At 42.5% G+C, this 71753-nt stretch overlaps 3 protein-coding genes, 4 long non-coding RNA genes and 1 other non-coding gene across 8 annotated transcripts; 3 read left to right on the top strand and 5 right to left on the bottom strand.

The window, feature by feature from the left end:
• Nucleotides 1-6581: 6581 nt before the first annotated feature.
• LOC116676642 (uncharacterized) lies at nt 6582-7513 on the bottom strand. The gene is made up of 3 exons (XM_032507609.1): nt 7124-7513; nt 6844-7034; nt 6582-6741 (listed from the first exon to the last, which is right to left on the bottom strand). Exons 1-3 carry the CDS (start codon nt 7469-7471, stop codon nt 6582-6584), a joined length of 699 nt encoding a protein of 232 aa, XP_032363500.1. The 5' UTR covers nt 7472-7513.
• Nucleotides 7514-13758: 6245 nt separating this feature from the next.
• On the bottom strand, nt 13759-14518 carry LOC116676644 (uncharacterized). The gene is made up of 3 exons (XR_004328793.1): nt 14444-14518; nt 14322-14341; nt 13759-13901 (listed from the first exon to the last, which is right to left on the bottom strand). It is a non-coding gene; the product is annotated as an uncharacterized LOC116676644 (long non-coding RNA).
• A 4926-nt stretch (nt 14519-19444) lies between these two features.
• LOC116676645 (uncharacterized) lies at nt 19445-20209 on the top strand. Its single transcript, XR_004328794.1, has 3 exons — nt 19445-19585; nt 19883-20017; nt 20182-20209. It is a non-coding gene; the product is annotated as an uncharacterized LOC116676645 (long non-coding RNA).
• Nucleotides 20210-32279: 12070 nt separating this feature from the next.
• Nucleotides 32280-33792, bottom strand: LOC116676643 (putative nuclease HARBI1). The gene is made up of 2 exons (XM_032507610.1): nt 33733-33792; nt 32280-33338 (listed from the first exon to the last, which is right to left on the bottom strand). Exons 1-2 carry the CDS (start codon nt 33790-33792, stop codon nt 32280-32282), a joined length of 1119 nt encoding a protein of 372 aa, XP_032363501.1.
• Nucleotides 33793-52556: 18764 nt separating this feature from the next.
• On the top strand, nt 52557-53718 carry LOC116676646 (uncharacterized). The gene is made up of 2 exons (XM_032507611.1): nt 52557-52678; nt 52791-53718. Exon 2 carries the CDS (start codon nt 52828-52830, stop codon nt 53536-53538), a length of 711 nt encoding a protein of 236 aa, XP_032363502.1. The 5' UTR covers nt 52557-52678; nt 52791-52827; the 3' UTR covers nt 53539-53718.
• Nucleotides 53516-70172, bottom strand: LOC116676649 (uncharacterized). Its single transcript, XR_004328796.1, has 3 exons — nt 70162-70172; nt 66348-66354; nt 53516-53584 (listed from the first exon to the last, which is right to left on the bottom strand). It is a non-coding gene; the product is annotated as an uncharacterized LOC116676649 (long non-coding RNA).
• trnal-aag (transfer RNA leucine (anticodon AAG)) lies at nt 60761-60842 on the bottom strand. The gene has a single exon. It is a non-coding gene; the product is annotated as a tRNA-Leu (tRNA).
• On the top strand, nt 65571-66224 carry LOC116676648 (uncharacterized). The gene is made up of 3 exons (XR_004328795.1): nt 65571-65644; nt 65715-65904; nt 66158-66224. It is a non-coding gene; the product is annotated as an uncharacterized LOC116676648 (long non-coding RNA).
• Nucleotides 70173-71753: the final 1581 nt, after the last annotated feature.

Here is a 71753-nt window from a genome sequence, read left to right as displayed (position 1 = left end):
GGCTTAAGTGAACTGACAACATGAGTTATATGACTTACAGTTCTCAAAGAGGCACACATACAATCTCAGCTGATTATCCTCCGGACAGCTAGTCTCTTTTTCTTTTCTCTCATTTTTTCTCCGTGTGGTGCGCGCACCCGCTCGAGGTTTGAGGCGCGTGTCTACGCTATTGTCCGACATAACAACCTCTTGTACAAAACTAAAGTAACGAGCCAATTTTGTAAAATGTAAGGAGTAGAAAGTACCGATATTTGTGTTAAATGTAAGGAGTAGAAGTAAAAAGTTGCCACAAAAATAAATAGTAAAGTAAAGTAAAAAATATCTGAAAAATCTACTTGAGTACAGCAACAAAGTATTTGTACTTTGTTACTTCCCATCTCTGGTTACGATGCTAAATGACATTTTTTTATGTTGGACATGTTTATTTACAAGGAGTCACAGCACACTTGAGAAAATCTTATTCAGTGTGAGGAGGAACCCAGAGAAGTATGAAAAGATATGGAACTTTTTCTTTCTTGGCCTCACTACCATCATTACATCACATTTCTTGGGAGAAGCACTTCTCACTTTCTGTAGATACATTTATAGGCCTACTATTACATAATTCTGCCCCATATAACTAATTTATTTTTTACATTACTAGGAAGTCTCGCAAACAGCAGCACTCTGAGAAATATCTGTAAATTAACAGTTGTTTGGCTGTATATTTTAACAGAAATTGTCCACAGTACGTAATTCATATTTACACTTCAAATTGCATCATGGGAACTTTTCATGGGAAAAGCGGTACAATGCTAATAACGTTAGCTAATATTAACGTTAGCTTGCTAACGCGAGCTGCTGTTCGACGGCTTTACAGTGTGTGCTGTTTATGAGCTCTTTGGGATTTGGAGATAAAAAAAACTGATTTTTTACAAACTGAGCAGCTTTGTATGAGGTATTTTTATAGCATTAGGTCAAATAAGCATCCATTATGTTCCGCTTCAACATTACTTGTGGGTCCTTATCTAGGAATTATTCACAGTAAATTGTCCGTATTTTTAATCTGAGCAGATATGAAACAATAATGCCCCCCCCCCCCCCCCACCACTGTGTGTCTGCCAACCAAAAGTTTAAGGTTGATCTCCTCAAATTTGTGTAAAAGGTAATTATTTCATAGAAAATTGTAGAATATAACAATGTTGATTTGTCGGTATTGTGAGTGCGTTTCGTGTGGTTGTGGCCAGAAGGGTCCGTTAATTTGGCGTTAATGTTGATATTGCGACATCAGCGACTCATCCAACATTTATCTCGTTAACGCTGTTGTTCCGTGGGCCTGTCTCTGTTTGGCAGTGACGTTAACGCGATAAGGGGGCGAGGCAGAGCGAGGCTTTAACGTACAGTACACATTATCATAAAATAGGTAACTGATTGTAAAGGTAATCTTTGGTCTCCTGAGCCACCGATGTTGTCATTATTATTATTATTGTATTATAAAATGTTTAAGTTTTTTGAGTGAAATCAGAGCAAATATATAGCACCAACACTAAGAGTATTTTTATATTATCAAGCAAATTCACTTGTCAGTGCCCCATTTCTGGCTTAACATTCTTGCTTTTGAAGTAAAAGCTGAGTCTCAACGTAAGCTAGCAGGTGCAATTCAGTGACTCGTGCTTTTATTTTGAAGGTTTTCCGTTATAACTGTTCGCCGGTTCTAATGTTTTGATAGTCAACTAGATTTAGGATAAATAAATTCAGCAACGTTTTGAGAGTAAGTTAAAAAATTTGTATTTTTGGGGATATGAACAGGCTACATGCTTACATGCATATTTTAACATTACTGTTGGCTAGTTATTTCTTCGGTAGTGACTTCTGTGACGTTACAGAAGCTAACGTTAGCTAGCCACAGTCCCAGCTGTCTAACCATTGACACACTTTCACTCACTATGCATACACATTTGAGCTGATAAAATGGGAGCTTGTAATTTGCTGTAACTGAAATTTTTACTCACAGAAAAAACACACCCATTTTCTTAAAAAGATTTGAAAAATGTGTACATTGATGTTTACATAACTACAATGACAGCTGTAAACTTTTTTGTTTTACATTTACATATATTTGTTTTTGCATTTTGCAACATTTACCTTCATATCCACCGCCCTTAGTGGTTAGGTTTGTGTGGTTTTTTGACTTATGCTTTAAAAAAAGAGGCAATATATTCATACAGTACACATTAGAACCATGTGACTATAATGGCTTGGAACTAAAATGCCTGTTGTACTTGTTGTTTTCAGGTTTCTACCAGTGCACGCAGCAGGTAGACATTTTAGAAGACGGGCTTTTCTGTTAACATTTAGGGTTTCTTCAGCTTCAGGTTTGTTTTATACTTCGTTTCAAACTAGTACTTAGCAACCAGGAGACTTCTGGTAACCGTGGGGATTGTTCAGACATAGTGCTTGGTAGAAAGCTATTTGGTTGCATCTCTGCCGTCGGAGTTTTATTTTTTTTAAACTGCCTGCTGGCTCTAACCAGTTTTTTTGAGTGTCTGAAACTTTCTTTCTGTGTTTTATAAAAAAATAAAAGGCAGTTGCGGTATAAATAATATTACAAATTAAGTTACACACACAAACACATTCCAACCCCCCGCCCCCCCCCCCCCCCCCCTCTCTCTCTCTTTCTCTCTGTATCTCTTACTCACTCATAGACACACACACTCACACAAACCTGTGAAAATAAAAAAGAACCCCCCCCAAAAAATGATTAAGAGTTAAAAAAGGAAATTAAATTATTGAGTATGAAAACTCTTCCTCATTACAATTTACTGAATAATTGCAACCACATTGTTGTATTTATTCTTTATTTATTCCATCTGAGATTTGGACTACTAATTGAATGAACCCTGAGAATGGAGCAGGATTTAGCTCCAACATTGTCTACACATGGAAGACTAATTTTGACAACAGTTAAAGGTCTATGTTATTAAGGCACAAGCTCATCCGTTGGTTACGTTACGTACTGTATATTAAGGGATCATCCGTTGGTTATGTTACATACTTTATATTAAGAGATCATCCTTTGGTTACGTTAAGTACTGTATTTTACGTACTGTATATTAAGAGATCATCCGTTGGTTACGTCACGTATATTAACGGTTGGTTTCGGCCCAATGTCTGAACCAGCGTCTGAGGGAACTTTCCGCTGAAGGCCAGACGACAGACTTACTGTGTTTTAATTCTCTCTTTTAGGTGAATAAATGTCACCAGGGCCCCGGTAACGTTACATGTGTTTTGTCTGTGTTTTGTGTGTAGTATACTACTGTGTTTTGGTAAATTAGTAACGTTTTGTTACCGTAAATAACCAATGTAAAGTTAGTTAGCAGAAAATGGCTGCTATTTGTGACGTTACCGCAGAAGGTTTTAGCAAGGCTCTTATTTTTCTAATCTTTTAAGTAAAAGTTGTAAAGTGACATTCGCTAAGGTCCTAAGACTGTTTATGTTAAGTGTTGATTTTGTGTAGATGTGTCAAATTGTAATTATATAAGTGATTATTGCTCAGACCGTTGAGCTAAAGTTAAGGTAGCTATAATATGTCTTTTCACCCAACGCAGTTCTGGTGCTGTTTCTTAGTCAGTGCCAGACATCGAACCGGTTCTTTGCTTTTCCACACAAATAAACCTGGCTCTGGGCCAAGTAAACGGGTTCAAATCAGCACCAACTTAATTCAATTTTTATTTATAGTATCAATTCGTAAAACTTAGCGCTGGTCTAAACGGATACGTCAGGTGCTGGGGGCGGGGTTATCATGATGTTTTTAAAACACCGGTCAGCTGTTATCTATAGACAGCTGTTAATATTAGCTTTGGACATGAATGGGAAAAAAAACAACCGAGGTCTGTGGAGTAAACCAACTGTCTGCTGGCTCTGTGGTCCTCCACAGAAATTCAAAATAAACTTCATGGAGTTGTAAGGACAAAACCCGTCTTTGAAACGCTTCAACTTGAGATGTCTGTTGCGGGTTACCAGAGGAGTGTGGATGAACTATTAAACAAAATAAAAAAAATTGTAAAGATTTTCGGGACCAAAAAAAGGAGCTTGGACGAAGTGGTAGTGGCGTTCAGAAAAGAAGATCCCCATATTTTAACATACTGGACTCCATACTTGGTGACCAACCGGTATGCCAAACCACAGGGGCACTTAACTCCGCCACAGCCTTGTTAGAGGCTATGGTGAATGGAGAGGCAGACAATCCCACTGCCTCAGGTGGGTCTTATATTTCAAATGTTTCAATTTCAGTTATTTATTTTTAACTGTGTTGCAAGCTATATCTTGTTTCAATGTTTTATTTGCATGGTTAACATTAGTTCGGTAACGACAAGCAAAGTTTAGCAAGTTACAGCTAGTAAGCTTAGCTAGCTGGTTACCATAACTAAACATTAACGGTGTATTAACGTTGGTCTACTGTTTGAAGCCCGTTTAATGGTCTGTAGCTAGTTAACGTTAGCAGATAAGGCCGTTGACAGCGCCGTTATTGTTCATATTCTGGCACAATGTTTCTGACCATAGTATAGTAGTCTTGTAGTGACTGAAAGTGTGATGTGAGATGCTAAACAGAAACTACACGCCGATTTCAGATGACGTTAATGACTTTTGTACTCAACTATTTAGTCCATGCATCAGATTTTGATTTGACCGTTATTCACCAACTAAAGATCCTGGTTGTGCAACACTTTTTATCAGGAGGGAGGTTTGCTCACTGATAAAATAATAAATAAATCAGTGGCCGATTATAGGAGCAAACACACAACGGCTTTTATTTTTACTGTTATAGCATTTGAAGATTTTTTTTATTTATGACACTTAACAGCAGACTCAGGTCTTACTGTGTATATTCTGTCTTGAATGAGCTTTATAAACTAAACCTGCTCCCTGTGTTGGATGTTTATAGAGTTGTCTGTAGAAATAAAAAAGCTTTAAAAAAGTGCAGTTTCTGATTTTTATTGGTCAAAGTGCAACACAGAACTTTGATGTGACAGATTAGCCTGTGGAGATCTGAGCAGCAGTTAACCATATTCCGCAGAAATCCACCAGAGGCAATAAAAAATAATAAATAAGAATAAAAATAATCAAAGCAGAACCAAATAAAAGTAAACTGAAGGAAATAAAATCAAAACATTCACATTGGCCCCGGCCGCCCTGGGTCACTGTTCATTTTTCTCCTCATCTCTTCCCGCCACTCCTCCACAGACTTCCCGCCGACAGTAGTGCAGTACGACACACCCCCCACACGAGTGTGGCCAGTCTCCAGCCTTTTGGGCTGGCCACACTTGCTGCAGACGTACTGCGCCGACGGGATTTGCTCCCGGGCGGCGGCCCCTGCCCTGCAGCGGCAGCTTCGGCCGCCTTCCTCTTCCTAAATTGAGTGGTCCTGGGAATACGTGCAGGAAGAGGAAGGCCCGAGAGCATGTTAGTTTGTGAGAAGCGAGGAAATCTGATGATGGCAGGTTTTCCTACTGTTCTTTTTTGAACGTGTCCTTTGTCATTCAGAAGGGGAATGGCATTTTTGCTTTTGGTTTGCTGTCCATACAGAGTCCTGTACTGTGAAGCAAACTCAGCCAAACACATGCCTTCAAACTCTGGTGTTGCAGGTCTCTGTGCATATTTCTCAGGCAATCCTGACATCCACACTTCTTCGGTGTCTAGTGCCATGTCCATGAGAGCAGTACTGGAGGAGTGGAGGAGGGTGAAGGTGTTGGAGGAGGAGGAGGAGGAGGGCCCGGGAGCAGAAAGCGTGGGTATGCGCCTCCAGATGGGCCTGGATGTTCCCCACCTGGAGGCGCAGGAGGAGGAGGAGGAGGAGGAGGAAGAGAAGGCAGTCCGATCAATGAGGGTCCGGGCTGCTCCTCGGGGACATTGAAGGCAAAGGGCTGTCCTTGTCCCACCTGGACAGAGGACAGCCCTTTTGCTGGAGGGAGAGGCTCTCCAGCCAGTGCTGCCACAGGGATGACGCCACTTGCCTGCAGCAGCACAGCCTTCTCCTCTTCTTTCTGGCGCCGAGAGAACCTGTAAGACAAACATATTCTGCTTTTAGACTCTTGAGCTTCAATCATTAACAATTAATTCAAGCTTCATCTACATAAACAATGTGCCAAATTGTAAAATATGACTTACGCTTCTCCAAGTCAACTACCGCCTCGACCAGCTCTTCATCCGAGGGCTCCCCGGTGGAAGCGGAGGGAAGAGCTGGTCTAAAGGGCCGGAAGGAAGAGGCTGTAACCACACAGAGAACAGAACATTATAAAGTAATTCCTTTCCTCAGGGAATACAACAGTATAAACGCTTAACTCTGTATTTAATTCAAGCTGGACTTGCCTGGAAATGCAGGCTTGGGGACCAACTTTTTCAGTTTGGCCTGCATTTCCACCGCAGACAGAGAACGCCGCCCGGAGACAAAGGCCGCAAGCGTAGATCCAAGAGGTCTATAACACAAACACACAACAACATCTTTAATGATACAACATTACAACCACACCCAGGTACATCATACAGACAGCTTTACAGTGTAACACTTACTGTGAGACACTCTTGGCTCTCTGGCTTGCGGCCTAGACAGAGGCTTGGCTGCTGCTGCCGCTGCTGGTGTTTGTGGTGGATGCAGCAGCAGCCCTGGCTCTCTGCTCTCTGTCTCTCTTCCGGATGTAGTGTGCGGCGTTCTCCATCTGCGTGCCGGGAGCTGGCGCCTTCCTCTGGAGGTAGTTGACAAAGCTGTATAAAAATAAATCCAAAATAATAAAAAGACTATTTGTCACATGAAATCTTCTAACCAGTACTCAGTACACCAGCTATACAAACATATATAAAATTTACCGGATCTTTTTGGAGTCCCCAGACTCATACAGGCTCTGCAGGGTCTCAAATTTGAAGTCCCAGAAGCCAACAAGTGCCTGTCCCTCCTGCCCGGGCTGGAGGGACTTCACCCGCGCCTCCTCGAACGCCTGGTGGAACTTGACTGCCTCCATAAAGTCAGGGGACGCCGAGGAGTAGCGGGTGAAGGCATCCTGCATGTTCACAAAGGAATAAAGGTTAAAATGTCATCAGATCATCACTCTTTCAATTGTTTTGTGTAAGTCAGACTACAATACTCCACCTTGTTGGCCATCAGCGGGGACTGAGACCCTGTCCTCTCTCGCTCCTTCTTGTGGGAGGCCACAAGATTGACGCTGTAGCCCACGTCATTCTCCAGTAGCCAGTGGAAGGTCTTCCCCTGGTATTTACCAAACTGGACCTTCCACCGGCTCAGGATGAGGGTGGCATTGGTGGTGTCGCCACCCTCGGAGTTGACGTGGGCCCAGGCCTCCGCATCCACCTCCTGTGGCTGCTTGGCCCTGTAGGGGGCCTGGCTGCCAGGGGGCCGGAGGGCAAGGGCTTGGGCTTCGGCCGAAGCCTTCAACAGAAGGGTCCCATTAGGGGCCCTTCGGAATGTAGGAATTTCCATCTACATAAATAAATAAACATTAACACAATGTCTGGCAGTACATATTTCAACATGAAAATAAGTTAAAATGATTAAAAACAAATGACATGTGGTACTTACAGTTAATTTCTTTAAGAAGATGTCTTAATCTACAACACACAGTAACAGAGAGGATAACACAGTTAACACACACTGTTTTATGTAAGATGTAAGATTAGATAAGATAAGATTAGCCTGACAATCAAGACAGTAATTAATAATATTAAACAGAGTCACTGTATTATACATGACAATGCATTTTGTGTACAATAAGTCCCCAAAAAAAAAAACCCAAAAAACGGACCGGCGTTATACTGACGGCGGACGTGTACAGTACGGCCGTTTTAGTAACAAAAAACACACTCAGATATTCCCCAAAGAGCCATAAATACCCAGCGTTAAGTTAGTGGGGCTAAATACAGAAATAAGTACTAGTTTATACTGCGTTATGCACTCTTTTAGACACGTTAAATGTGCACAAAAAGTCCGAAGCGGACCGGAGTTATAATGACGGCGGACTTGTACAGTACGGCCGTTTTGCAAGCAACAAGCACTCGGATATTTCAGTAAAAACACAGCGTTAAGTCAGTGGGACTAACAACAGACAAAATCATAGTTTATACAGTGTTATACATTCATTTTTTAATAATATGAAGAAGTGTGTACTTACTCAAGCGTTGCTGTCAATAGCAAAGGCAGAATGACAGCGCGCTTAGCGAGAGAATCCAAGATGGCGGTAGTTGGAACAAAATGAGCCATCTGATTGGTGGGCTAAAAACGTGTCTCGTGTGATTAGTCGAGAACTTGGAATTCGGAACAATCGGAACAGACGCACCGTTCTGTGATTGGTTCAAGTTGGAACAAGTTGGAACATCGGAACAGAGAGGATCCTGCTCACGCTGTTTTCCTGCGGGAGGGGGGCTAGCAATTAAGCAATTAGTGGGCTTTTTTTTGGAAGTTTTGAGGCTGGCGGTTCGAACCCCGCCTGCGGCGATAAAGATGCCATCAAAAACAACGTTGTAGATAGGCTACACGTCTGCAAGCTTCATCTGAGTTTACATACATCATCTAAACTGTAACTTTTATAAGATTTAATGTTGAAATAAGTAGTATGAAATCAATAATGTCAAGCTTTATGTTTTGTCTAATTTCAGGAGACTGGATGACTTGAATCTGGATGACTGGAGACTGGATGACTGGATGACTGGAGACCGGAGGACTGGAGACCGGATGACTGGAGACCGGATGACTGGAGACCGGATGACTGGATGACTGGAGACCGGATGACTTGAACCTGGATGACTGGAGACTGGATGAGGGGCCCTCGGTCTAGGTGGTGGTGAAAGACATGTCATCCTAAAATGCATTTTGATACGTTAACAAGCTTAATCTGACTGTGTGTATATCATACAAACACTTTAAAGTAACGGTTAGAAGATATGTTGTGTGTTTTAGATGTTCGTTAATAAAAAAGCTTCAAAACAAAGTGCAGTTTCTGATTTTTATTGGTTACCGCAGAATACCAAGTTAATGTGCAGCAACACAATAAAATAAAATAAATAATAAAATATGAATAAAAGGAAAGGAATAAAAATACAAAAACAGAACCAAATAAAAGAGAAAACTGAATAAAGAGAAAACTAAAATAAAATTAAAGCATGGGCCCCGGCCCCCCTGGGTTACTGTTTTTTTTTCTTTTGATGTCCTCCCGCCACTCCTCCACAGACTTCCCGCCGACAGTAGCGCAGTACGCCACTCCATCCACACGAGTGTGGCCAGTCTCCAGCCTTTTGGGCTGGCCACACTTGCTGCAGACGTACTGCGCCGTCTGCCGACGGGATTTGCTCCCGGGCGGCGGCCCCTGCCCTGCAGCGGCAGCTTCGGCCGCCTTCCTCTTCCTGAACTCAGTGGTCCTTGGGATCCGTGCAGGAAGAGGAAGGCCCGGGAGCAGTACTGGAGGAGTGGAGGAGGAAGAGGGTTTTGGAGGAGGAGGAGGAGGAGGAAGAGCAGGGCCCGGGAGGAGGAGGCGTTGGCATGCGCCTCCAGATGGGCCTGGATGCTCCCCACCTGGAGGCGCAGGAGGAGGAGGAGGAGGGCCCGGGAGAAGTGGGCGTTGGTGTCCGGGCTGCTCCTCAGGGACAGTGAAGGCAAAGGGCTGTCCTTGTCCCACCTGGACAGAGGACAGCCCTTTTGCTGGAGGGAGGGGCTCTCCAGCCAGTGCTGCCACAGGCATGACGCCACTTGCCTGCAGCAGCACAGCCTTCTCCTCCTCTTTCTGGCGCCAAGAGAACCTGGAAGAAAAACATATTCTGCTTTTAGACTCTTGAGCTTCAATCATTAGATAACTGTCAGTACAGATTACATCATGTCAACACTGTTTTATGTTAAACTCTTACCACTGGGAGAGGGTCCTCTGGTTTAGCTCAAAGAGCTGGATGTCCGTCTGAGCCATCAGCCTCGGGCTGGCCAGCACTGCCGCTCTGATGGCCACGTAGTCCGAGAGGACCAGGGCCCACCTGTCCCGACGGATCCCCCCGGACCACGTGCCTTTGGGGTGGGGTGGAGCTGGCAGAGCTGGCTGCAAATGGCCTCTACCAGGCGACTGGCGCTGGGCCAGTTTGCAGGGCCCGAGTTCGGTCCGAGAAGGCTGCTGAAAGAGTCAATGAGAGCACAGAGTGGGTTATTACACAGCATGTTGTAATTAGAGAAATAACATAATAATATTTGCAAAGAGTCTCACCGTTGGAGACTCTCCTTTTCAGGACAGGAGGTGTTTGTCCCCTTCGCAGCCTTAAACCGCCCCTTAGGCTGCCTCTCCCGGTATCTCGGAGGGTAGACGACTCTCCTCTTGTCGTGCTCTGGCAATTGATGCCAGAGCACAATGAGCCTGTCTACCCTCCGGTCTGACAGCCCCAGAAGGCTCCGTGCTTCCAGCAGGGCCTGGGCCAGCCTCAGGACATGTTGGTATCCTGGGTGACCATCAGGACCCTGCATCTCCTCCTGACAAGAAACACAAGAAAGGGAAATGACTGTGAGTAAAGAGAGCACTGGGAAATATCTATCAAATATTATATGTTTGTATACAAATAACAAATAAACAATAAAAGTGTTACAAATAACAAATAAACCTAAAGAAATCTACATATAAATATATACTGGGAGTATATTGTCTGAAATAAACTGATTCATTTTCAACTCAGTTATTATTATTATCATTATTATTATTATTATTATTATTCTTAACACATAATGTCATCAACATGAGTGTGTAGTCAGTCAGTGAGCTTACCTCAGACTCTGAGGAGGACTGTTTGGAAGTAGGACCTTCTGGGGCCTCGGAAGAGGCATGGTGGTGAGGGGCGGCGGGACCGGATGGCTCAGACGGGGGTGCGTCAGCTGGATCCCCTGACCGAGCTGCTGCCACTGTGTTGCCGGAGAGGGCATCGGGCTCGAAGACAGTTGGGTCCTCAACCTCCTCCCCGATACCCTCATCCTCGTCCTCCCCGAGGGACTCAATGGCAGCAGCCTCGTCCGGAGTGTCAGGGTCCAAGCTGACAACCTCAAGCACTCTGCCAGTCTGCTGGTACAGGTACTCAACTCCTATGAGCTCCCCTGTCGTACAGCAGAAATACAAAGCAAAGGATTTGTTAGTGCTCATTTTTCTCATAGCTATCATGTTTGAATAATTTTTTTTAGAGATCACACGTACCTGTGTACTCAGCAGGCTTGGTGTAGTCCTTAACCATAGGAAGGCCAAGCACCCGTTGGCTCTTCAGGTTAAGGACGTGCTTGAGGTGGCCACTGTAGGAGTGCAGAGGTCCCACCCTTTCCTCAGCTGCGACCGGGGGTGCAGCTGCTGCTGCGCGGTCCTCATTCCACCTCACCAGTCCATCAACCAGGAACGCCTGGAAGTGCAATGCACTGGCGCGCGTCCCTGAGGAGGCAGGTTATTGATAATAAATTAATCAGAGTTTTATGTTAATACAGAATATTTGAGCACAAGCTGTGAGAAACATGCAAGTACCTGGGATGAACCGGTTGAGGTGGAGGTGGAAGGACTCCAGTGACGTGGAGCCCCTCGCGCAGCGATAAACCGGCAGGCTGACTCCTCCCTTTGTCAGCCTGCCGGTCTGGGTGTACAGCTGCACGCCCGGTGGGTCCTGGATGCAGCTGAGGTGGGGCCTCTGCGTACTCCAAATTTCCTGGATGCGGAGAGCATCCAGCAACGGGATGTCCAGGATGTTGCGCCCGGCTTGTCCGCTGAAGGTCTCTAGGAGGTCCTGGATGAGGAGTGTCGACTCCTCGGCTCCACGTGTCCGTCGACGACAGTGGAGCCTCCACTCCTCCCTGGAGATCCTCCTGACGACCTCGGCGTCAGTCAGGCCAACCATCCCGTGCTGCCCCTCCAGCTGAGACCGCTTAGCCTCCGTGAGACGGCGGGCATCTCCCGAGTCCACCTCGAAGATGCAATGAGACAGCTGCCTCATGAAGGGGGCGTACAGCTCGTGGGTCTCTGTGGTGACACCTGATGCGAAGCGCCGCATCAGGTGCCAGATGTCCAGTCTCACCACGAGCTGTCCCCACTCCTGTGACAGAACAAAAAGGACAGAACAAGAAAAATGTGGTTTAATTTTCATAAACGTAACATATACACACACACACACAAAAATCATCTAAATCCATCTCATACTTATATATCTTATATTGTGAAATGTGAGATAAAGAAAGCTATTATTAACAATGCTATTAACAGTGTCAGTTTCACACCTGAAACAAGGCAGCTGTCTTTGACACGCCGTCTCGGCTGCAGCAGTCGCGATCCACGTAGATCAGCTGGGGGGGTGGCACCTCGGCGAATCGGTACCGCCTCATCAACCCGGCCGCCATGGGGGACAGGCCCTCTGTGCCCTCGGAGCAGGTGAGGACACTGATGAGGACCTGCCCGTGCTCGTTACCCACGTTGGTAACCCAGGCGGCCGTGTCTGCAGCCGTACCTGCGAGCTTTTTCGTCACCTTAGGGAGAGAGATTCGACATGTTATTCCACATGTTATTGTGAGTCCATGAACACACAGCGCTGCTGTAACTGCAGCTCTAAGGCGAAATTGTCACAAACTTCACTTGCCTTCTTAGTGGAATCCATCTTTAAGATGGACCCGAAGGTTGACGTGATCCTGGCCTTGTACTCCTCCAGCCGCGCCAGGATGTCGTGGCTGTACACTGTTAACAGCCAGACGGCGGAGGGGAGAGGGGGCATCTCGGGTGGTGGTGAGAACTGCCCCCTCACCGCGCACAAGGCCAGGAACTGCTCGCACACGCCGAGGTACGCAATAGCTCTCCGCATCCAGGCATCCGAGTGTGCCTCCCGCAGGGTGTTGCACAGCCGAGAAGCACTGTTGCCCAAAGTGCGTGACCTCAGCTGTGCCACCACCCTAAGGTCACAGGACAGCCTGCAGGAACAAAACAAACATTATATACAGCAAAAGAAATGACATCATACAGTATGTAAAACACAAACTGATATTTCTTACTTGTAGGTAAGTACAGCCGGGAATTGGCAGCTGTAGGTGGGGGACAGCTGCCTAATAATGCCCTGTGACCAGCCTCCAACCTTCTTCTTACACCGACGGCACTCTAGGTACTCAGTGGCCATGAGATACCAGCCGTCGATGTCCAGGACCCTCCGGATGGTCCTGTACAGCCCAGCCTTTGTCATGGTACCTGTGCAAAAAGGCTGGGGGCATGTCAGCTGCTGCTGCCAGATCCTGTGTGGCATCCACAGGAACAGCCGACATGCGAAGAAGGGGTCGGGGGACCCGGGAGGCTGGGTGTAGACCGGCCGGGTCTGGGGAGGGTACCACCACACGTTAAGCTCCTTAACGAGCTGGGACCTCCCCTTGCTGCTCCTGGTAAACAGCACCCGGCCGATCCACTGCTGCTGCTCCGCAGTGAGAGCTGCCCGCCAGGACGCAGGCAACAGCTGGAGAGGTAACAACACAACCACACAGGACACTTTAATATCTAAAGGAAAACATTGGATGTGAAAGGGCATTTTTTTGTGTGTTTTGTTCTGTGTTTTGACAGACAGACTTACCTCAGCACTGCCAGCAGGAGGCGGGGGAGGGAGGACAGCTGGCTCCGTCAACTCCTGCACTCCAGGTGGCGGGGGACTGGCAGCTCCAGGACGTGGTGGGGGACTGGCAGCTCCAGGACGTGGCGGGGGAGCTGGTGTCTCTGCCGTCTGCCTCACAGCTGCTGGAGGTTGCAGGGGCCGGTCCAGTTCCTGTGAGGCCTCCAGCAGCTCGCTGTCCGTGGGCTCGTCCACGGCAGAGACACCAGCTCCCTTCTGTGCTGCTGATGAGGGGGGAGGAGGTGGATGCGGCAGGAGCGAGAGAGGGGCCTGTACGTCTGAGGCTTTAAGAGAAATAAAATGTTTCAGTAACATACAAAAATTGTTGTGTTAATATTAAAATGTATAGACAGTACATTGCTTATTGTTATTGTTATTATTATTATGCATATATATATATATATATATATATATATATATATAAAGAACTTCATGCCCACATTCAGCCAAGCTGCATACAAAAGTACTTCTAAAGGTGAGTAAGCGGGGATGAGACAAACTGGTTCTAGCAGACTACAAAGGTTGAGTGAGGCAGACAGCAGTTAGATTACACAGGTAACTAAAGGATGAAGAAGAAAATGTTACTCTACGCATACAATGATTAGGGATGTTATGACAAGTGATTGGCCAGCCAGCTGCACTTCTGTTAGTGAATTGAAATGTCACCAGCACACCAACCTGTGTTTGATTTAACACAAACTTACCTGTCGTTTCCTCTCCTCCTCTGATTATGGAAACAGTTATAAGCATAATAAATACAACGGTTAACAATTAATTCAAGCTTCATCTACATAAACAATGTGCCAAATTGTAAAATATGACTTACACTTCTCCAAGTCAACTACCGCCTCGACCAGCTCTTCATCCGAGGGCTCCCCGGTGGAAGCGGAGGGAAGAGCTGGAAGAGGCTGTAACCACACAGAGAACAGAACATTATAAAGTAATTCCTTTCCTCAGGGAATACAACAGTATAAACGCTTAACTCTGTATTTAATTCAAGCTGGACTTGCCTGGAAATGCAGGCTTGGGGACCAACTTTTTCAGTTTGGCCTGCATTTCCACCACAGACAGAGAACGCCGCCCGGAGACAAAGGCCGCAAGCGTAGATCCAAGAGGTCTATAACACAAACACACAACAACATCTTTAATGAGACAACATTACAACCACACCCAGGTACATCATACAGACAGCTTTACAGTGTAACACTTACTGTGAGACACTCTTGGCTCTCTGGCTTGCGGCCGAGACAGAGGCTTGGCTGCTGCTGCCGCTGCTGGTGGTTGTGGTGGATGCAGCAGCAGCCCTGGCTCTCTGCTCTCTGTCTCTCTTCCGGATGTAGTGTGCGGCGTTCTCCATCTGCGTGCCGGGAGCTGGCGCCTTCCTCCGTAGGTAGTTGACAAAGCTGTATAAAAATAAATCCAAAATAATAAAAAGACTATTTGTCATATGAAATCTTCTCACCAGTGCTCAGTACACCAGCTATACAAACATATATAAAATTTACCGGATCTTTTTGGAGTCCCCAGACTCATACAGGCTCTGCAGGGTCTCAAATTTGAAGTCCCAGAAGCCAACAAGTGCCTGTCCCTCCTGCCCGGGCTGGAGGGACTTCACCCACGCCTCCTCGAACGCCTGGTGGAACTTGACTGCCTCCATAAAGTCAGGGGACGCTGAGGAGTAGCGGGTGAAGGCATCCTGCATGTTCACAAAGGAATAAAGGTTAAAATGTCATCAGATCATCACTCTTTCAATTGTTTTGTGTAAGTCAGACTACAATACTCCACCTTGTTGGCCATCAGCGGGGACTGAGACCCTGTCCTCTCTCGCTCCTTCTTGTGGGAGGCCACAAGATTGACGCTGTAGCCCACGTCATTCTCCAGCAGCCAGTGGAAGGTCTTCCCCTGGTATTTACCAAACTGGACCTTCCACCGGCTCAGGATGAGGGTGGTATTGGTGGTGTCGCCACCCTCGGAGTTGACGTGGGCCCAGGCCTCCGCATCCACCTCCTGTGGCTGCTTGGCCCTGTAGGGGGCCTGGCTGCCAGGGGGCCGGGGGGCAAGGGCTTGGGCTTCGGCCGAAGCCTTCAACAGAAGGGTCCCATTAGGGGCCCTTCGGAATGTAGGAATTTCCATCTACATAAATGAATAAACATTAACACAATGTCTGGCAGTACATATTTCAACGTGAAAATAAATTAAAATGATTAAAAACAAATGACATGTGGTACTTACAGTTAATTTCTTTAAGAAGATGTCTTAATCTACAACACACAGTAACAGAGAGGATAACACAGTTAACACACACTGTTTTATGTAAGATGTAAGATTAGATAAGATAAGATTAGCCTGACAATCAAGACAGTAATTAATAATATTAAACAGAGTCACTGTATTATACATGACAATGCATTTTGTGTACAATAAGTCCCCCCAAAAAAAACAAAAAAAAACGGACCGGCGTTATACTGACGGCGGACGTGTACAGTACGGCCGTTTTAATAACAAAAACCACACTCAGATATTCCCCAAAGAGCCATAAATACCCAGCGTTAAGTTAGTGGGGCTAAATGCAGAAATAAGTACTAGTTTATACTGCGTTATGCACTCTTTTAGACACGTTAAATGTGCACAAAAAGTCCGCAACTAAAAAGGCGGCCTGTACGGGCAGGTGAAAGGGACGCCATTGCTAAATCCCTCACAACAACACTGCCTCGAAGTCTCCACCTGGAAAAACTTGACAAGCTGGAGGACGATGTTGTGGCATCTGGATGTCGGGACGAGGTACCAACAACTGGTGTAATGAAAACACTTGCTTATGACAGCAGGCAAAAAAACAGAAGACACAAAAATGAAATGATTAGTCTTCAGTTGATGCAAGAGGAAGAGCAGGGATTGGAGAATGCAGTCATTCAGAAAGTAATACTGCACCCCAAAGGGATAATGCTTTGGTCAGACAAAAGTGTCAACATCTTTCATCAGCGATGCAAGGCAGATGTTGTGTATATAGATGCAACAGGGAGCATCGTGCATAAAGACAAACAAGAAACTGCTCCCTTTTATGTGTATGAGATGGTTGTAAGACATCCTGCGAAAGGATCCTCCCCTGTTCCTATCGCCACATACTTAACAAGTGACCATACCACAGCATCTGTGTCATATTTCCTGGGGTCATTTCTTACACATGCTTCCAAACTCCATGGAAAGAACGTTAAGAAAAGGCCAGTTATGCTCATTTGTGATGGCTCCATTGTCCTCCTTCAATCGCTCTCCTATAACTTCTGCGGAATGAGCCTTCAGGAACTGATCTGCAGATATTATATGATTGTGACAGGACAGGCCCAGGAGGATTCAATGGTGCTACCAATTTTGCATCGCTGTTTGAGCCATGTACTGAAAAATGCAAAGGTCCTCTGCCGTAAACAGTGAGTGATTGCTATCCATCAATATGCTCATTATTTAAGAATTCATAACATGACAAATCATAATATTAATGTTATAAGTGTTTTTTTGTAGTGCCTCAAGACATTACCACCTGGCCATGCATGTATTTGGTCGAATGACACAGGCCACAACACTTGAAGAGATGGATGAGGTGCTACTCAGTGCCACGATGGTTTTCTCAAGTTCGCACAGCGGGACTAATGTTGAGAAACATTTTCAAAATCTTCAGAAAATGTTGACTGAAAAAGGACAATGTGGCATTGATGACACAGCTATTGTGGAGCAAGACTTTGGGGTATGTTATCACTCTGCCAATTGAAAATGTTTGCCTTGCTCCAGATAACGAAATGGTTGCTTTGTCATGATATTTATTGCAGACGTGTACATGATTTTCTAAGTTCAATGACTAAACAAATATATTTTTAAATTTTGTTGCTAGAATGGAGTTGGACCAACACCATTCCAACATCATTTTGAGGATGTTATTAAGAGGGAGGAGCTTGAAAAAGAGGGTGATTCCAATGTGTACTTTAGCCCAACATTCATCCCTACTTTGCTCAAGTATTTTCTGCCTCAGGCTGCTCTGTGGTCTGGCCTACTTCTGGGTTAGTACTCTTCGGTAGCAGTTTATTTTAAATGGGTTTCTTTTAATAGCTATTGTGTTAATGCAAAATAACAATGCATGTCTTATGTTTTTGAAGGTGACCTTGGGCGTCACGGAACGGGTCCTGTGTATGAAAAACTGTCACAGAGGTTCAAAAGAACTGCTTGTAAACCGACCCAGGTACAATAACCAAAAAACATCTGTTAATGTAATGGAATCATATCATATTCAATCCTGGATATTAGAGATTAAAATCAAAAGAAATTGAATGAAGACATATTTATTTCATATGTTCATATGTTCATCGCCAGAATTACACTCAGGACAACCAGACCCAAGGGATAATGGAGAAAAGTCAGTGGGACTTGAAAAAGATCCGTTTCCAGCGAAGAAGACTGACCAGACTGGATGATTTTGTATATACCTACAAGATCACCCTGAACGCCCTTCTTAGGGAATACAGAGACTCTCTGAAGACAAAGAAGGTCAGTCAAACTTCATCCCAGCAATGTACTGTATATCTGTTGAGCAAGACTACTTTAATCTTAGTTTTAATTGAGTGATGAAATACTCTTTTGTTAATTGTAGACACATCGAGTGGATGTAGAGCGGTGGAAACACAGAAAGCAAAAGAAGCAGGGAGTTTATGTATCACAAATTGCCGAGCCTTTTGTTTTCAAAAACCAAAAGTCAAAGGTAATCTATGTCTTAACATTCCCTATGTGTAAATAAAGCTTAAAATGTAAGACATTTGCTGTGTATGTCATAAACAACAATTTATTTTTTTGTTAGAGCTCAAAGAAGCACATTTCACCACAAGCTCCACAGAATATGACAGCTGTTCCTGACAAGGACATTAAAGTGGTGACATGCTCTTCCCATCTTGCTCGATCCCAGGTAATCCATTTTTGCATTGTTTACATGATGAAAGGAAGCTAAACAAAATTCTTCTTCTGAAACAACAATTTTTAAGAGGTGTTGTTTGTTGTTTCATTTGTTGGATTTCTCTGAAATGCTATTACCAATAAATATTTGACGATGTTTGTTGTCAATAAAACATGCAATTACGGTTCCGATAATATTGATACTTTTAAATCTAGAAAACCACAGACAAAGTCAAATGTCAAAAGCAAGCCACATCCTTGACAGATGTTCATGAGGAAGAAACACAGGGAAGCACCATTCAAAGTAAAGTTGATGAGCTATCACAGGTAATCTTATGTACAAATATATTATCCAAACAGTCAATGCAATGCAAGTAATTTATCTGTATTATTTGTTCTACATTTCTTTCATTGCAATTATTTATACAGGATATACCGTTTGTGTCTCTCCAATTGACAAAAAATATATAACAATAAGCGATAAACTGAAATAAAGGAGTAAATAATTAAATTCTGAAAAGGTAGCAAAAGTGTGCAAAAAAACATTTACATGTCTCATTATTACTCACTTCTTCCTGATACTCCAATGCTGCCTCACATGGCTGCTGTGTAAAGATTGCCTCCACCACCCCAGCCTCCACCTTCCTGGTTTAGAGTGTCATTATAAGTTATGTCTGACATTTTTTTAATGTCTTGGATTTGGACCACTCTTTTGTACAGCGGGTCTCAGCAGTGGGCTCCCTGTTTCAGCTTAGCATGCTGCTTGGCAGATCCACGGAGCATCATTAGAACAGAGCCTTCATCTCCAAGCATAACTGTATCTACATTTGTTGCAATAATTGGTTGAATCTGTGACGATATTTTCATGACTGAACATACAGTGTATTGTTTTTCTGAATCTCAGCTCAACGAATTGTGGAAAAAAAGGGACACAGAAGTGGTTGTGTCTGTGGTCCCCTCTCACATAACAGGGAACAGCATACTCATCCACCATAGTGAGCTACGGACACTTCGGCCTCACTTCTGGATTACAGGCGAGGTATGTTGTCATTATAGAACAGAAGCAATCATACGGAAAAAGGACTAACAAACAACATTATTCTGCCAGCACATGAAGACCACAGTGGTTGTTGAGTAATTAAAATGATTCACTATTTATAAAAGGTGTTATTAAGTGCAAACATAATTAAATATGGACTTCAAATGCATTGCATGTAGTTTGTACAATTGCAAACAAGTGCACAAGTAAACTAGTTTTCCAGTTATATCAGCTGTATGTGTGGTTGTAATGGTCTTAAATTTAAATTAATTTCTTGTCTGTCAAATATCTCTCAAGATCATTGAGAGTCTCTTCCATCACACTGTCAACGACCTCAATTTGGGGAGAAGAATTTATATTCTCAATCATTACGTAGCTGGTGTGATCCTTTTTGGGAAGAGAGAAGTGGTAAGAAGGAACAGTTTATCCAGGGTAAGTAGGCTTTCTGTTGTGTAGACATTCAGATGTTTCATTGATAGCTAATAAACAATGTTTGTGTGACTGTGTGTATAATATAAAGAACCAGATACATTTAATCAATAAAAAAACAAGCACTAAAAAAATTGCAAATTTGTTGTACTTTGGATGTGTTGCAGACCAACTTCGACAACTACCAAGCAATAGTCTCTTTCGTGAACGTACACAATGTACACTGGAAGTTTATGGTTAGTAGTGACTCTGTTTGTATTTTTAAAAATTAATTTCATGACATTGGGAATAATTTGTGAATAATACTTTATGTGGTTCTTGTGTTTTCAGTACATCAGTACAGCAACAAGCAGCGTGTATTTGGTTGATCCAGCACGCAGCTCCACAGAGTTGACCGACTCCAACCATGCTGCAAAAAGATTGAAGTATGCCATTTTTTTTAATTAGTAGATTGAATCCATTCTCTTAACAATTTTGACCCAATATTAGCCTTGAGAGTAAAAGGAACATTAGTTTAGAAGCTATGGTCAGTAACACACTAACAATAATTGGCCGCTGGTCATGAAACACAACACATAAAGCAGAATTACAAAAAAGCAAACAGGCTGGACAAAAGTAAATCCAAATTGGTAAAAAAAAAAAGAAAATGGTTGCTTGTATGAGTTCAGTTACATGTAAAGGGGACTGGACTATGAACTTGGAGCAAGTCTGGGTATTTGTTAACAGGAATGTTCATGAAAGTTTAATGACTGGAAAATACGGGGGTACGTGTCAATTCCCTCACTTGGATCGTTTTATTGCATCTCCTTCTAACCTTTAGATGAAGACATCCAAAGAATATAATAGGAAACACATTTTTACAAAACAAAATATCAAATCATCACATCAAAAGTGTACCATCAGTTCCTGATGACAGAGAAACAGCTGGATCTCTTGTACAATCTAAATAACAACTGGCACTTGTTCATTTTTTGCATTTATTTTGTTATGGACTGAAATAGTTGTTGGACCGTGCAACCACTGAGTGCTGATTTTTTCTTAGCACAGTCTGAAAAATGTAGATGGTTCAGACATTACTATGGTAATGCTTGACATGAAAAGAGACTACTGCTCTTTAAAACACATTTTTATTTACATAATTTTAAATATTAAGAGTGTCATTAATTCATTTTGTGAGTAGAACAATGATCTCACTGTATCAAGAGTGAAGGCCTTGACAGTGACTTCATGCCAACTTTTTTATCCTGTGTGACAAACTTACAATTTAGCGTGTCATGGCGACTTTGTAACAATGCAATAACAAGTCACAAGTGCAGTGATGTCAGGATCCGGAAGATTATTTCAAGAAGTTTATTTGTATTTTCAAAAACAACAAAATCAGCAAAAAATTATCTTTGAAATAATGAACTTGGCGACCTTCACTTTAAAGCACAGACATAAATTAACAAAGAGAACTAAAGGAGATGACTTTCTCTGGTACTCACATGTAACAGGGAATTCAAATTCAGAAACCAGTTAACACCAACTGCGATTTTCAATTTTTTTATGAAAGTTAATGAAATTCAATAATTACACAAGGAAGTTAATGTTTGGAAGTTCATGATTGTGAAAGCCTTGACTTTGCTGAACAGTTCCTAGCTGCAGCACAAGGATCAGCACCTTGGAGAGCGCAGCAGTGCATTTATGGCTGGGGATGGATCTTGAGAAAACATCAAAGGGGCTTCAGTTAATGGACAAGCACACAACACGTGAATACAAATTACAAAAAATAAATACCTAGAAGCACAGAGTGTGACGGTAGAAGCAAATAAATGACATGGCAAATAAATGACATGGCGCAAATAAATGATTAAAACTATTCTGTCCAATTAATTTGACACATAATGCTGTTTATTTTTTAATACTTCATACACATTGTTTGTGTGTGTCTAAGTGTTTATAGAACATTATTAATCTCATGAGTAATTCTCACACAGCGAGTACTTCAAAATGAGGAGGACCTCCCTCGGCAGGACTGACTGGGTTGACATAAAATGGAAAGGAGGAGTTATGCAACACCCAGTGCAGCAGGATGGAAATAGCTGTGGGGTACTTGTCATTATGGAAAGAATAATATAACAAGATATTACAATAATTAATGAATGATCTCGATTAATTCAGCTTTTATGATTAAATTCATTTTTCAAGCATTAAAAATCGCCACATTATTTTATCAAAATTACATCACATGTTGTGTCATTGTTTAGATGGCAAAGGCAGTCATGGAGGCCTTTCCCAAAATTCCAAAAATCGCATTTGGTACAGCAAAGAGAGAGATGGCACAGCAGCGTAAACATTTCGCTCTTGAAATACTAAAAGCCTCAGGTGGGTGAGACATTTTCTTAGTTCTTATGTGATATTGTAGTACTAAAGAGCTAAAATATTCTTTTGTATATTAGTGTTTGACACAGAGGGCAACTGTGCAATGTGTGCAACGACAAAACCACCCAGCCACGGACATTCCATCACTGACTGGGTAAGTTTTTGAATGAGTCTTTCCATTTTTTGATTTAATTGTGCATTTTTTATTTGTAAATAAAAAAGATAGCTGACAGGAAGCAAAGGTGAGAAAGATGGAGAATGACATGCAACAAAGGTGTCTGGTCAGAACCTCTTCATAGATGTTGCAGTTCAACCATCACCCACCGTCGCGTCCGATGAATGCAAACATAATAGTATGTGTTTAAAAGTAAAATTGGGTATGTATTGAACTTTTACAGATTCAGTGTGACAGCTGTTGCCGGTGGTTTCATGCACAGTGCCTACAGATGGACACAGCACATCTTGATGCTGCGAAGACAAGTGATTGGGATTGCATTCTGTGTCGGAAATAATGACACATACAGTATATGTGGTGTCATACCCTAAGACTTTTGTGAATCCAGTAAATGTGTCTTGATTTACTGAGCAAAGTATTTTAATAGCACCTCCAGGTTCATATTTCTATTTCACTGTTGAAAATTGTGAATGTTCTTTAAAAGTTCTCAAACATTGTATATTAAAAATGTTTCCATTGTGTGTTGTAAGAGATGTCTTTAACTCCAATATATCAGTCCTGTCCAGTGCCAGGAACTGTGGAGCAAATTCCTTTTATATCCTCTCTATTTTCAGATTTTTGATCGTGTAACGACAGAAGTGTGGGAATTTCCATCCATAAATCTCCAAAACTATACAGAAAAATGTCTGATTTTCAGTATGATTGTAGTACCTGATTTATTGTACTTAAATATATCAGTAAGTGTATATATATATCCAGTGCCTGGAACTATGGAAGAAATTAATTTTATAGGTCATAGAAGTTCATATCTTTTGATCGTCCAACGACAGAAGTATGTGACTTTGCAGTCAAATATCTTAAAAATTATACAGTAAAAATGTCTCATTTTCAGTACGATTGTAGTACCTGATGCCTTGTACTCAAATATATCAGTCAGTGCCTGGAACTATGGAGCAAATTCATTTTATAGGTCATAGAAGTTCGTTATTTTTTTCGTCCAACGACAGAAGTATGAAACTTTGGTGTCAAATATCTTAAAAATTATACAGTAAAAATGTCTCATTTTCAGTATGATTGTAGTACCTGATTTACTGTACTCAAATATATCAGTCAGTGCCGGGAACTATGGAGCAAATTCATTTTATAGGTCATAGAAGTTCGTTATTCTTTTCGTCCAACGACAGAAGTATGAAACTTTGGTGTCAAATATCTCCAAAATTATACAGTAAAAATGTCTGATTGTCAGTGTGATTATAGTACCTGATTTACTGTACTCAAATATATCAGTCAGTGCCTGGAACTATGAAGCAAATTCATTTTATAGGTCATAGAAGTTCATATTTGTTTTTGTCCAACAGCAGAAGTATGTGAATTTGCTGTCAAAAATCTCCAAAACTATACAGTAAAAATGTCTGATTTTAGGTATGATTGTCGTAAGTGATGCCCTGTACTCATATGTGTCAGTCAATGCCTGTAACTATGGAGCAAATTAATTTCAGAGCTACTACAGTTTTATATTGTTTTTCGATTTAGCGTAGACATGAGGGACTTAGTAAAATCTAAAAATGTATAACAGTTAATTACTGAATTTTAAATATGGGTGTAGTTGCTCCTAAAATAAATAGTTGTTTAAAAATATTCATTATTAATGTTATCAACAAAGAATAACTCCAAAAACACATTTCTTTCAGTTTATTTTTATTTATTTTGTATAAGGGACAGAAACGGGTTACATATTTTTTACTTGTGGTGCATATAATCCATTAATCTTCTTTTAAATGTATTTAATATTCACACCTTATTTTGAAAACCGGAAGTAGTTGCAGGTGTATTGTTCGCTAGTCGAGCTGGGCCATTAGAATGCATTTACCATCACTGCTGGTAAAAGTGCGCACTACAAATTGAGTGTCGGCTGATTTGACCACGGATATCCGAGTGTCGGCTGGCTTGACCGCAGTGAAGCGGACCGGAGTTATAATGACGGCGGACTTGTACAGTACGGCCGTTTTGCAAGCAACAAGCACTCGGATATTTCAGTAAAAACACAGCGTTAAGTCAGTGGGACTAACAACAGACAAAATCATAGTTTATACAGTGTTATACATTCATTTTTAATAATATGAAGAAGTGTGTACTTACTCAAGCGTTGCTGTCAATAGCAAAGGCAGAATGACAGCGCGCTTAGCGAGAGAATCCAAGATGGCGGTAGTTGGAACAAAATGAGCCATCTGATTGGTGGGCTAAAAACGTGTCTCGTGATTAGTCGAGAACTTGGAATTCGGAACAATCGGAACAGACGCACCGTTCTGTGATTGGTTGAAGTTGGAACAAGTTGGAACATCGGAACAGAGAGGATCCTGCTCACGGAGGCGAAAAGAGTTACCACATTTTAATCTGCGCGCGTGTGTCCCCCCCGAGCTGGTAAAGACAGGACACCCTGCTCTAAAGACTGACTGGCATTGCCGGGCGTGGAACTCTCTGTGCTAGGAAGTTTGTGCCATTCTACGGAGCTCCAGGGTGAAGTAGGACAGGTCCGCGCACCTCCGTGCACCGCGCGTTTACTGGCGGGCGCCGCTGCTTGCAATGACCCTGACCAAAGGCAAAGGAGCCTTTCTGCTGAGTTCAATGATACGTCACGCAATAGTCTATTTTTAACGGTGCAAAGTCATAAAGGTGCATGGTTAGAGTGTAGCGGCTGGCTCAGTATCACAAGTAGACCACACATTATAAGTTTCACGTATGATGGGACCTGTGAGGCGTCTGTTTCTCAAACTAGAGACTCTAACGTACTTATCTTCTTGCTCAGTTGTGCAACACGGCCTCCCACTTCTTTTTCTACTCTGGTTAGAGCCTGTTTGTGCTGTCCTCTGAAGGGAGTAGTACACACCGTTGTAGGAAATCTTCAATTTCTTAGCAATGTCTCGCATGGAATAGCCTTCATTTCTAAGGACAAGAATAGACTGTCGAGTTTCAGATGAAAGTTCTCTTTTTCTGGCCATTTTGAGCGTTTATTGACCCCACAAATGTGATGCTCCAGAAACTCAATCTGCTCAAAGGAAGGTCAGTTTTGTAGCTTCTGTAACGACCTAAACTGTTTTCAGATGTGTGAACATGATTGCACAAGGGTTTTCTAATCATCAATTAGCCTTCTGAGCCAATGAGCAAACGCATTGTACCATTAGAACACTGGAGTGATAGTTGCTGGAAATGGGCCTCTATACACCTATGTAGATATTGCACCAAAAACCAGACATTTGCAGCTAGAAAAGTCATTTACCACATTAGCAATGTATAGAGTGTATTTCTTCAAAGTTAAGACTAGTTTACAGTTATCTTCATTGAAAAGTACAGTGCTTTTCCTTCAAAAATAAGGACATTTCAATGTGACCCCAAACTTTTGAACGGTAGTGTATATATGGAGCAGTTTGTAGTGAGAACAGTCTGTCAATGAGAAAAGACTGTAGTGAGAACAGTCTGTCAATGAGAACAGTCTGTAGTGAGAACAGTCTGTCAATGATAACAGTCTGTAGTGAGAACAGTCTGTCAATTAGAACAGTCTGTAGTAAGAACAGTATGTAGTGAGAACAGTCTGTAGTGAGAACAGTTTGTCAGTGAGAACAGTCTGTAGTGAGAACTGTCTGTCAATGAGAACGGTCTGTCATTGAGAACAGTCTGTCAATGAGAACAATCTGTCAATGAGAACAAACTGTAGTGAGAACAGTTTGTGACGGACAACAGTTTGTCACGGAGAACAGTCTGTCAGTGAGAACAGTCTGTAGTGAGAACTGTCTGTCAATGAGAACGGTCTGTCATTGAGAACAGTCTGTCAATGAGAACAGTCTGTAGAGAGAACAAACTATAGTGAGAACAGTCTGCCGGTGAGAACATTCTGTCAATGATAACTGTCTGTAGTGAGAACAGTCTGTCAGTGAGAATAGTCTGCCAGTGAAAACAGTTTGTCAGTGAGAACAGTCTGTAGTGAGAACTGTCTGTCAACGAGAACGGTCTGTCATTGAGAACAGTCTGTCAATGAGAACAGTCTGTCAATGAGAACAAACTGTAGTGAGAACAGTTTGTGACGGACAACAGTTTGTCACGGAGAAAAGTCTGTCAGTGAGAACAGTCTGTAGTGACAACTGTCTGTCAATGAGAACGGTCTGTCATTGAGAACAGTCTGTCAATGAGAACAGTCTGTAGAGAGAACAAACTATAGTGAGAACAGTCTGCCGGTGAGAACATTCTGTCAATGATAACTGTCTGTAGTGAGAACAGTCTGTCAGTGAGAATAGTCTGCCAGTGAAAACAGTTTGTCAGTGAGAACAGTCTGTAGTGAGAACTGTCTGTCAATGAGAACGGTCTGTCATTGAGAACAGTCTGTCAATGAGAACAGTCTGTAGAGAGAACAAACTATAGTGAGAACAGTCTGTAGTGAGAACATTTTGTCAGTGAGAACGGTCAGTGCTTCATAATTTCATTAAACATGCCCCCCATCTGCAATGATTCCTTCAGAGAACACAGTGAATCCAGTTCTAGTGACGTCCACACTAGTCGAAACACGCCTTTCTGTCACATCTACAGCAGTGTTCACTTGGAAGGAATAACTGCACATGGCAAGGCACTGGTAATGACATTTTGAACATGTTAAGAGGCAGGTTTAAAACTTGCCCTGTTTACAAACTAAAGCACTATGTGTTAAAATTGACTGGAATTATCCTTTAAGGAAAAGTCCATCTGCTTTAAAAAGATGTCTGCGGTCCCAGAAAATGTTCAAATTGTCAATGCACTGCAGAGAATGGACGGTACATTCAGTTAACAGCCATTTGTTTAGTGCCAACAGTCAGCTGAATCTCTCAGCTCCTCTTCTCACTGGCAGTATAGATAGATAGATATATAGATAGATAGATAGATAGATAGATAGATAGATAGATAGATAGATAGATAGGAGTATTAAATAACTTTTTGAAGCCCTGCTGACTGCGGTCTGTAGTCAGGACCACCGGATCACCCGGAGTTACCCTACACTTCTAAAGCTGAACCTGCAGGTCTTTGGAGTATGGCAGAAAACCGGATCACCTGGAGTACTGCCACGTCACCTCAGAAGAGAATAGATGGATGGATGGATAATGTTAGATAGATAATGTCCAGTTCACACAAGACTTTTTACAGACTTTAGAGTAAAGTCTAGCGGTTGAGGGTAATAGGTGGGGAATTCAATTCCTGCTTCCTCTCTTTCTTATCTCTCTTCTCCATCTCCTTTTCTTCTTTTTTCAGTCATTTAAATTCCTCCATCTCTCTCTTCTCATTTTCCTTTTTCACCTTCTTCTGTCTTTTTAACTCCTCCTCCTCTGCCTTCTTTTCCTCTCTTTTCAGCTTTGCCTTCTCCTTGTTGGTTTTCTGGGCGAGCTCCTGGAGGCTGAGTTGAAGAACCCGGAGCTCGGTGTTTTGCTGGGTGAGGTTCTCCATCTCTTCCTCCCTTTGAGCCACCTTGAGGTGCCACTTGTCCTCCATCTCTCTGTTCTTCTTCTATAGCTCCGTCAAACTGAGGCTGAGCTCGGTGTTCTGCTGTTGGAGGATTTTCATTTCTTCCTTCATTAGGGCCTCTCTGTTGCTCCACTCATCCTCCATCTCTCTGTTCTTCTTCTGCAGCTCCGTCAGACTGAGGCTGAGCATGGTGTTTTGCTGTTGGAGGATCTTCATTTACTCCTCCCTTTGAGCCACCTTGCTATCCCACTCTTCCTCCATCGCTCTGCTCTTCATTTCCAGCTCCTTCTCTCTCTCAGAGATCTCCTCCTTTGCAGCCGTCTCGCGCCTCACCTGATCTTCCAGAGCCGACAGTTTTCTTTGCCACTTGGCCTCGCTCTGCATGATCTTGCTCTCTTTCTTATCTAGCTTGGCCACACACTCAGAGGTCTTGGTTTCAAGTGCCTTCTTTTCCATTAATTTCTTGTTGATCAGGTCGTCTTTTTCCACAACGACCCGGCTTAACTCCTTGTCAAAGGCCTCTTGTGCAATTTTGAGCTTGATGAATTCCTGCTGCTGTTTCACAATGAAGCTTTTTTTCCCCAAAGTCAGTCTAAATTCATTTAATCCTTAATTTTCATCATCAAATCCTTGTTTTTCAATTTGAAACAGTTGACCTCGTCCTGCCAGGCCTGTCTCCTGCTCTTGTCCTCCTCTTTAATGGATACATTGAACCCGTTGAACTCTGAGCTCCAGTGGCGTCTAACTGACTCCGTGAGCCACGCTTGTGACATCACACTAAACCTTCTATATCAGTGACATTAAAGAATGTGTGATGTCACACATTCTAACCCTTCTATTAATCTTAATCTTCTTCATAAAGGACGTAAATATACTTTTAGTTTTCATAACAATGTAACCTGTAATATTACAGTATAACTCCAAAGAATATTGGAATTACAAGCAAATAGCAAATAAACTGTGTGATCAAATGTAATTTTGCATGAGCAAGGGTGAAATAGCAGCTCATTTTGATTGGCACTTGGTTTAGTTGAGGATACTGATGCATTTGGAATAAAAGAATTTTTTTAAAACACTTTTTGTGACAGACCTCCAAGAAAAGGATGACAGTTTTGAGAGGGACATGGTGAATATGGAGGAAAAGGCAAGAGAGAGAGAGGAGAGGCGGCACCGGGAGGCAGTGGAGAGAGAGGAAGCAAGAGATGAGAGAGAGGAGAGGCGTCATCGGGAGGCAGTGGAGAGAGAGGAAGCAAGGAGAGAGAGGAGAGGCGGCATCGGGAGGCAGTGGAGAGAGAGGAAGCAAGGAGAGAGAGGAGAGGCGGCATCGGGAGGCAGTGGAGAGAGAGGAAGCAAGGAGAGAGAGGAGAGGCGGCATCGGGAGGCAGTGGAGAGAGAGGAAGCAAGGAGAGAGAGGAGAGGCGTCATCGGGAGGCAGTGGAGAGAGAGGAAGCAAGAGATGAGAGAGAGGAGAGGCGGCATCGGGAGGCAGTGGAGAGAGAGGAAGCAAGAGATGAGAGAGAGGAGAGGCGGCATCGGGAGGCAGTGGAGAGAGAGGAAGCAAGAGATGAGAGAGAGGAGAGGCGGCATCGGGAGGCAGTGGAGAGAGAGGAAGCAAGAGATGAGAGAGAGGAGAGGCGGCATCGGGAGGCAGTGGAGAGAGAGGATATATATAAATAGCAGCTCATTTTGATTGGCACTTGGTTTAGTTGAGGATACTGATGCATTTGGAATAAAATAATTTTTTTAAAACACTTTTTGCACCTCCCAGACTCAAAAGATGGAAAGATCACCCTCTTTATCTGCTGTGATGTTCCTCATTCTTTAAGTGTATATTTGGGTCAGATGTTTTGGGTTTTCCGACTTTCTTATGAGAATATCAGACAAAACTGTCAGCTATAATCTATTTCTAGCAGTGGTGTAGTCAGGTAGACGCAGTATGTCCACTAAGCTGAGAGATTTAGCCGACTGTTGGGACTAATCAAATGTACTGAATGTACCATCCATTCTCTGCAGTTCATTGACAATTTTAACATTTTCTGGGAGCGCAGATATCTTTAAATAACAGGTCTCAGACTGCTACTGGAGAGGATCTTCACCCAAAACACAGGACGAGTCCCTAACCACCCTTGGCCCTGCTTTTCAGAATTTACTCACTCTGCAGAGCTATGGTTGGACACATTGTACCAAAACAACCTATTATAAGGTCACAGTAAACTTTATGAACTACATGCTTCTTATTTAGAAGTGAACCCAATAATCACACTGAAACCAAGCAGACTATTAGTGTGTTCCAAATCGCGCACTTCTGTACTAAATACTAACTTTTTGAGTACACTTCGTTCACATTGTTTGAAGTGCGGGCAAATGCAGTACACTTTAATACCCGGATGATGTACTCAAAACGGCCCAAAAATTGAGTGCGGACCGATGCACACTTTCCACACTCAACGGCCGCCATCTTGGCTACGTAGCGGAAGGGGCGGGGCTAACAACAGTCGAAAAACTTTTCACTAATGGCGGCCGTAGACGCGACAGCGGGGACGGCAGAGATATTACAAATGTAAGTTGAACATGAGTCTTTTTGCTATACCTATAAAATTTTATGTACCTGTATTTGTATATTTGGTTAATCTTACAGCTTTTAATGATATTTTTATCGCGAATTATAACGTTTATTGGTACCGTAATTTGACATGCTAGCAAGTTAACCTTAGCTAGCTAACAGCGGTACAGTTTAACCATACACGGCGAATCATTTATAAGCTAACGTTACATGTGTTGTAGTACGTTGTTTATTGTGTTAAACTATCGGCCCACTGTAGAAGATGTCAGCGTTAGATGTATGATCTTGTAAATATAGCTACTCAAAGCTGCAAGCGTTAGCAGTCATGTTAAAGTACGTTAATGTGTAAACAGTGCTGTTCCTGCCCTGATCTGATTTATGTCATCGTTAGGGACAGACGAGGACACGAGGTCCCTCATTTTGTGGAGGACGGTGAACGCCTCCAGCTTCACAGGGAAGCGCAATGCAGCCCTGAATGGATACGAGTAAGTAAATGTATATCTCATCTTACTATTGTTATATCTGTGGACTTATATTTTACATTGCTACCTACATCAAAATTGTATTTTCGTTAGGGCGTACATTGAAAGTCGAGGGCTGCATGCTAGGGTTACCCCCGTTTTCCTAAAGAAAAAGTGGGAAAACCTCAAACAGAAATACAAGGTTGGTTAACTGTGAAAATCATTGTGAGTTAATCAGCCCCATGTCTGGGAACATTCAATTTTAGTTGAGAAAAAATGTAGTTGACCTTTGAAATTAAACTGGAGTGTTTTCCGTTGTCTGTAGGATCTGAAGTGCCCCAGAACTGGGGTCAGCACTGAGGGGGGTGAGGCAACCGCTGCGTCCTGGAAGTGGTATCCTCTGATGGATGAGGCAATTGGGGGCAGGCCGTCAGTTACACCGCCTGTCCTCATTGCCTCATCTTGCCAGGACGTGGCGGTTGTCGAGCCCCCCTCAGTGGTGACCCCAGAGAGGGACCTAGCCACGGCCTGTGCCACATCCACTCCAAAACGGAGGAGGGTGGATGTCGCACAGGCCCTCAAAGACCTCCAAGAAAAGGATGACAGTTTTGAGAGGGACATGGTGAATATGGAGGAAAAGGCAAGAGAGAGAGAGGAGAGGCGGCACCGGGAGGCAGTGGAGAGAGAGGAAGCAAGAGATGAGAGAGAGGAAAGGCGTCATCGGGAGGCAGTGGAGAGAGAGGAAGCAAGAGATGAGAGAGAGGAGAGGCGGCATCGGGAGGCAGTTGAGAGAGAGGAGAGGCATTTAAAAGAAATAAGGGAGAGGGATGACAGGAGAGAGAGGGAGGTGAGGGAGAGAGAGGAGAGGAGAGACAGGGAGGTAGTAATGAGGGAGGAGCGTTTTTTGTCTGTGCTCGAAAGACTTGTAAATAAATAAATAATAACTATCTGATCTGTCTGTTATTACTGTTGCTAATAACTAATCTGTTATGGTGTATTACAGTTGGTAGGCAGCTGAATAGTATTGATGTCAGCCATGGTACACAACCTACTTCCTCATTGCTCACACGGGGAAATGTGTATATACAGTACAGCAAATCCTTTATATCATTACATTTAAATGAAAACACATGCATTTGGATTGCTTAAATGTTTTTTTAAACAGATTATAATACACAAATGAACACGAACAGCAGAACAACAATATAATTACAATAATCACATTTAGGCATAATTATGGTCAGGCACCAGGCACATCATGGCCATCCTCTGCCTGTCCTCTGCCTGTCCTCTGCCTGTCCTCTGCCTGTCCTCTGCTCCACAGATGGCGCCTTGAGGAGCTGGTTGAGGATGGTCCTCTGCGTCTCCCTCCACATCAGCTTCTGGCTCCAGCAGGTCCCCATTGGTCAGGCAGATGTTGTGCAGGACTGTGCAGCAAGCAATGACCTCCGGTACATAGAGGACATCCACCTCCAGCGCCTTCAAAAATATGGACCTCCATCTGGTCTTCAGGATGCCAAATGCCCTCTCCACAACACACCTCGCTCTAGACAGGTGACTGTTGAAGCGGACCTGGAGGTTGTTGTGGACAGGCTGCCTAAAGGGCGTCATGAGGGCGATGGGTTGCCTGAGGAAGGGGTAGCCACCATCCCCGATGAGGCAGAAACCAGGAGGAGGGTACCTGTGCTGGTAGTACAGGGGGCTGTTCTTTAAAACCCTCGCATCATGAGCTGACCCAGGGAAACCAATAAAAACATCAATGAACTTTGCTGTGTGGTCACACACAGCCTGAAACTGAACAGAATGAAAAATCTTCCTGTTCAAGTAACAGGCTGCGTCCTCTGCTGGGGGGGTCACACGGACGTGGCAGCCGTATATGCTGCCCACAACCCTGTGGAAGGCTGCCGACCCGGCCAGCTGCGCAAATCCTGCTCCAATATGAGGAAAGTCCTCCTCTGTCGGATGACGGACAACCTGGGGGAGGAGAGAGAGGACCTTCCTGCTGGTCTTGTGGACAGCGCGATGCACAGTGGTCCGTGGCATGGCAAAGGCCCTGGCTACCACGCGGTAGGATGTACCGCTGGCCAGCCAAAAGAGGAAGACCAGGGCCTCAATGACGGGTCCCCAGCCATGGTCAGACCCCATGCCGAGGATGGCCATAAGGGCGTGGAAGGATCCCCGAGAGAGTCGGAAGTCCACCCTCATGTTGCTCTCCCCGTCAAAATACAGCGCCAGCAATGGCACCGTGTGGTTGACCTGGCAGTACTGCCGGGGGTCTGGAGCCTGGAGAAGTAACGCAGGACCGTCTTTTAAAATAAAACTGGACTGAATGTGTTAAATGTTATCTGTTTTTACTCTTGTATTGTCACTGTAATTAATAGATTAATAGTTAAGTCATTTATCAAGTCACTAGTTCCAGCTTCGAAAATGTGAAATCCACACAGGGGAAATATCTGTACTACAGCAGCTTAAAGCAAATACATCAGTATAACAAGTAGAAAAAATTGAATTAATTATTATTATAATAATGATGGTAATAAAACATTTATTCTTTAAGTTAACACGTCAGTTGGACATAATTTTAAGTACTCCACTTTTGCTGAAATAACTCATAATGGCTAGTTTTTGGTGTTTTTTTATAAATTATTTAAGAGCAAAAGTATGAATATCAACATACCTGTATATTTTCTGTTAAAAGCAGGCGGATGATACGACGGCGGCGTCGCAATCCTCTCATTCTCGCAAAAAACAGAGGGCAGATACAAGCAACAATAACCACAATCACATTCATCTTGATGAACAAAGCAGAAGTGTATTTTTCGCGGGGGACAATAGGTGGCGGGAATGCTCTCTTTCTGGGTGCAATTCACAATTTCACAGAAGAAGAAGGAGGAGGAATTAGCTGTTGTGATCGTCATTTCCGGTAAGTACATCAAGAAGTGCGCGACACTCTCAGTAAAATTTTACGCACTATCCAAGTAAGTACGTAGTGTACGAAGTGCACTTCCGTTAGTGCACTAAGGGAAGTGCGCGATTTGGAACACACTATATGTGTAATGCTTTTGCTCTTTACCAGAGGTGGGTAGTAACGAGTTACATTTACTCCGTTACATTTACTTGAGTAAGTTTTAGAAAAAAATGTACTTCCAGGAGTAGTTTTAAATCACTATACTTTTACTTGTACTTGAGTAGATTTGTGAGGAAGAAGGGCTACAATGAGCTCGTTACTTTTCTTTTTACCTCTTTGGTATTCTACGCGTCATTGTTTTTACCCCCGCGTACGCCTCATTTTAATGTTTTATTTTGACAGAGACTTCTGCTAAAGGCTCTACCACGTGACTGTGTTTCACCAATCAAACGTAGTTGTGCAGTTTCATCATGTTTCGTCATACTCAATCTCATCGGCGGGACTTTGGCTGTCTATAGGCGCCGGGACAGGTTAGCTTCAGTACGGTCGGAGCAAAATTAAAATGTCAGAGTCAACCGTCGGCAATGCAGACACAGAAGAGGAGGAACACCCCTGGCCTCATATAGAAAGTATGTTTACCGTAGTGAAATTGAAAAACAGCAGCAACATTATGCGGTGTCTTCTCTGTCTACCACGACAAACGGAAATTTAACGAAACATGTAAATGTAAATGTGCTGTATTTATATAGCGCTTTTCCAGTCTTAACAACTGCTCAAAGCGCTCTTACATCTACAGGAAACATTCACCATTCACACACATTCATACACTGTGGCCGGGGCTGCCGTACAAGGTGCCACCTGTTCATCAGATAAACACTCACACACATTCACACTCCGATGCGCCCCACATGTAGCGGTGAGTTTCTTAAATTTGTTTTTTTCCTGTGGATAGGCGAATGTTTGTCTTTTAGGTTACTTTTTTTTTTTGCTTATATATAGCTATTTACCTATATCCATCCATCCAAATTTGATGTAATAGCTAAGTCTCTTTTAATATTAGAAGTGCCGGGATTCCATAACTACTAGCTAAAATTGCCGTGAGCGGTCATTTTGACCGCCACATTTCAAACTCTAATCTCTCAAGATAAATACCTAATTGTAATATTAATGCAGGTATTGTATAACGACAAGTTTTGAAAAACGAAATAACACCAAAATGTACAATTTAACGAGTTTAATTATACACTTAAGTAGCCCACGCGTTTCAATAATTCATATCATGGCTTAGTAAAACGTAATTATTTTATAGGCTGCATTCATATCGGAAAAATATTATATGGAAATTCATTCAACATAAGTTCATAACAGGCAAATCACACCAAAAAGTATCTTATTCTCATTTGTCCTGCTCGGACCATGCTCCACTGCCCTTTTTTCCTCCATTAACTCCGCTCTCAGCTCCTCTGCATTGCTGCATGTACATCTTTCGGACAATTTCACTGCTGGTGAACTCCTTGGAGAGGATGTGTGCAATGATTCAAGCCAGTTCGAGGATGTATAAAATTATATGAACACGTAGGCAGCCACCGGCCATCTAGCTCCGTGTACCGCGTCTATCACAGAGCGAGCCCCCGGCGCTGCCTTCTGATTCAGAACAGAGTCCATTCACGGCATATTTATTGTGGTAGCCAGCGTTACCGACTCTGGCTTTGCCTTTGGCCCATTGCTGATGCCCACAGTTGTTACCATAGACAGTTAAAGTTACTTGTTACTCGAGACCGCTTATGACGTTTCTCCGACAGAGACGCTGATAGTTACTAAGCAACCAATATGCAAAAGCTCGAAATAATAAAAACAATACAATACTGTGGAAATCTGAGCAGTCAGTATGATTATGTATGGCCAAAATAGGTAAAAGCTATTTTATTTTACTTGCCTATTGTGTAATGTCATGTGTATAAAACCATTTTAAATGAAAATATAGACTCTTTTAGAAAAAGTCAGGTACCAGCAGGATTGTATTTTTGTATTTTTTTTCTCCCTGTAACCTCAGATATTTTTTTTATCCACAGAGGATTCATCCCAACAAACTGTCTGAGTACACAAACTTACTGGAGAACCACAGAAAATGCAAGTCCTCCTCTTCCAGTGATACTCCTGTGAAAAATGCAAAAATCACAGCCTTTTCTGCCCCAGGGCGGGTAACACAAGCAAAGCTTGACAAGCTGGTACTAAACTTTGTATGTGAGGCCAACCAACCATTTTCTGTGGTTGAGACACCATCCTTCAAGACTTTGATTAAAACCTTGCAACCTCATACAGTAATGATGACAAGGAAAACGTTATGCACAAGAATACAAGAAGCTGCAAAACACAAGAAGAGCATAATCATCAAAAAGCTGAGTGCTGTGAACTATGTTGCTACCACAACAGACTGCTGGTCTGCCAGACAATGTAGCTACTTAGGTGTCACCTGTCACTGGATAGACAACACCTCACTGGAGAGGCACTCCGCTGCATTGGCTTGTAGACCTGTCAAAGGCTCGCATACGTTTGATGTCCTTGCTGCTGCATTAGAGGAAATACATTCTGAGTACCACATAAGGGAAAAAGTAACCAGGACAACAACAGACAGTGGCTCAAACTTCCTGAAGGCCTTTTGATTATATGGTGAGGAGAAAGAGGAGGAAGCCACCAATGTACAAGAGGAGAGTGACTCCACCCTTGATGATGCAACAGAAGATCAGAGTGAGTCAGAGGTTGAGGATCAAGATGTGTCTGCTATTCTGGATGACAACACAGGCCTTGAGTACCAACTTCCAAGGCATCAAAAGTGTGCATGCCATCTACTCAATCTCATATCCACAGTTGATGCCACTGCAGGAGAAGCTACAAACGAAACCTACAAGAGGCTGTCTCGGTCTGCTTTTGCAAAATGTCATGCTCTTTGGAATAAAACCAGCAGGTCCACCATGGCCCATGAAGCAGTGGAACGTGAATGCAAGCTGCAGTTTCTCCGACCCAATCAGACACGCTGGAGCTCCCTGTTCCTTGCTGTAGAAAGGATTGTGCGCATTCATCGAGAGCAAGGAGAACAAGCAATTCGCAATGTCTGGACAGCATTAAAGATAAAGATGTAAGTTGACAAAATTTATATTTTCTTTTTAAAGAATAATACAAATAATATACCTGGCTGATTAATGGGTTGTCTCAAGTTTTCTTTGGATACTGATTTATTTTGTTTTTATTTATTTGTGTATTTAACATGTACAATGCATAATAGACATTGGAACAGAAGTAGCTATAAGTTATCTTTTATTGTTACATCTTTTATAGGTTCAATCCAGTTGAAATGGGGTTTCTAGTTGGGTATGCTGCTGTGATGAAGCCTGTTGCCATGGCCCTTAATATCCTCCAAGGGGAATCATCTGTGCATATGGGCCTCCTGCTGCCAACACTTTACCAGTTGTCGGACATGCTGAAGAGGTTGGAGTCAACTTGCAAAATGTGTACACCTCTTGTTAACGCCCTCCAGCAAGGGATCCAGAAATGGTTTGGAGACGTCATGAAAGAACCTGAGCTGCGGCAGCAATACTCCTACCAAGATTCAGAACATCCTGGACCACAAAGGAGAACATCTTAAAAGCTGGTAGATATACTTGTTTATCACTTGAAATGTGAACCAGTAGACATTGACCTATATAAATCTGTAAAATGTTACTGTCATTTAAGATTATAGCTTGTCGGTAACAAACCACAGGGTGGCAATAAGCTCAGTTAGCTTTTAAAGTCAAACACCATCAGCTTGACAGCCTATACAGTAGAAGGATATGAATAATGTGCAGACCTACATTAAAAAAAAAAATAATTATCTTGTCACAGGCCTTGACTACATCAGAAGTCACCTTGACGCCGACTTGGATGATGTCACCAGTACAAACAGCAGCCTCTCTGATGAAGACGACTTCTTTGCATCCATGGAGTTAGGAAAATCACAAGTAGGAAAGCTGGAGAGGTACCTTTCATGTCTGTCCCCTGCAGGTATGGATCTACTCCACACCTTTCCTCACATCAAGAAGCTGTGGGAAAATAATACAATGACTGAGGTGGTGATGAACAGGGCACTCAGGAACGGCCACGTAAAAGCTGACTTAAAGTATATGCTGAATTAACCAAAGACTAAATAAGAGTGTGTGTATGTGTGACATATTATACATTATGCTTTGCAGCTGGGGTACGGCTAGGAGGGAGAGAACAGGAAGGGCTATCTTAGTCAGATAAGCTACAGTGAGCACGAGAAGAGGAGATGGTGAGGCCAAGGACACTGAAGTTCGAGGACGGTCTGATAACTCAGAGAACAGGACGTACAAACTAAGAAGGGAGTGAACATAGCTGTCTTGTGAAGTAAATGATAACTGAAAATAATAGACAGGCAAGAAGGAAGAGGCAGAGCAGGGATTGTACCCCAGCAACAGTATAGCTGACCAATCAGGCCCCACAAGGGGAACCAATATAACCCTGAGCACGCTATTGTTTAAGTGCCTTTTTGGGAAACCTCTGTACTAGACAAGTTTCCATCAGGTCCGTGCACGTTTAACTGCCCGGAAACGCATTTCATCTGTTGACCACAAGAATAAACGCTGTGTTAATTCATCATGGAGTCAGTTGTCAGTTTATAGAAGGATTTCTCCAACAAATTTGGCGACCCCGACGTGACAACGTAATTGGACAGGAGAATCCAACTGGACCTTGGCATTGTGTCCACGGTCCGGTTCAGCTCAGCCACCGGACTGACATCCCGCAGCCCGTGAAGGGGACTGAGCGGCGATACTGCGATTCGTTGGTGTGATCACTGAGAGCTCTCAACAAAAAAGGTAAGCAGAAGCCTGTTTAAAATCAAAATTCTGTTATTGGCTGAAAACTAAATTGATGTGATCACATTTCAACTGTCGTAAGTGTTGTTTTAAGCGAAAAGTATTGATTGAATGTGCTGTAATTAAAGGGATATAAACAGATGAAATGTTGGGGCATGTGATGTGATTAAACAGAGAAAAACAACTAGAGAGTTGTGAGAGAATTGTTGAATAATACGGGTGGCGGTAGGAGAGGAAAAGGGACAAATAGTCAGAGGAAAATACGTCCAGATGGTTGACGAGGTAGGAGACTGCTAAGGACAGATAGTTCAGATGAGTGATTGTGAATTGCCACCCTTGGTTCTGTGTGAACATCCTGAAAAAGAATTGCAGTTAACAGATTGTCATTGTAATATTACGAGTCCACCGCGAGTGTATTTGTGCAAAGGAGTGAGAGGTCACTTTTTAAGTTGTAAAGATTATAGAGATGTACATAAAAAGGCTCTAGATGGAGTCTTAATGAAAAAGTTGTTTGTTGTTGCATGTGTGATTTTTGTTGTGGTTTGGCTTGTTGGATTTTTTCTCACTGCTTATTTGTTGTAAAATGACGACCCCTTATGGTAAAGTGTTAGTAGGGGCAGTGAAAAAGTATGGCAATAAAGGAGAGGAGAAAGTAGCAAAAGAGATTGTGAAAGAATGGGAGAGAGGAGGATGGATTGAGGGAGAAGGGGCGCCGTCCCCTGAGAAAGTGAATGAAATAGTGAAGTATGAAAAAAGTAAGTTGGAGTATGCGGAAAGGCAGGCAGAGGAGGAAAAGAAAAGAAAATGGTTTAAATTGACTAAACCAAAGCAGAAGGAGTATGAAGCGCAGAAAGAGAAATATGGGGTGGGGTTGAAAATGACAAATGCAATACAGAAACAATTGGGATTGACAAAACAAGATGACAAAAGTTCACCAAAAACTGAGACAGAAGCTGAACAGAATAAAACCGCTAGCGCAGAGAAAACCCCGCTGCCCGCTGAGGCGCCCCCGCCAACAAACCCTTTTTATCCAGATATAAGAAACCTAAGAATTTCCGCTCCACCGCCGCCGTATACAGGTCCAACGGCATCAAAACCCACAGTCCAAGCCCCAGTGGTAACTGCCCATTTACAGCCAAATGCATTACAAATAGACGTACCACAGGACCCATTGATACCGGCATTAGAGGGCCGCGTACAGGATTTAGAATGTTATCTAAATTTAATGGTACAGTCAGCGCCAGGGGGAGCAGCAGCGGCTCCACCACAACCAGCGGCTACAGTCCCAGCCGGCCCAAGCAAAGCTAGTACCCCATATTCAGCGTCTTTTTGCCAACAAAATCCAGAGCATTTTCACATGTCAGTAAAAGGACCCAGTCCACCTCACCATAGTACCCCACAAGACTCAGGAAGGAAGGAAGATAGCGAACAGTCAGACAGCAGCAGGGAAAGTGAGCAAACAGACAGAAGCTCCAGCTCTAGGGAAAGGACTAAAAAACGACATAAACGCAGGCCCAGATCTAGATCACAAAGTCCTCAAGACGTTTTTGTAGCAGGCACATTTAAAGGTAAATTTACCAACGAGGACCCTGACGAAGTTATGCTGCGAAGATCAACTAGAATAAGGGAAAAACTTAACAAAGAGTTCAGAGAGATAAAAAAGCAGCAAGAGCAGCTGCGTCTAACAGTAAATGAGCTCAGTGAGGGAGAGCAGACGCGCCACACACCAGAGGCGGGGCTACAATGCCCACTCCGCCCAGTAGGAGGAGGAGGAGGACTGTTGATGTACACCCCTTACAGTTTCGGTGACTTAGATTCTCTGTGTGCAAAACTCCCCTCCCTGACAGGAGGGGCTGAGCATTTCCTCACAGCTTTCAATAGTCTTACAGCAGGAGTGCAGCTGTGTTTGGGAGATCTCAGAGCAGTATTGGGTAGAGTAATGGGAGCAGATGAAGCTAGTGCTGCCCTCACCAGAGGGGGAGCTGGACCCACTGTTCCCGCATCAGTGCCTGCATCAGCAGTAACCCCTGGCATTTGGGCTGAGCTGCACCGCATGTATCCCACAGTTGGGGATCATGCAGCATGGCATGATTTAAAAAGACTAAGTGATGAAAATTTTGATGCCTATGCAGATAGAGCAAAAAAGATTTGGCAGCGTGCTATGAGGGAACCGTGGGACCAGTCCGCCGCCACAGTGGCGCTGTTCCGCCATGGGGTACTAGGGGGATTACCCACAGCAGTTCAGACACAGTTAGGAGGAGTAGTAGGCCTGCAAACAATGACCGATGCAACATGGGGCGAGAATGTGCGTCATTTCCTGTCAAAACACCAAAAAGGAGCAGAGCAACAAGAAGATGAATTAAAAAGACTACAAACTCAATTGTTAAAGAAACAACTGGAAGAATTAAACAAGCCCAAGCCCAGCAAAGCTAAACAAATGACAGTCTCACAGAACCCCCAACAGTCAGAAGCCCCTCACAGTTGCAGACATGCTGTCTTTTCTGGGCCTCACAGGATACAGCCGCTCACATATCCCTGACTATACCAACAGAACTCATCGCTGTCTCACCGCCCCCCTCCTATGGACAACAGAGGCCGAGGCCGCCTTCTCTGACCTCAAAAGTGCCCTAGCAAGGGCAGAGACACTCACCTCCCCAGACTACTCACTCCCATTTCATATGGATGTTTCTGAAAACAATGGCTTTCTCAATGCCATTTTATTTCAGAAAAAAGGGGGAGACAGACATGTACTGATGTACCACTCATCAAGGCTGGATACAGTCAGGAGCCTATGAATGGAATCAGTGGCAGCGGAGCGGCGCCACAAAAGACAAAGATGGGATATGGAGGTCTCATCAAGGAAAGATAGCAGCATCAGCCGAGATGTGCAGAATGTTGCTACCTGAGGCACACAGACCAACACATGAAGGAAGAAAACAGACTCTCCTGAATCTGTCTGAGCTGTGGTGGCACCCCAATTTGAGGGACATGGTGACACATTTTTGTCAGGAATGCAGGGTGTGTGGAGAGCATAATGTTCAGAAACCATACACCACACTAAAAGGAGCGTACCCAGTCCCCACAGCTTGTTTTCAAGATATCAGTATAGATTATACTGATATGGGCGCAGAAAATGTGGTAGGGGGAAAAAGGTATCTTCTGGTGATGGTAGACAGGTTCTCTAGGTGGGTAGAAGCCATTCCCACCGGAAAAGAGGACGCAAAAACAGTGGTGAAATGGCTCAAAACTGAACTCATCCCGAGGTATGGGGTCCCCAGGCAAATAAGGTCAGATAATGGCACACATTTTAACAACAAACTACTAAGAGAAGTAGAACAGGCCCTGGGAATCACTCATGCCTTCGGATCAGTTTATCATCCACAGTCACAGGGAATGGTGGAAAGAGCAAACCAGACATTGAAGGCTAAGATAGCCAAGGCATGTGCAGGAAGCAAGTTAACATGGGTAGAAGCGCTCCCATTGGCCCTCATGGCTATGAGGTCCTCAGAAGGACGAGAAACACATTTGACCCCACACGAAATAATGACAGGGAGAAAAATGCCAGGACCTCCACTAGATGGAGGCCACATGCCAATGTTAGATGTTCAGCAAATAGAAATGACAGACTATATGAGAAAGCTAACATCTCTGGTTTCAGCCCTTTCTACGCAGGTCCAGTTGGCGAACAGGAAACCGCAGGAGGAAGCAACACTACCTGTCAAGGTAGGCGACTGGGTCAGGGTCAAAGTTCACAAGAGGAAGTGGACTGACCCCAGGTGGTCCGGGCCTTACGAAGTAAGGGAGGTTACTTCACACTCGGTCCAGGTTAAAGGTAAAAAAGGAGCACCTTGGCACCACCTGACACATTGTGCCCCAGTCGCACCTCCTAGCCGCCCATTGGCAGAAATTAGAAAAGCAATCCAAAATGTATAGATGGAAGAGATGTTTTGGCGGGGAACAGCCCCCACATAGTACATCCATAACTTGGAAGGCAATGGGGTTTGGGAAAAAGACAACAGTTGTCCTAGCAGTAGTAGTAGTAGTGGGAGTTGCAGCATTAATTCTGGGGTTGGAACATGCGTATGGGGACCGAGACCACAAAGAACAATCACCCGGTAGTGTCCAACCACCTCTCAGTAACAAAGGAAATGAAACTAGACGAGAGAAAAGAAGAGCAGTTTGGGCAGTAGTGAAGCAACACACTAAGGGCCCATCCCCAAGGTGCGGTGCCAGATTGACTCTCCCCTATGTGAGAGACTCAACCACGTCATTTACCTTTGATTTGTGTCAGGCTATAGACTGCGGGGGGTATAATAGTTTCTACAAAAACACAGATGTGTACATCTGTGACGACTATCAAAAGGTAGAGGACTGTGAAAGGAGCGCTTCCGGACAGGTGAAAGGTAGTCTCTGTAACAGCTGGTATGACGCGGGTTGGACAACAGGAGGGTGGAAACCATGGGCGAGGTTGACAGACAAAAGAGATTGGTGGGTACAACAAGATGAATGGGAGATATTATCTATACAGCGGGACTATAGTTCAGACCCCACGAAAAATCCCATAACCCTGTCAGTAAATAGAGCAATTGGGAGCTGGAACGGTCAGGATGTGTGGATGTTAGCCATAGGTGTATGGATAGCAGGAAGTGACCAGATAACCCCCCTGCAGATAAATATTTTGGATCCCCTCACGCACACACAGAATGACACTGACATGGCAGAGACTACAGTAAAACCCCCTCTGAAGGAGGAAGACGTAATAGTGCAGGACTTCTCTAAAATGAGGGTGGAAGATGTGTTAGAGTTATCAGCAGGTGCAGGCCAGGACAATTTATGGATCAGGTGGCTAATACAGAATGCCAAAGAACAACACATGGAAGGGTGCGTGGCCTGTGCCACAGCTAGACCAGTCATGTTCACTAACCCGGCCCCGTTGTTTCCTAATGAGGACCCAGCAGGATATGCATGCATGTTGAACTTCACACACTCTAAGACAGCTTCCCGCAATTGTACTACCCTAGCATCCCTCTTTCCCCCAGGCTTTGAAAAACCAGGGTATTTTACCGCCATAAAGGGGGAGGGTGCAAGATATCACTGTTTCAATCTCACCGGATCAAGCAAGCCCACAATCAAACTAGGTGATATACCCCCAGACTGGTGTAATACAACTGTACAAAACAAAACAGCCCTAGGCCCAGTGGCTAGAATAGGACTATTCTACTATTGTGGTGGTCTTAGGCTGTACTCCCAGATAAAGTTCCCAAATCAAACGTCAGGAGTTTGTGCTATGGTTAGATTAGCTATGCCCATATCTTTGGTAGGGAGTAGAGTCCACTATACCCACCATAAGGCTGTGCAACTGACCGTAAAGAGAAGGCGCAGGGCCCGTAGTATGCAAGGCCCGGCTTTTGATCCATGGGCGGGAACCCCAACCTATATAGACAGCATAGGAGTTCCTAGGGGTGTCCCGAATGAATACAAATTGGCAGATCAAATAGCCGCAGGATTTGAGAATATACCACTGCTTTCAGCCATCTTCCCCGTCACTCCCAGCAAAAATGTAGATAGGATAAATTTTGTGCATTATAATGTTTTACGCTTGAGCAATGCAACTAGGGATGCCATCGAAGGCCTGGCCGAGCAGACGGCCCCAACGTCCCTCATGGCGCTCCAGAATAGGATGGCGCTGGACATGCTGTTGGCTGAAAAAGGAGGAGTCTGTTCCATGTTCGGAGAGATGTGCTGTACGGTCATCCCTAACAACACTGCCCCGGATGGGAAGGTCACCAGGGCTTTGAACCAACTTCGAGCCCTTTCCCAGGAGATGCATGACGCCTCAGGTGTATCAAATCCATTGGAGGGGTGGATGACAACCTTTTTTGGCAAATGGAAGAATCTTATCACTGCTTGTTTGACATCTGTTGCTGTTTTTCTCGCTATTCTAGTTACCTGTGGGTGTTGCTGTGTGCCCTGCCTGCGGACCATGACATCCCGGCTCATCACCACTGCCTTGTCCAAAGAAAAAGCGCCGCCTCCCTATTCCGCTGGGATGCTGCCATTACTCACCATGCCAGAGGACGGGGAGGACGTTGAGGCACTGCAGTTAGTGTAAAAGGTGTTCGCACCTAGTAGGTGCGAAAAGGGGGAATTTGTGGGAAAATAATACAATGACTGAGGTGGTGATGAACAGGGCACTCAGGAACGGCCACGTAAAAGCTGGCTTAAAGTATATACTGAATTAACCAAAGACTAAATAAGAGTGTGTGTATGTGTGACATATTATACATTATGCTTTGCAGCTGGGTTACAGCTAGGAGGGAGAGAACAGACAGGGCTATCTTAGTCAGATAAGCTACAGTGAGCACAGAAGAGGAGATGGTGAGGCCAAGGACACTGAAGTTCGAGGACGGTCTGATAACTCAGAGAACAGGACGTAGGAGTGAACATAGCTGTCTTGTGAAGTAAATGATAACTGAAAATAATAGACAGGCAAGAAGAAAGAGGGAAGAGAAAGAGCAGGGAGTGTAACCCAGCAACAGTATAGCTGACCAATCAGGCCCCACAAGGGGAACCAATATAACCCTGAGCACACTATTGTTTAAGTGCCATTTTGGGAACCTCTGTACTAGACAAGTTTCCATCTGGTCCGTGCACGTTTAACTGCCCGGAAACGCATTTCATCTGTTGACCACAAGAATAAACGCTGTGTTAATTCATCATGGAGTCAGTCGTCAGTTTATAGAAGGATTTCCCCAACAATATCATATGAAATGATAACGTTTCCAGTTCTGTTGTCGAAGCAAACGGGATAATATAGCTAGCTAGCTGAGTAACGTTACAGCTTAGCGCTAGCTAGCAACCAAACTATCAGGATTCTACTCAGCTGCAGTTAGCTTTCTTGCTGAAATACAATAAAAATGAACCTGACAAAGTGGACCAACATGCATGGTGAACTATAGATGGAGCTACATGACAACAAGGGGTATTTATTCGAATGGAACAGTTAGGAAAATGAAACGTTAGCCCCTTTGCTATTACAGTTATCAACACACATTCAGCCTATGCTAGCTACAGGATACGTTAGCATTGCTAATGTTACTGTTAGCGACGAAATCCTACTTACAGCTTGTGGTTGGGATGACCAGACAGTCGGAACAGCAACAGCAGCTTAGCAAATCCTGCTTTAAATTGTCCGAAGTTTGAAAACTTGTCTTTGGGGAAAAAGTTCCCTTATAAACAGCAGCCATGTCCGTCGAGTGTTTGCTCCCTTGGGAAGGCTATGAGGAGTGTCTCCGTTCCCTGTACAGCCTGGAACTCTGCATTTACGACCCTGGTTCATTGTCAATATCCTGGGAAATATTCCAAACTTTCTTCTTAGTAAATCCCGTCAAAGTACACGAGCAGCGTTCTCAGTCGGACATCTAGCTGACCTAACGCTAGCGCCATTAGGAGCTGGTCTCAGGTCAGTGGCCTGTGTGTACATGTTGGGGCTGGACCGCTCTCCTAATAAGGCCATGGGCGTGACAAAGGTAATGGTTCTGAGATCCTGACGTCATCTTTTGGCTTTGTTGGGATTCGCCCGTTTTCAGCGGCAGATTCAAAAAGTGAGATTTTCAGAGGAAAGGCATGTCGATGGGATTTAAAGCTTCTATGTATGTCCTATTTACCCACCGAACTGTCGGTATTCACATATGACAGGGTAAAATCGGTTTTGCATTCTATCACCCCTTTAATAGTTTTAGAAATTGTGCTACAAGAATCACGATTAGCGCTTAAGCATTCAGAAAAAACTGTAATATAAAAGCAAGTTGATATGGATTGAACCACCAACCGTCCGATAGGCAGGGGACCGCTCTACCAATGAGCCTTAGCGCCACAGTGAAGACTATGATGGTAGTTTGGTATCTTCCTCTCCTCCAATAAAGAGCTTTCTGTGTCAACATTCAGGACTTGTCCCCAATGTCTCCCCAGCTACACATGGTAACAACAGCCATCAATAGTAATATTGTCCCCAATGTCTCCCCAGCTACACATGACATGTGTGTGTGTGCGTGTCTGTGTGTGTGTCTCTGTGTATGTCTGTGTGTGTGTGTCTCAGTGTGTGTGCGTCTTTCTGTGTTTGTGTGTGTGTTTGTGTGTGTGTGTGTGTGTCTGTGTGTCTCTGTTTTTGTGTGTGTGCGTGTGTGTCTCTGTGTCTTTCTCTGTGTGTGTTTGTGTGTGTGTGTGTCTGTGTACATTGTGTGTGTGTGTGTGTGTGCGTGTGTGTGAGAGTGTCTTTGTGTCTGTGTGTGTCTCTGTGTCTGTGTGTGTCTCTGTGTATGCATGTGTGTGTGTGTCTGTGGACAGTGTGTGTGTGTCTGTGTGTGTGTGTGTGTCTGTGTACAGTGTGTGTGTTTTCCTCAGGAAGTCCCTCAGTGATCTTGAGGGATGTTGTGTTCAGGGTCTTTTGTGTTTAAAGTTCCTTTTGACGTTCACAAGCGGTGTCACCGTTTCCTCTGTTGGAGCTATGTGGGACGCTGCACTGTGATTGGTTCCTCGCATCATGTGATTTCAGAGAAACAACTCAGAGTTGGTACTGATGGGACAGACAGAGAGAGGACAGACAGAGACAGAGGACATACAGACACACAGAGTAGAGACAGAGAGAGGATAGACACACAGAGAGGACACACACAGAGAGAGGACAAACAGAGACAGAGGACAGACAGAGAGAGAGGACAGACAGAGAGAGGACAGCCAGAAAGAGAGGACAAACAGAGACAGAGGACAGACAGAGAGAGAGGACAGACAGAAAGAGAGAGGACAGACAGAGAGAGGACAGAGGAGACTGAGCGAGCTCAGAGCTGCTTCACCTGCATCACCTCCAGCCGGTAAGACCCTGTAAACCTGTCATCACCCAGAGGACATTTAATACTGCTAAACGCTGTCTCATTTACTGCAGTCTGCTGTGTAGTTCAAGGTAGTAGGGGTAGTTGAAGTTTAAAGTAGTTTATTCATAATTAAAGTCTTATGAATCAGAATCAGATGAATTCACTGATTCCTCAGGGACGTTATTTAGTTAAAGTCAGACTCCAAGTAACAATAATAATAATAAGAAGAAGAAGAAGAAGAAGAATTATAAAAATAAGAAGAATCAATATGTGTATACAATATGAAGTAACCCAGCAACAATGAGACATGATTATTACATGTATAAAGTAAAAAGTAACAGTTATAATAAGATATAATAAAACAAGAAGTAGAGTAAGATTAGGTTAAAAAGACAGTTTCATGTGTTGGACTGGGCCATCCAGATCACCTTTAACCTTTAACATTATGCGTATTAAATATTAAGTATCTCCCCAGACGCTTCATACCCTCTAACAGAGTCACCTCTCTACTTAACGTTCCTGTTTTAGAACCCAGACGATGCATTGCTTGCTCCTGGGAATCAAACTTACCTCGTGGCACATCGCAGTGGGGGGGGGGGGGGGGGGGGACTTAGCAGCTTTAGGAAAGAAGTTACAACAAAAAATAGGTTTGACAAGTTATGCTTAATTTGCAGTGTTTACTTAAATTCCCTTCACAATAACAATATGGAATTATAACTAGCTGGCCTGAGCGTTTATTGTCCAAATAAGACATAAGTAATATATTATTTTAAGATAATAAGACATAAGTAATATATTAATGTAATATAATGAGACATAAGTAATATATTATTTTAAGATAATAAGACATAAGAAATATATTAATGTAATATAATAGACATAGGTAATATATTAATTTAATATAACAAGACATAAGTAATATATGAATCTAATATAATAAGACATAAGTAATATATGAATGTAATATAATAAGACATGGCTTATTATATTATTAATTAATAATTATTAATTACTTATGTCTTATTATATTACATTATATTACATATTACGTTATATAATAAGACATAAGATATATATTAATACTATAATATGACATAAGTAATATATTAATAATATAATAAGACTTATTCCTAATGCCTGCAGTGGGCCATCTGCACTATAAAAAGGTGTTGAGATATTTCACCTATGGATGGACAGATTGATGGGAGTACTACTGGGAGTACTACAGGGAGTACTACTGGGAGTACTATTGAGAGTACTACAGCTACTACATTTAATACTTGCTCTTCTGTTTTTTATGTGCCTTGTTGTACTGGTTTTGTCTGTCAAATGTGCAAAAACGCAATAATGACATGTTTAATAATCAATAAAAAGACAGTTTCAGACATGACTCAAGGTTCAGTTAGAGACGGGCTCCTCTTATGATGATGTCACTGACCCCAGCACACTGACATTATTTATGATATACTTTAGGATGGAAAGGGTTACTTCATCTAATAGAAAGGACACGCTGGTGAAAAGATAGGAAACGTAGACTGAGTACGACCATCATTTGTTTGAGTTATTAATTTATTATATTTGATCATTTATTATATTTGAGTATCTTGAAGGCATACCCCAATATCCTGGTTCCTCTGTTTGGTTTTATTTAATAGTTCATTTTATATTTAAACTTGTTTTTATGTAACCCTCATGTCGTCTTCCCATTGACCAACAAGCAACTTTGTTATTCTTTTTACAAAAAAAAACTTTTTTTAAACTTTTGTGAACTTTTTGACTTTTGTTGCTTTCCGTCTAGACCCGCTCTATCTGTAAATTATAGAGTGGTCTAGACCTGCTCTATCTGTAAATTATAGAGTGGTCTAGACCTGCTCTATCTGTAAATTATAGAGTGGTCTAGACCTGCTTTATCTGTAAATTATAGAGTGGTCTACACCTGCTCTATCTGTAAATTATAGAGTGGTCTAGACCTGCTCTATCTGTAAATTATACAGCGGCCTTGACTTGTTCTATCTGTAAATTATACAGTGGTCTAGACCTGCTCTACCAGTAAATTATAGAGTGGTCTAGACCTGCTCTATCTGTAAATTATAGAGTGGTCTAGACTTGCTCTATCTGTAAATTATAGAGCGGTCTAGACCTGCTCTATCTGTAAATTATACAGCGGCCTAGACCTGCTCTATCTGTAAATTATAGAGAGGTCTAGACTTGCTCTATCTGTAAATTATAGAGTGGTCTAGACTTGCTCTATCTGTAAATTATAGAGCGGTCTAGACCTGCTCTATCTGTAAATTATAGAGTGGTCTAGACCTGCTCTATCTGTAAATTATACAGCGGCCTAGACCTGCTCTATCTGTAAATTATACAGCGGCCTAGACCTGCTCTATCTGTAAATTATACAGCGGTCTAGACCTGCTCTACCTGTAAATTATAGAGCGGTCTAGACCTGCTCTATCTGTAAATTATAGAGTGGTCTACACCTGCTCTATCTGTAAATTATAGAGTGGTCTAGACTTGCTCTATCTGTAAATTATACAGCGGCCTAGACCTGCTCTATCTGCAAATTATACAGCGGTCTAGACCTGCTCTATCTGTAAATTATAGAGAGGTCTAGACTTGCTCTATCTGTAAATTATAGAGTGGTCTAGACTTGCTCTATCTGTAAATTATAGAGTGGTCTAGACTTGCTCTATCTGTAAATTATAGAGTGGTCTAGACCTGCTCTATCTGTAAATTATAGAGTGGTCTAGACCTGCTCTATCTGTAAATTATACAGCGGTCTAGACCTGCTCTATCTGTAAATTATACAGCGGTCTAGACCTGCTCTATCTGTAAATTATAGAGTGGTCTACACCTGCTCCATCTGTAAATTATAGAGTGGTCTAGACCTGCTCTATCTGTAAATTATAAAGCGGCCTAGATCTGCTCTATCTGTAAATTATAGAGTGGTCTACACCTGCTCTATCTGTAAATTATAGAGTGGTCTAGACCTGCTCTATCTGTAAATTATAGAGTGGTCTAGACCCGCTCTATCTGTAAATTATAGAGTGGTCTAGACCCGCTCTATCTGTAAATTATAGAGTGGTCTACACCTGCTCTATCTGTAAATTATAGAGTGGTCTAGACCCGCTCTATCTGTAAATTATAGAGTGGTCTAGACCTGCTCTATCTGTAAATTATAGAGTGGTCTAGACCTGCTCTATCTGTAAATGATAGAGCGGTCTACACCTGCTCTATCTGTAAATTATAGAGTCTACACCTGCTCTATCTGTAAATTATAGAGTGGTCTACACCTGCTCTATCTGTAAATTATAGAGTGGTCTAGACCTGCTCTATCTGTAAATTATAGAGTGGTCTACACCTGCTCTAGCTGTAAATTATAGAGGGATCTAGACCTGCTCTATCTGTTAATTATAGAGTGGTCTAGACCCGCTCTATCTGTAAATTATAGAGTGGTCTAGACCTGCTCTATCTGTAAATTATACCGCGGTCTAGACCTGCTCTATCTGTAAATTATACCGCGGTCTAGACCTGCTCTATCTGTAAATTATACCGCGGTCTAGACCTGCTCTATCTGTAAATTATAGAGTGGTCTAGACCTGCTCTATCTGTTCCATAAAGAAGTAGCGGAGTAGACAAAAGCCCTTTTTCCCAGATTTGTACGGGTAAATGGAACAAAGAGCAGCAAGTGATCATCTGATCGCAATAAATAGGAACCAACACTTCTCCTTGTGATTAAAGTACTGATGTAGGATGGCAACAGACCTAGCATGGCCTTATAGATAAAATATGCCAATGCCCTGATCTCCTGTTTGACAGCGATGGCCATCCCACTCTGGAATACAATTCACAATGATGGGTTGGATTTTTACAATTTGTAATAAATCTCAGAGACGCATGGTACACAGTGTAAATCTTTTGCAGACACTGTGCTGAGGCGGTCCCATACACCATATCACCATAATCTAAGACAGATAGAAATGTTGCAGTGACTAGCTGCTTTTTTGCTTAAAAAGAAAAACAAAATTTATTTTGAAAGAACAAGGACAATTTGAGTTTAAGTTTTTTCACAAGGTTGTCTATATGAGGCTTAAAATTGAGGGCATCATCTAGCCAAATAAACGTACTTATAAGCATGAACCAACTCTATGACATTTCCAGTCAAAGTGAACACAGAAGGAGGAACTTAAGAAACCTTCCTAGTGTTACTAAACAACATCAATTTAGTCTTATCCGCATTGAGAACCAGTTTAAGCTGCAGAAGCGTGTGTTGAACCACATCAAAAGCTTTCTGCTCTATGATTTTGTCATTTTTCTGTATGAAAATACATTCTGCTGTTTATGATACAGACCAGATGGAGGCTTTCTTATGAGTCTATAGGCCAATCACATGCAGTTTTAAGAAAAGGCAATAAGATAAGCCATGTACTATGTACTTGTGTAGTACCTTGTTGTTTACCAAGGACGGGCTTCTTTGTGCACTGGATGCTAGATAGGGCCCAGAGACCCAAACTAGCTGTCCTCTCTCTGGATGAACCAGGATCCGGTCTGATCAGAGGTCATCATCATGAATTTACAGCTTCAATAAAATATTCTCAGTACAAGAGTCCAAAGTTAAATAATAAACCAACCGTCCACCATGTTAAATATCAGATTAGTGTTATTATTTATATCAGTATTACAGTTCATGTGGGATGAAGTTTACTCTGCTGTTTAAACTCCGAGTTTGTCTGATAATAATTGTGCCTTTGGTTTTAATTACCACTAGGGTTGATTTTGCTGGGATGGATTAAAGTCAAAGTGTGTATTGCTTCAGTTTATATTTATGTTTGTGTGTCTCTCTCTCTGCTGATTGGTTGAGAAGACAGACAGTGTTTCCCCTCTGCTGATTGGCTGTGGAGCTGCAGACCCTTTGATCAGTGCAGACTGAGCACACTCAGTGGGACTCTACCTGCACAGCCTCACCAACAGGTGAGAAGAACCACTAATAAATCAAAGTGTTAATGAGTGAATCTGAGAAGAGATCAGACCGTGAAGCTCTGGAGAGTGGTCACTTATCTGATGACGTCTCTTTGGTTCTCAGCTTCTTCAACAGTCTCTGCAGAGCAAGATTAGTAAAGATGGCCTACGTTCCAAGAAGAAGATGGAGCAAAAACCTCCGTCCTGATCTGTCTGAACTGATGAACACATTTATTACACATGCAACTTCCTTCATCAGAAGGTTCGCCAACAGTGAAGAGAAAATGAGACAGATTGAAGGAGAGTTTAGGAAGATCGCTGATGGAGTCAGAGAGATACAGGAGGGAGCAGGAAGAGTCATAACAGCAGGGGCTGTTGCTGGAGGACTAGGACTAGGAGCAACAGTAGGACTAGGAATCCTGGTTGTTGCTGCTTGGTTCACTGGGGGGGTTAGTCTAGCAGTAGGACTGTTAGCAGTAGCAGTGGGACTGTTAGCAGGAGGAGGAACAGTAGCCAGAGGAGCAGCTGTGGTTTTTGGTGGAAATGTAACAAAAGCAATGAAAGAGAATGGAAGTGCAAAGAAAGTAGAAGAGCTGGGGAAAGAGTTCATGGAGATGGTTGAACCGCTGAAGAACAACCTGGAAAAAATAAAGAAGACATGTGAGAAGTTGGAGGACAGATCAGCTGAACTTCAGGCTGGAAAGACTCTGACAGACATGGAGGACTTTCAGAGGATTCTGGGACAAGTTCCTGAACTGGCACCAAGTAGTGGAGTAGTTTGGTCTAAAAAGCTAGGAAACACCATCATCCAGTCAGCTGATCTCTGTCAAAAAGTCTTGAATGACTTAGAGAAGATGAGGGAAGAACTCTAAGACTTTAGTGTAAAGTAAAGATAGAAGCAGCAGGGAGAAGAAACCGCTGATCAGAACCCCTCAACATTTATCTAACCACAAGGTACCTCCTCACCTCTACTCACCTTTTTAGGTTTTCCATGACGATAAAAGTCCCTGGTACCTGCTAACAAGTACTTTATATAGTACTACATAAAGTACCTGCTACATGTACTTTATGTAGTACTACCTCAATCAAGGCTCCAAGCTGCTGAGGAGATACCAAAAGGTGAAAACCTGCAGACTGCTGATTGGTCGGAGAGAATAGTCTCTAATCGCTGCAGACTGCTGATTGGTCGGAGAGAATAGTCTCTAATCACTGCAGACTGCTGATTGGTTGGAGAGAATAGTCTCTAATCACTGCAGACTGCTGATTGGTTGGAGAGAATCGTCTCTAATCGCTGCAGACCAAGAGTCCCCTCTGTTGCTGAGGATAAGTTCATCTGAGTCCCTAGCCTCAGAAATCACAAGTTAACAGCAGCTCAGATTAGAGACCAGATGATACCACACAGAGTTCTAGCAGCAGGCACATCTCTAGAACAACTGTTAAGAGGAGACTGAATCAGGCCTTCATGGTCCAATAGCAGCGAGGAAACCACGGCTAAGGAGAGGAAACAAGGCTAGAAAACCACGGCTAACGAGAGGCAACAAGGCTAGGAAACCACGGCTAAGAAGAGGCAACAAGGCTAGGAAACCACGGCTAAGAAGAGGAAACAAGGCTAGGAAACCACGGCTAAGGAGAGGAAACAAGGCTAGGAAACCACGGCTAAGGAGAGGAAACAAGGCTAGTGAAGAAACTAGAATATAAGACACATTTTCAGTTATTACTACTTTTTTGTTAAGTACATAATTCCACATGTGTTCATTCATAGTTCTGATGCCTTCAGCAATAATCTACAATGGAAATAGTCATGAAAATAAAGGAAGCACATTGAATGAGAAGGTGATTCAAACTCTTTGCCAGTACTGTATGGACTTTTCTTTAAAGAAGAATTCCAGTTAATTTCAACACGTAGCTCTGTAGTTTGTACATTAGGAGGTCTGTCAGTGGAGAGAGAAATGAAACCAATCGGTGGTGTCTACCCCGTGTTATCCTCCTGCTAGAGTTAGCACCCAACAGCCTTAAACAGGGACAGTTAGTTTAAACCTGTTTTTAGCCTCTAAACAACCAATCAACCTCACTGAATACCAACCTGATTTTCATGCGTTCTTTTGCTGCAAAGGTCATACATGTAGCTATGATACAGGACACATGGTTAGGTGTAGGGATGAGCGAGTACAGCATTATCTGTATCTGTATCTGTTACCAAATGAATTATCTGTATCCGGATCCGTACTCGGACTGGGCGGGGCCTAAACCGGAAGTGGTCAGATTTAACCGGAAGTGGGTCGGGTTCTCTTGAAATGTGGGGGGCTTTAACCGGTATGTTATTTAAGCATGCAATTGATATGAGTTGATCAAAATTGTTATATTTATTGCTGATTTGAAAACTATTTACATGACAGCATTGAGCTTCAGATCAATGGTGTTGTCATGGTAACTAACAAACTACTGTATATACAGAACGTTTTGCAACAATGAATACAACACATGGGGTTATAATTATGAAGTAAATGTAATGAACAAGAGTTTTCATACTCAATATAACTTTCTTTTTTTAACTTTTTATTTTTTTATGATCAGTGTGATTTTTTTTTGTGGTTATTTTTATTTCCACACCAGGTATATGTATGTATGTGTGTGTGTGTGTATGAGTAAGAGAGAGACAGAGAGAGAGGGGGGCGGGGGGGCAGCTGACAGTAAAAAAAAAAGATCTCCGATGGCAGAGACGCAACGGGAGTTGCATTTAACCAAGCAGCATGTCTGAAAACACGTTCACCAGAAATGATCTGTGACTATCACAGAACGCTGCGCGGCCAGTTGAGGAGTTTTATTCAATCCGAGCACGAATATTGACTCATATTACTCGGATAATACTTGTACTCGGCAAAATTGCTTTATCCGTACTGGATACTCGTTTCAGCCGGATACTCGGATCACCCCTAATATACACATCAACTTTCTTTTAGATTAATGCATATACACATCAACTTTCTTTTAGATTAATGCATATACACATCAACTTTTTTTATTACATCACTATTCTTTATGTCATCAACTTTCTTTTAGATGTATGTATACACACACACACAACCTTTTTGCACAATAGCGCTCCATTGGAGCGCAAAATTGACCTAGAAAACCAAACACTACGCATTTAAAACCCTAAAATTCAATGAAATAAGTAATTTTAATAGCAAAGATCATTGATAACCACCCATGTTATTTTGGTTAATAGAAACTCATTTCTGATAAAGAAACTTAAGTCAAATTTGACCCCAAGACAAAAAGGAAAAACAAGTTATAAACTAAATAGACTCAAGCCTACTAGTGGGTACTTGCCATGCTGACTGTTGTAGTTAATCTAAACTGTAGGAATGCTTAAAGTGATGGCAAAAAGAAACCGTTGTGCTTCCTGGCAGATTAAATCATTCATTGCTTAGAAATTAGAGAAGTATGGTAAAATCTGTTCAGTTTAATATCACCACAGATATAAGTAGGTACATGCAGAAATATGTCAAAGACACATCAGGTTGATAAGGTAACCGGCGTCAGGTTGGCGGCCTGGTCGCCCAGCGTCAGGTTGGCGGCCTGGTCGCCCAGCGTCAGGTTGGCGGCCTGGTCGCCCAGCGTCTGGTTGGCGGCCTGGTCGCCCAGCGTCAGGTTGGCGGCCTGGTCGCCCAGCGTCTGGTTGGCGGCCTGGTCGCCCAGCGTCTGGTTGGCGGCCTGGTCGCCCAGCGTCTGGTTGGCGGCCTGGTCGCCAGCGTCTGGTTGGCGGCCTGGTCGCCCAGCGTCTGGTTGGCGGCCTGGTCGCCCAGCGTCTGGTTGGCAGCCTGGTCGCCCAGCGTCTGGTTGGCAGCCTGGTCGCCCAGCGTCTGGTTGGCAGCCTGGTCGCCCAGCGTCTGGTTGGCAGCCTGGTCGCCCAGCGTCTGGTTGGCAGCCTGGTCGCCCGGTTTGGGTCCGTTCAGGGGCAATTGAACATCTGCAAGCTTTTGAATAGCTGCCTCAGCTTCCACTTCATTGGTTTCCAGTTGTGCTGAAAAATACGTAGAAATCGTTAATTCCCAACTACCCTTGACATGAATACTGTAAATATTTACCATTAAGGCTTCTTTGTTTTTGATTAAAAAACAAAGTATTAAGACTTCCTTTTAAGACTTGATACCTCCAAAACATTTAATTGGTAATTAGGCCAGTGGCGTTAGTTTACATCATTACAGAATCTGTATTGAGATTAAGTTAGCACAGCAGTGTGTTCATGTGCTGCATTTACTTGGTTTGGAAAATTCCACAATCTCTACAGCGCTACCTTTGCTTAAGTTGGCTGACTGACTATATAAATGTCTGAATAATTTGAGAAGCCAGCTTTATACCCACATTGTATGGTCAAAATAGCTTAAATTAAACATGGGTTGGAATCCCCATTCCAAAAGCCAGACAACTTAACCTTAATTTACTACACTGTGCCACAAAGAACCTCAGCTGTTAATACAATTGCAGTATTTTCCCAATATGGTTTCATAGACCCTGCTCACCTTTTTTAGCGGCTTGGATCAACTTGGACTCCATTGACTGGAGAAGTGCAAAGGCCCTCTTCATGGAGACATCATTGGGAGACACAGCTGTTGTTTTGCCTTCAAGTTTAGGGAATTAACCCGCTACCGGCCCTTTAAATTATTGTAGTTTGAGATACACTTTGACCCAGAACAGAAAGTCGGCCATTTTAGTTTCAGCAGGCAGCCTTATTTTTGTTGAAGGGACTCACTTATTTCATCTGCTGCCATCCTTCTTTTGTGTATGCCTTCGAAAGCATCGTCTGTAAGTACTAGTTTAACACAGATCATACAACAATATCTGGGCATTATTTTTGCGATGAATGTTTTACCAAGCCATATTTTTGTAAATTGGTAACTTGTAGTATCAACCACACGTATTAGCTTAACTGCATGCTATGGCTGTGTCTCAAATCGCGCACTTCTGTACTAAATACTAACTATTTGAGTACATAGTGCGTTCACATTGTCGAAGTGCGTCAAATGCAGTGCACTTAAAGTACCCGGATGGTGCACTCAAAACGTCCAGACAGTTGAGTGCGGACCGATGGACACTTTCCACACTCAACGGTCGCCATCTTGGCTACGTAGCGGAAGGGGCGGAGCTAACAACCGTTGAAAAACTTGATAGCGGCGGCCGAAGACGCGATAGCGAGACCAACGGAGCAATACAAGTTGAACGTGAGTCTTTTTGCTATACATATAAGCCCCTTGTAAATGTATATTTGGTTAATTTTACAGTCGATAATAATTTTATACCATGAATTAACGTTTATTAGTCTCGTAATTTGACGTGCTAGCAAGCCAACCTTAGCTAACTAACAGCGGCAGTTTAACCATATTAGCAAATAAGTTATAAGCTAACGTTACATGTGTTGTAGTATACTGTTGTTTGTGTTAAACTTTCGTCCCATTGTAGACGATTTTAGTGTTAGATGTATGATCTTAACAAGGTGTTCATAATCTGATGTGAGCGTTAGCTCAGCAAAATAGCGATCAGCTGATTGTCTGCCGGGAACTTTAACAGTAGCGTAACGCTAATGTTAAAACGTATCTGCTGTTACTGCCTCCACCTGATGTAGATCCTGTATATACTGCCTCCACCTGATGTGTATATACTGTTTATACTGCCTCCACCTGATGTATATACTGTTTATACTGCCTCCACCTGATGTGTATATACTGTTTATACTGCCTCCACCTGATGTATATACTGTTTATACTGCCTCCACCTGATGATTATCCTGTATAACCCGTCTCTTCAGGGACAAACGAGGAATAGAGGGCTGTCATTTAGGGGCAACGATGGCCATCAGACCGTAGAAGGATCCCCTGGAGAGTCTGAAGTCCCCCCCTCATGTCCCTGTCCCCATCAGACTAGCTACGGCCTGGGGCGAGCCTGCAGAACTACAAGCACATTTTTAAATAAAATTATATTAAAAGTATAACTTTGTTATCTTTTGTATTACACGTTGCATGACTGTAGCAAACATATAATGAATATAAAGGAATGGGTCTATTTAAATGTCAATTCTGTTACCTCTGCTTTCTCTATTGTATTGTCACTGTATGAAGACCATTTAGAACAAAAATACAACTTATATAAAAGATGTAATGATGGTTTGTCTATTAGGTAAGTTGTATGGTTAATGCTTCATAACAACAGTCTTATCTCTGGGCCACAATGTCCTCATGAAACCGTTGAGCATTAAAATGAACAGTAACGTAATGAATGAATATTTATTTTACTTATTTTTTAGAGCAGAAACATAAGCATATACATAAAAGAGTGGACTGCAAAGAATAGGTTTAATAATGAATTAAGAGTGCAGTAACAAGAACGAATATTACGATACAGTTGTGTGTACTGTTTTCAGCTAATGGGGGGGTGACATGACGGCGGTGTTGCAATCGTCATCCTGGCGTGACACGGAGCAAATATATCACTTTTTTTTTTGTTAAAATATCAAAAACAAAGCAGGAATAATTTTTCGCGAAACACAATAGCAGACTGGAACGCTCTCCCGAGGTGAAATTCCCAATTGTACAGAAGAAGAAGGGATGAAATGTGATCGTCATTTCCGGTAAGTGCACATGGAAGTGCGCGATTTGAGACAACACTCATCTGTCAAAATTTACGCACTATGCAAGATAGTACGTAGTGCACGAAGTGTACTTCTGTAAGTGCACTAAGGGAAGTGCGCGATTTGAGACACAGCCGGAGTTGACCGTATACTTAAAATACTATACAACTGATGTACTGTTAGCAGCTACGTAGAGTTTATATTACAGTTTAAACTTTGTGCATCTTGCTTATTGTATATTTTTGTTTATGTTCTACAGTTTCACTCCTATTCATACTGTATATGACGGTGACGCCAAATAAATCACCAGGAGCTTGGACACTATATCCTGACTCCCGTATTCATTTGAATGGAGTTTGGCTTACTGCTGAATTGTGTACACGTACACACACAAGGAGAGCAGCATAGCTGTAGTTCAAAATAACTTCAGTTAGTATCCGTAAGTAGCTCTTGAAAGATTCTGTCACTAACGTTCTTACCTCTAATCATTCTCCTCTGCAGCTCATCATCATGTCTTTCATTTGTGCCACCAACTGGCAAACTCAAGCCTAAGGACAATGCAACTGCTGTTAATCAAATGTTTCTGCTGTTTGACGCCACATATCATGAACTTGCTAAATTTCATTTCAGTAATTGAGTAATTTACACCACTCTTCACATTCGCTATACTCCACTACATATTTGAATACAAGCTTCAAACAGACGAAATGTAACAACCTTTGTTAATACAAACAGTCAGCGCACAAACAACAAAGACCCAAACAGCTGCCATCACTCCTGTCACCAAGAGAAACTGGGTCCTGTGCTACATGCCAGGTTAAAACCATCATGCAGGTAGCACAGCTGTTGCTGATCAGCTCTGATTGTCTCTCTCTGCAGAGTCAGTGCTAGTTGAGATTCAGCCATTGAAAAATGGGAATTTGGAAGCAAGGGACATGGACAGACTATATTGTAAAGAAAGTCCAGGAAGTTGTGTTTTTTACAAGAAAGAAAGTCAATCATGTTTGTCTGAACACTGTTAGACTTTTTTTTGTGAATTTGCGTTAACTTACTGGCAACGTGCTGTAACTTCCTGATTACAGTATCATAACTGTACATGTTTTTTTACAGTATAATACCCTTACTGTAACTTAGTTTTACAGTAGTAAAAATATCCTTGGTTTTACTGTTTAAAGAACTCCACAGTGGCAAAGCCCCAGGGATTGATTAAATTCGTTGAGAAATATTGTAAGGAGAGGCTGTCTTGGTTGACATACCTCTTTAACATTGCGCGGAGGTCTGTGGCAGTGCCTAAGGAGTGGCAGACCAGGGTGGTTGCTCCCCTCTTCAAGAAGAATGGCATCTGCCCATTACAGGAGTATCACTATGCTCAGGCTCCTTGGTAAACTCTACTCCAAGGTGCTGGAAAGTCAAGTTTAGCCAATCCTCAGCAAGGAGTGTACCAATGTATGTAATATTTCAGCAGTTGGCAGTGGTGGGATTTGAACCCACGCCTCCAGAGAGACTGGAGCCTTAATCCAGCGCCTTAGACCACTCGGCCACACTACCTGCAAGTATCACTTCCCCAAATCGTGACAAACACAAGGAACGTAACTAACGGTATGCTTGTTAATGTTATTGGAACAAAACGTTTGCAAGGGAAAACACATATGACTTAGATTACCTAACTACAGCTCTGATTTAATACAGGCCAATGTCTCTGTATTGTACAGATCTTTCTGCAGACCTTCACCGGCTAAATACTAATTCCCATACCGGGAGCTGAACCCAGGGCACCTGGATGAAAACCAGGAAGCCTAACCGCTAGACCATATGGGACTGACCACATATTAATAGGATTTCATGAATCAAGTCATAGTCTTGCTGGAAACAGGCTTTCTCTTGAACGTGAATGAAGAAGCTTAAACTTAACGTCGGAACTTTATGACAAATAGAAATGTTGATAGGTTGATTTCTGTTAATAACAAACACAACTATAGTCAATAGAAAAAGAAAATATATATATAAAAAGCCGTCTTGGTTCATCTTTCCACTGTTCCTACAATCACCACTCTGGTCTGTTGGAAACTAAAGGATCTAAACTAAAAGATGTTCCTCTTAACTAAAAGGTCTATCTCTGTAGGGATCCATCCCTAATGTTGTCACACACTTAGAATAATGATCTGAGTCTGTCAGCAGCAACAACACAACCTTTAGTGGATGCTGACTTTACCTTTAAATTAGGAGTTTAAACAGAGACACAACAGGAAGAATAAATCCATCAAATCAAGTCCCCAATAATCAGCATGTGGCCTTGTTTTATTTCAGGTAGTCAGCATGGAGCTGTTCCACATTCCCAGATATTTAAAACAAGTTAATCATTGGCGTTATTCTACGAGTCAGATGAATAAATCAGCTGTTTGCTATTTGAGCTGCTCTGTTTCCTGTTGCTCCATCTTCTTTAGTGTCCTCTGGAAACAGGTTGCTGTCCTTTATGATTCCTTTGGATGACATCATCAGTGTCTTTGCTTTAGTCTGAAGAAACTCCAACAGATTTAAAACCACATGCAGTCACAGAAAATACAACCAGGGAATAGAAAATGTCAGACAAAGAATATGAAATGAAAAGTCCCCAAAGTAGGAAAATATAATGTTAATCTACCAAACAACAATAACTGGAGAGCATCCAATTAAACATGGCCGACTTCCAGTATGTTGGTAATGAAGAGAGGAATGTTTGGATATATTACAGATGAATTTTATTTTTATTTAACCTTTATTTAACCAGGAACAATCCCATTGAGCTACAGTAACTCTTCTTCCAGGGAAATATGTTTCATAATACATAAAAGACAGGAAAATGGTTACATACTACAACACAAACAAGACATTACACTTAAGCTAATGCAGACGTACAACTTAAAAACTGGTTCCACTGAGATTTGAACTCAGAGTCTAGAGTGCTAACCATTACACCATGGAACCTTTTGGAGTGTTGCATGGGTTTGCTAGACAGTTTCTTTCATATTATCACATGTGTGCTATTGAAGGCACACAACAATCACAACAAAGATGAAAAAGCAACAATTACAGGCCAGCTTAAGTCATTTAGTTAGCTAAGCATTCAGAGGATGTGGGAAAAAGCAAGTCAAGAACAGGTTTTAAAGGACTTGCCACAGACAGTGAATACAGCAGTAGATATGTCTACTGTGTACAAACATGGTAACTTTACATGTGTTGACAATAAAGATGCTCACAAAACGCTGCACTTGCAATTGCGTTTCTTGGGCACATTCATGTCCTCTTACATACAAAGAACTGAAAAATTCTTTAATCACGATATCATGTGTCAGAAATTAGTTCCAGATGAAAACACTAGTTGTCAGAAGTGGGATTTGAACCCACGCCTCCAGTGGAGTCTGAAACCTGAACGCAGCGCCTTGGACCGCTCGGCCATACTGACTGATCCAACAGATATTCAGTAGGACCTGTTTAAAAAATTATAGTATACTAAATTAAACATGTCACTCTATTGTAGGTTCTCAGTCATCCATGTCATAGTTAACAAGGGAAGGTTTCTCAACTGTCAGTCCAATATATGGGCGTTCATGGAGACATGGAAGAAAGTCACCAGGGTGGCAACGTGCTTGACAATGGCAATACATTGCGCGGGAAATGAAGGCAATGTGCATTATAGGCCAAATCCTATGGTAGGAATCAAGATCCACCAATGTTTCTGTCAACAATGTCCACCTGAATCCAGAAATGTCCTTGCCAGATGGGAAATAGACTGATAACTGTCTTCATGGTCTAAACGTGTACAATTCCCACAATGAGTCCAGATGTGTCCGTTTTGGTTCTTGATCCATGCTATTACCCCAAAAGTGCACAACTAGGCCAAGGGACATTGGACTTGGTAAAAGGTCCTCCGCAGAAGTTTGGTCTCTTATCCAAGAGACTTCTTTAGTTGTTTTTTACACAGAAAGTGTTGAACACAGTGCCCCTCCTCCACCCATACCTGACAATTGAAAGCTGTGGGGAAAGGGGGGTTCCAAAGCTAATAGACCATCAACAAGCAGTTCTGATGCACTATACCGGCCCATTCAGGATGAACACTGTATACTCTGACTGCAGCAACACAAGTTCAAATTTCAGTGATACTTAATTTTTATGGTGATTACGAGACTGAATGCAAAGTGTGTATCCCCCATGTAACTCAAAGCCTACCACTTCCAGTCAATACTGTCAAAAGTGGAGCTCCTTCCAATTACATTTACGACCAGGTGACTTCTCAACATGCCCACACCAACATACTGTTTGCAGTCTAAATGGCCAAGGACATTAAACCTGTAAGCTTACTTTAAACTAGATGGGGAAAGTTGATCTTTTTACCCTTTGCTGTGGCTTAAAAACAGGTTTCCCCGAGATTTTAACTCAGATCACTGGCTTCAGAGTCCAGAGTGCTAACCATTACACTATGGAACCTTTTGGAGTGTTGCAAGGGTTTGCTAGGAAGTTTCTTTCATAATATCCACATGTGTGATATTAAAGGCACACAACAATCACAACGCAGATTAAAAAGCAAAAAGTTCTGGAGTTCTCCGTGTCCCGCTGGAGATCAGATCACGTCGAGGTCGGCAGCGGAGCTTTCTAGCGATGTTTCCCCGCTGGCCGAGCCCCACTGACGGCGGACCGTCTGCGTCTGCAGCACCTGGAGCTCAGCGCCAGTGTTTCAGTTGGACTGTTTTAAGTGTTGAGATGATTAAAAGGTATTTACAGTATTTAAAAAAGCGGGCTGGATGCAAGTTAGCCAAAGCTACCTAGCTAACGTCCTGTTGGCTCAGAGCTCCACAGACCAAGTCCACAAGTACAAATTAGTTTTGCACCAAATGTATCGCAAGAAGTGTTGCAAAACTGGAGAGCGCAGACTCACCGCTGTGTGATGGAGAGAGCAATGCAGCGACAGATTCCAGAGGTTGTAATCACTGAGTTGTGGTTGTACTGGAAAAGTGACTCAAGTGAAAAAAAACACGGGTACAGATTTTTTTCACAAGCTCTCAAGTCATATTTTACAAGTGCTCACATCGCATCTACGTGCTCTCACCTTTGCACTAAATTTACCTTCATATTTCTTTCGCGTCAACATGTTTGTGTGAGGCGGGATTCTCAAAAATGACTGCACTCAAAACTAAATACCGTAATCGTGCACAAATCGAGGATGATTTGAGGCTATGTTTATCAAACATTGAGCCAAGAATTGAGGATCTTTGCAAGGCAAAGCAGACTCAGGTCTCACATTAATATCACCAACCTGCAAGCTTCTTTAAAAAATGCAGATGATGCCTACTATTAGACCTAGTGATAATAATAATAAAGCATAAATTAATATCAGAGGTCTGGTGCCAATTCCAATTATAGCAAAAGCCTAGTAATGATAATAGCCTACTGATGATGATGATGATAATAATAATAATAATAACAATAATAATAATAACAATAACAATAATAACAACAATAAAGCATGTAACCTCATATAAATATATAGCAATAGCCTAGTAATGATAAGCCTAATACTACTCATAATAATACTAATAATACTACTAATAATAATAATATCTGCAAGCTCACATTAGAAGTCTGGTACTACTGCCATTATAAAAATAGCCTAGTAATGATAATAGGCATACCTACCGCTACTGATGATGATAATAATATTAATAATAATAATGTGGGCCTAAAAATAATAGCTGCCTATCTATCTATCTATCTATCTATCGTTCGTGGTGTGTGGGGCGTAGGGCACTAGGGCCCCAACTGCAATGAACCAGCTTTGGGGGGGCCCAGCTTGCAAAAGGTTGAGAACCCCTGATTTAGGTGACCCTGATTTAAGGGAGAACCTCAATAAGGTAATGCGCAATGTTCGGATCTGAAGACTATTGTAGTAAGCCTTTGCTTTTGACTATTCCACAGCAGTACAGTACTTTTATTTGGTGGAATGCATTATCAAAATAATTTTGGTTTCATATTACCAAATAAACAACTAAAAATTCCAACTTTTCTTGTCATAGGTAAGTAAATATTAAGTGAAATGCACAGTGTACATAGTACTTCTGTAAATGTTGATTAAATGCAGTAATTTGAGAAAATAACATTTGATCTGTAATATTTAGGTTCAACATGCAACCTTGCAGGATGATTTGGAGAAAGCAGTCAGCTGCTGTGACTCATGGCGATACCAAGTTGAGGGTCTTCCACTCGTAGTCACCATGGCCAACAGAGATGTGTTTGTGAAAAGTGCAGTTCTATATCATACTGTTGTGCAACGGCAGAGCTGTCTTGATCAACTAATTGATGGCTTGTCCCACTATGGAGTAAGATTTACCTCACAGTTCTGTATCATCTTTAGTTATCTTTCATTTATGGAGTTGAATTTCCCTGCAGGTTTTATCACTCTTGAGAGAGAACCCCAGCTTGCGTGTGCTGCTTGACATACCAGGAGAGGACAAAGGTCAAGAAGCTGATTTTGTAGCTGGTATTCTCAAACCAAGCTACTCTGCACTGGGGAGCAACAGAAGAGCTAAAGAGGAGTTGATGATGGTCAAATTTAGGGAGTTTCTACAATGTGTTGAAAGTAAGTATGCATTTGTTATTCAGTATATTATTCAATAAGACAATCCAGGAAATTTACAGATTAATTTTATTCTTTACTCGTAAAGCTGTGCTAAGGGTTATGTACCACAAACAAGAATACAGTTATCCGTTTGCTTGTCATAATAAAATTGCTTTTTCACCAAAATACCTATACAGTAATCCATTAGTCACTCACTTAGTCATTATTTGTTGAGTATTTTCCAGTCTCCAAGTCAACAGTGGTTTCCCTTTAGGTAAAGAGCTGAGAGACACATATGGGGACAGGACTCTAACAAACGATGAGGAGCATTCCTGAAGACTTTGAGCCCTGGTCACATCCTGGCATTTGCTACAGGGAGCAGCAAAGTCCCAGCCATTGGTTTTCATCCAACTCCTAAGTTAATATGTATTCATGATGAAAACAAACATCTTCCCATTGCGCACACTCGTGCTAATGAGCTTCACCTTTCTGTGAATGCAAAAACAACGGCTGATGATGATGAATTTAACTACAGCTTCCTAGTAGCACTAATGAATGGATCTTTATTCAGCTTCATTTAAACGAGACATTTAACAGCTACCATTTAAAGTACAAGGCTTATTTTTTGCAAGCACAACTGGAGCATAAGTGGAATGTCCTAATTTTGATTTTTACTGTAAATCTACTAATTTGCTTAAATCAGTTCATTTGTAAAAGAACCCTGCAGTGAAATACACCACTGTTTAGTGTAGGGCTCCCCATGTTTGTCAAACCAGGCTGCTGTGGTGTTTCTGTGTACCCTCTGCCCCTTCATGGCAACAACCCTAAAACTATACACTACAGCCCGGTGGTTGATTGTGTCCATGTCTAAGTGTGTTTCATAGAGGACATAGTTTGTCCATATTATAAAGCAGTGATTCATTTGCAGTACATAAGTAGGCTGAAAAAAAACATTGAAAAACACACCGTATTTGCCATTTTTAAAATTGTGTCAAATCTTCTGTTAAGAGCTCTTTTGCAATAAATATGCAACATTTTGATTTACACATTATGTGAACACATCACTTCCTGATTTCTGTAACAGCCAGCCATATGCAATCAGTATAGCCTAATGAAAAATAAAAAATTTCACTAGCTGTACTTAAACAATAGTGTACAACTGTAGCCCTTTTGAGTTTAATGTAGTTTAAGGACAACGGTTTGGCTATACATACTGGTATAAAAGGATTAATAGAGCTATTGGCTCTGGTTTCCATGTGGTTTGTGAAACTACAATAAGGATAATGTTACTCAATTGTCCATGTAATGCTAAGATCACACATTTACAAGTTTATCAAAAATAAACTGTTGTGTTCTCTGAAACAATGTTTTGCCATTGTTGTTGTCATTTGAAGAGGGTTAATGGTCTCATTCAGTTCTTGCAAATCCCTGTCATTCAATGGGGAAAATCCTCTTTGAGAGTTAGGTGAGGAACGAAAAAATACCCTGCTGTTGAGAGTTCTGGGTTGTGAAGATGAGGCAAATCATTGTCCAGAGTAAAAAGCTGAACAGGTGTTCTATTTCCTTCAAGAACTTCTTCACTTGCGTAAATGGCCTGTTTGTGCATACAAAAGGTGGAAACAGATGATCTTGGGTGTAGGGTTTGGTGATTTTATTACCCCTAAAGTGTCTGCCGGTGCTTAGCATTATTAGCACCACACTCAAACCATCTGAGATAACCGGCCTGCTTTATAAGTGTTTGAAAAAGAAAAAATCCGGAAACAAACCAGGCGAAATCAAGCAAAATGGGCGAGTTCTGGATGGGCTACCTGGTTGGGAATGGTTTGTAGGGACTGCATATGTTTTCGGCCTTGCAAAAAAAGACGTGGAAAGCATAGCTATAGAGTCCAAACCAAGATGCTCCCATACTGTTTCTGGAGGTAGACAGGAGTTCTAACCACGAAGTGACTTGAACCCTCAATCTTCTGATCCGAAGACAGAACCTTGTCCATTAGGCCACGTGGTTGCAAAAAAAGGTATATTTCCAAATCTGAATTGCCATGGTTTATATGAAATTCAGGAGCGAGGTAACATTTTAAAAAAAGGCAGACTAATTAGGGGGCCAGTTAGCTTGTTGTTAAGTAATAGATTGAATGCTAGGCACATCAGTTACCGTAACTCTATTGCACTTACTGAGCAGACAACTTACAACTGTATGTTTTTGGCCTTGCTACAAAAGACATGGAAAGCAGAGCTATAGAGATTGAGACTTGTTTTTGCGTTAATCGCCGATTTGTGCAAACAAAAGGTGGATACAGATGATTTTGGGCGTTAGGGTTTGGCGATGACACTGAGTGATTGTTAAATCCAGCTTTGAATTTCTCCAAAGTGTGGTTGATTCTGGGTAGAAAGACATAATGGAGACAAAATAAGTCTGTTGCATTGTCTATGTCTAGGATACCAGGGATTCCAGTTCATAGAAAATGGGTGCATAGACTTGGCTGCAGTTTTTGTTCAAGTCTCGGTTAAAACGCTCAATCTCTGGTTGTGTACAGAACTTCCTGTTAAGACAGAGCCTTCCCCCCTGCTCGAATGCATGTCCTCCAATCTGAACGTTCTCTCCTCCGTGATCAGTCCTGATGTGCATGGTCTGCCATACTGTCCAACAGCTGCAGTAAAAAGGTCTCTTACAGTTTCACCAAGATTATTGTTGGAGCATTGAAGAAACATCAACATCCTACTGTTGCCGTCTATGGCACCATGAAAAACCAATTTCCACCTAATCAACTTATGATTCCATCTATATGCCATATGAAATTTGGATGTGGGACAGAATACACTCGGCGAGCTACAGCGGTTCTATCCTGGCTAGGACACCGATTGGGTCCATCCTTCGCAGTGAATCTCTTACACGTCTTTGAACACAATGTTTTTGGAGCGGAGATGCCCCATAAGCATCACTTCTCCAACATTTGGGTGTTCAGTTTTGCACTCAGATCGCTGGATTCAGAGCCAGAGTGCTAACCATTACACCATGGAACCTTTAAAAGTGTTGCAAGTGTTTGCTTGACAGTTTCTTTCATTATATCCATAATATTGATATGATTGATATTGAAGGCACACAACAATCACAACACAGATGAAAAAAGCAACAATTATTGGCCAACTTAAGTCATTTAGTTAGCTAAGCATTCAGAGGATGTGGGGAAAAGGCAAGTCAAGAACAGGTTTTCCAAAAGTAGAATGGGAGCCAGAGCGTTCCTCTCCTGGAACCAGGTTCCAGTTTGGGTTCAGGAGGCAGACACCATCTCCACATGTAGGATTAAGACTTTCCTCTTGATAAATCCTATAGGTAGGGCTGGCTTGGGTGAGTCCTGAACCATCCCTTAGTTGTGCTGCTATAGGCCTAGACTACCGGGGGACTTCCCATGATGCACTAGGTACCTCTCTCTCTCCTCCTTCTCTCCATCGGTATGCAACCTCATATGCCTTTGAGATACAAGAACTTCTTCACTTGCGTAAATGGCCTGTTTGTGCATACAAAAGGTGGAAACAGATGATCTTGGGGGGGTTTGGTGATTTTATTACCCCTAAAGTGTCTGCGGTGCTTAGCATTATTAGCACCACACTCAAACCATCTGAGATAACCGGCCCCCTGTTATAAGTGTTTGAAAAAGAAAAATTCCGGAAACAAACCAGGCGAAATCAAGCAAAATTGGGCGAGTTCTGGATGGGCTACCTGGTTGGGAATGGTTTGTAGGGACTGCATATGTTTTCGGCCTTGCAAAAAAGACGTGGAAAGCATAGCTATAGAGTCCAAACCAAGATGCTCCCATACTGTTTTGGAGGTAGACAGGAGTTTAACACGAAGTGACTTGAACCCTCAATCTTCTGATCCGAAGACAGACGCCTTGTCCATTAGGCCACGTGGTTGCAAAAAAAGGTAATATTTCCAAATCTGAATTGCCATGGTTTATCTGAAATTCAGGAGCGAGGTAACATTTTAAAAAAGGCAGACTAATTAGGTGGCCAGTTAGCTTTTGTTGAAGTAAATAGATTGAATGCTAGGCACATCAGTTACCTGTAACTCATATTGCACTTACTGAGCAGACAACCTTACAACTGTATGTTTTTGGCCTTGCTACAAAGACATGGAAAGCAGAGCTATAGAGATTGAGACTTGTTTTTGCGTTAATCGCCGATTTGTGCAAACAAAAGGTGGATACAGATGATTTTGGGCGTAGGGTTTGGCGATTTTAGTACCCTAAAGTGTCTGCCGGTGCTTAGCATTTTTAGCACCACACTCAAACAATCTGAGCTAACCGGCCTGCTTTTAACTGTTTAAAAATAACAGATGTCCAGAACAATTAAGGCCAAATTGAGCAAAATTGTCCGGGTTCTGGATGAGCTGGATGAGTTGTACACTTTGGCAATCTGAACACTTTCAGACACTGTTGTATCATGTAAGTAACATGCACAAGTCTTTAAAAAGAATTGTGGCTGTTTTTCATGCAGGTTTGCATCATAACAATGCGGGTGCTATCTCTAAATGAACAATGGGCAACCTACATCCATCTTGTTAGCACCAAATCTCTGTGCTGATTCCATGCTTGGATGGCAAGTCATCTGGTGGATTTTTCCCGTCAAGAGGAAGCAGATCAAGAGGGAGAGTTGTTTTATTGTACTCACCAGCAATAAAGTTTATTTGTCCACAAATTGCAATAGGTTATTTTAAGAAACATAACTTAAATCGCGTTCGTTCGGATTTCTGAGGAAAAAGGAGGCTGAGGGTCGAATTGAGAGAATGAATGAAAAGGTTTAATGCAACCAGCAGTGTGATGAAGATGATGAGACAAAGACAATCAGACAAAACAAACACATAATACACTGCAGCTGACAGCGGACTGATCCACGCTCCTCTGACGGAGTCACATGGAAGCAGCCTGAATATCTGTAAAAATACTCTCATTTATGCCGTGTACCTGGGGGCGGTTCCTTCCTTCACTGGTGCTTTCAATTCATTCTCATTGGTCCGCTGTTGTCATGACAACATGCCGTACATCTTTCCTGTGCAATGAGAACTGACCTGCCTTCAAACACTGCACCTTTGGGGGTCGTTTTGGTTACAGAACAGAGGTTCTGTTGTGTAAATGTGAAACTGACATCAAAGTAGTCCAATCAAACATTGTATTTTTTAGCCTAGATAAGACCCCAGGGGACAGGAGACAGAGAGGACCACCTTGTGCATAGCAGGAAGCCCCTTTCCATAAGTTAATTGCCAGACTTGACTGATCAACTCTTTACAGTCAGAGGTGGGGGAAAAATGGAGACCGCTGTATGCTTAATTTTCTAAACTGGTTCCTTCAGACATTTTAACTTTTTAAAACTCAACATTATCAACGTTTTCATCGAAAAAGAATACCACAGTCAAAGTCCCTGATAAGGCAACAGCTTGATTGTGTGAAATGTATGAAGTGCTTGCTAACGTCATCTGTCATGCAGGTTTGCAGGATGTTCACAGTCTGCTAGTGGCCATGATGAGTTTGGCCTTTGAGTTTTAACCGTTTTGGTCAATTTAGCCAATTTCAACAGTTGTGCAATAACAATTGGTGTTTCTCAGGCATTGTGCAAATTATGGTCTACCCTCCTGCTGGCCAGAAGACCGTGTCATCTGGCAACAGCTCAATGGTCTTCATTTACTTAAACTTCAATCTGTAGGTCAGAGGATTATTTTTTCCACAGCAAGTAGTTGAAGCCAGGGTAGCTCATAGCGCTTAAGAGCATCAGAATTTTAATCTGAGTGTACAGGTCAAGTCCCTGTTCAGGTGGTAGAGTCGACGTTCTTGAAAATTCAGATACTGCCATATCGTTTGTGTCCATCCATAAGTCTT

This window comes from Etheostoma spectabile, unplaced genomic scaffold (assembly GCF_008692095.1).
Source record: "Etheostoma spectabile isolate EspeVRDwgs_2016 unplaced genomic scaffold, UIUC_Espe_1.0 scaffold00003582, whole genome shotgun sequence".
NCBI classification, from domain to species: domain Eukaryota; kingdom Metazoa; phylum Chordata; class Actinopteri; order Perciformes; family Percidae; genus Etheostoma; species Etheostoma spectabile.
Note: the sequence above shows the minus strand (reverse complement) of the source record. Positions and strands in the feature narration are given on the sequence as shown.

Excerpts from the sequence above, each read along its gene's own strand:
- LOC116676642 (XM_032507609.1), bottom strand. The coding sequence starts at position 7,471 with ATGGAAATTCCTACATTCCGAAGGGCCCCTAATGGGACCCTTCTGTTG. Across the intron at positions 7,035-7,123 it reads CCCCGCTGATGGCCAACAAG|GATGCCTTCACCCGCTACTC; the intron begins GTGGAGTATTGT and ends GTGAACATGCAG. Across the intron at positions 6,742-6,843 it reads GGGGACTCCAAAAAGATCCG|CTTTGTCAACTACCTCCAGA; the intron begins GTAAATTTTATA and ends ATTTTTATACAG.
- LOC116676646 (XM_032507611.1), top strand. The coding sequence starts at position 52,828 with ATGGCCTACGTTCCAAGAAGAAGATGGAGCAAAAACCTCCGTCCTGAT.
- LOC116676643 (XM_032507610.1), bottom strand. The coding sequence starts at position 33,792 with ATGAGAGGATTGCGACGCCGCCGTCGTATCATCCGCCTGCTTTTAACA. Across the intron at positions 33,339-33,732 it reads TTTTAACAGAAAATATACAG|GCTCCAGACCCCCGGCAGTA; the intron begins GTATGTTGATAT and ends TTACTTCTCCAG.